At 36.2% G+C, this 72089-nt stretch overlaps 3 protein-coding genes and 2 long non-coding RNA genes across 5 annotated transcripts; 3 read left to right on the top strand and 2 right to left on the bottom strand.

Moving 5' to 3' along the window:
* The first annotated feature begins 4412 nt into the window (after positions 1-4412).
* On the top strand, positions 4413-5801 carry LOC111811521 (WD repeat-containing protein RUP2). Its single transcript, XM_023698412.2, has one exon. It carries the CDS (start codon positions 4638-4640, stop codon positions 5709-5711), a length of 1074 nt encoding a protein of 357 aa, XP_023554180.2. The 5' UTR covers positions 4413-4637; the 3' UTR covers positions 5712-5801.
* A 25614-nt stretch (positions 5802-31415) lies between these two features.
* LOC111811538 (uncharacterized) lies at positions 31416-31811 on the top strand. The gene is made up of 2 exons (XR_002817558.2): positions 31416-31459; positions 31558-31811. It is a non-coding gene; the product is annotated as an uncharacterized LOC111811538 (long non-coding RNA).
* Positions 31812-43470: 11659 nt separating this feature from the next.
* On the top strand, positions 43471-43925 carry LOC147789246 (uncharacterized). The gene is made up of 2 exons (XR_015412016.1): positions 43471-43555; positions 43672-43925. It is a non-coding gene; the product is annotated as an uncharacterized LOC147789246 (long non-coding RNA).
* A 4284-nt stretch (positions 43926-48209) lies between these two features.
* LOC111811531 (remorin) lies at positions 48210-50547 on the bottom strand. The gene is made up of 5 exons (XM_023698422.2): positions 50272-50547; positions 49472-49522; positions 49304-49391; positions 49001-49082; positions 48210-48584 (listed from the first exon to the last, which is right to left on the bottom strand). Exons 1-5 carry the CDS (start codon positions 50447-50449, stop codon positions 48384-48386), a joined length of 600 nt encoding a protein of 199 aa, XP_023554190.2. The 5' UTR covers positions 50450-50547; the 3' UTR covers positions 48210-48383.
* Positions 50548-69259: 18712 nt separating this feature from the next.
* Positions 69260-71347, bottom strand: ACYB-2 (Cytochrome b561/ferric reductase transmembrane protein family). Its single transcript, XM_023698419.2, has 4 exons — positions 71084-71347; positions 70119-70167; positions 69825-70024; positions 69260-69740 (listed from the first exon to the last, which is right to left on the bottom strand). Exons 1-4 carry the CDS (start codon positions 71225-71227, stop codon positions 69435-69437), a joined length of 699 nt encoding a protein of 232 aa, XP_023554187.2. The 5' UTR covers positions 71228-71347; the 3' UTR covers positions 69260-69434.
* Positions 71348-72089: the final 742 nt, after the last annotated feature.

Here is a 72089-nt window from a genome sequence, read left to right as displayed (position 1 = left end):
CAGCCTAAGGAGCTCCTAGAGTATGCTCGCCCGACAAGGAAAGTGGCCTAGCAGTGTGCAAACTGACTGGTGAGTTCATACTCGCACGTATGGGCTGTGTGCAAGTTACCCGTCATCTCATTTGCATGTGTTTGCTGCATAGCCTTGATAGGAGGTCGCTTATTGAGTATTCAATACTCAAGTCTCGTGCTACTACATTTTCAGATAAAGGCAAGGCACCCATGTGAGACTGATGGAAGCATCGCAAATCCCGTGACCCCATTTTTCCATCGGGTCGCTACTATGAAGAACCTTTATGGCCCATTTGGTTGGAGGGGAATGAGGATGGCATGGGCTTGGATTTTCCAAGCCCATGTTTGTTTGAGGGTTTTAAAATGATAGCATGGGAAAATATGTTTGGGAGGCATCATAAATGGGTTTCATCATTTCCCCCTTAAATGGTCATGGGCGGTCTTTTCTCCCCCAATTCTAATTGAAATATAATAGGGTTAGGCTTACATGGGTGACTTCAAATAATTTTTTTTTATTAAAAAAACTCAAATATTATTGTCAAAATTATAGGTTTAGGTTTAGCTCGAGATAGACTTATTTAGTAGCTAAAATTACCATAACTCGTCTACCGGGTTAGATGATTAATTGTATTAGAATTTAGAAAAAAGATGTGATTAAAATTAAATTTACACCTAATTTAGAGATCAACGAAATTTATATTTTTCAAAAATTAAAATGGGGAACTTGAACTAAGCTTCCCAAACCCGAGGAACAAAATTAAAACTTTTAAACTCGTAAAAAGAAATTAAAAATAAATTGTTTCAATAATGATAATAATAAATTAAAGTCAAATCAATTGAAAGAAAGGGAGACTTTCGTATATATTCAAATTTGGAAACTTTCTTTAAAATATATTATTTAAGAAAATAATTACATTTGCTTATAACTAATTAAACCCTTTAAAAAAAGATTTTAACATTTTTTTTTTTTTTTTTTTTTTAATCAAACTTAAAAAAAAAAGACAACTCGACCCAACTTGAAAATAGAGTGTTGGATTGAATTGAGTTGTGAACTGGTTGTTCAGGTTATTAACCCAACTAACTCAAACTTTCGAATTGGTTTAAAAAATTTCTCCAAATTCAATCGAATATGTAACGGCCTAAATCCACACCCAGTAGATATTGTTTTCTTTGCACTTTTCCTTCCAAGTTTTTCCTCAACATGAGAGATTTTTACATTCTTATAAAGAATGTTTCGTTCTCCTCCCGAACCGATTTGGACGGAGAAGTGTGGGAGGCAAGGAGGTCTAAAGGTGTGTGGCACTAGGAAAAAGGGAAGAAAAAAATGGAGGCTTAGTTTAAGCCACGTAAACCCATGGGCCTCAACTGGCAACAGCCACAACATTTATTTAAATATAAAATCAATCAATAATTCCCAAAATAACCCACTACCACTTCTTCCCTTTCCATTAAAATGAGGCGCAAAACCCACCAACGCGCCTTTCCCCTAACTAACATTTATTGTACGAATATATATGAATGTACTTTTTTATTTATCCATATTTATCCATTTCTCCCCCAATTTACAATTTTTTTTTCTTTATTCATTTTTTAAAATTTAGGTGACTGTTATATATAGATATATATATATATATCTTCGAGATTATTTCATTTTAATTTTATAATATGATTTGAGTGTCGCTTTAATTTTAGTACGATCAGTTAAATTTCCCCTATCATTTCTAAATATGGTATTTTAGCAAACTAATATCTAAATGAAAACTACTACAAAACAAATATTAATATGATAATAATACCGACGCTAACAAAGTTTAAGCCGATCATAAATATCAAATAGAAATTAAGGTTAAAAGCTCGGGATATTAAATATACTATTCGAAGGGATAAGAAAAATCATGTGAATTTATATTTATATATATATATATATATAAAACATAAGGTCACATGTGGGATTTTGGTTTTAGTGTGTCGCTTCATCAACTACCGTTGTTGGAAAATGTGATGTTTTTCCAAGGAAAAGCTAGAGATTCGGTGGATCTGATTGGATGATGGGAAGTAGCTGTTGGGTTACTACAATTATTTTATATTTTTATAACACTAAAATGTATCATAATTAATTAATTAATTAATATTAACGGGTGGGTTCCATTTTCACTTGTTGTTAAGACCTATTTTACGGCTATTGAGGTTAGTTTACTTTCTTGTTGGAGAGAAAAACAAAACAATTTTATAAGAGTATGGAAAACCATTCATAGCAAACACGTTTTAAAGACCTTAAAAAAAAGCTTGAAAGAAAAAAACCTAGTGAGAACAGTATATGCTAGTGGTGGACTTGGACTTTTAAATTCAATTTTTCAAATGCTTTGAACGTGGTCGATGAAAGTAAACTTGTTAGGGTTGAACTTAGGTGATGGTCAATTATCGAGAGTGTAAGAACATTGTATTAAGCTTATTAAAAATATGAAGATCCCACATCGGTTGGGGAGGAGAACGAAACATCTTTATAAGGGTGTGGAGACCTTACACGAATAGACGCGTTTTAAAAATCTTAAGGAAAAGCTTAAAGAGGACAATATCTGCTAGTGGTAGACGTGAGCCTAACCACTAGGAGTCAAGTGGGACAAAGTGTTTGATTCAAATTAATTATACATGTTAATGAACCAAATGATTAAACATTAAGTTATGGAAGTTTTTATTTTCACATTTTTATTTTTAACTTGATGTAAATAATAAAAGAAAATAAAATGAAAAAATATTAAAAAAAACTAAATTTATAATTATTAAATATTTTGTAAAATAAAAAATGGACGAAATGTGGCATTATACGGCTGGGCCACGTGACTAGACCGTATTATTTTATATTTTTTTCATCATAAATTTATGTCTAATTTAAATTATTATTATTATTTTTTTAAAGCAAAGTTTCAACCACATTTTCGAATTATTGGCATTATTATCCTCCACTAAATAATGATATGAAGTATTTATTAATTTGACATAATAAAACTTTAGACAACTTGATTAATAAAAAGTAACGTCTGCAACTAACATTTTTTAACCGTAAATGCTGATTTTATTTTATTTATTTATAAATCTTGTTAATTTTAATCAATATTCAATTTCTTTAATCCTACATATTCCACGTACCATTGTCCAATTTCCACGTCATTATTTAGCAAAAAAAAAAAAAAAAAAAGATTGTACACATAAAATAACATTTAAAAAATAAAAAATAAAAATTGTAATTTAACAATATTTTCAATTAAAGTACATTGTATTAAATTTTCACCAAAGTAGCTTTATTCAAAGTTTTTTCCCCTTCATCCCATTAACTTTTTTCCCTAGTAGGGTATTAATTTCTTTTTCATTTATCACATAATATCAATTTTTTATTATACCAAAAATATATCACCCAATCAATTAAAAAAAAAAAATGTTTCATAGCAGTCATATCAATTTTAGTAAGCTATTCTGTAATTTCTCGAATTTTTTTTTTTTTTTTATGCATTGTCATTTCAAGTGTTGCTCCCATCCGACTTCTTATATTTGGATATGGATCCAATCATAAATATTCCTTTTCATGTGGTCTTTGAACTGCTGCTCAATCAATCAATTACGAAATATCATTAACTCTATGTGTATTATCAATATCTCTACGTGTGATTTCTTGAGACATAAACTCCTCCCACTTTTTTTTTTTAGAGAAGGGGTAATGAATAGATATCTTCCTTTGTTATAAGAATTTCTCAAAACGATCAATATGTAGAATCAGAACAAGTGATTGCTGAGATTCGTGCGGAAACATACACTCTTAATTTAAAAGAGAGGGTTCGAAAACATATTTATTCGGACTCAGAGGAAGAAATGCATTGGAGTACTGATATGTACCATAGACATGAAAGAGGAGAAATAAATATGGAAATGCTGATAGTTTCCATCAAAATGAAAAATTATTGGATTAGAAACAAAAAAAATATAAGGTTTATTTGTTTTTACGTAAGCACGTAACTCAACGAGAAATTAACCGAAAAATCTTTATTAAATAATGAATGGAGAATCAAACCATTAAATTTTTATATTGTATTGGTTTATGTGGTTAAAAGTCATTTACTCAAATTTTTATTTTTAATAAAAATAAAATGTTGGTTAGAAACCATATATTTATTTATTCTCAAATTTTAATTAAGATTTGTAACTTTTGAAAAAATTAGGTAAAAATTATTTTAAAGAACGGGTGAATATTAAATAATAAAAAAATTATAAATTTAAATAAAAATTGTTGAGGATTTATAAATTTGTAGTTTATAAATGGATATAAAATTGAGAAGATATTGGTGGATGGTGGATATTGAAAATGTGTCAGATTTTGATTCCTTGAATGAGCAAAAACAGTTAAAAACATAGTCGTGACAGTAGAGAATAAATAAAAGTAGCGGTGCAATTGAAGCCAAAAGAAATGAAAGATGACGACGCCATTTATCCACATCACTAATTCTTCAAATTAAATTAGATTGAAAAAAAAGAGGTGGTTTAATGGCGGCCGTAGATTTCTTCCACTTCCCAAACCCCCAAAATCCCCTCCCAATTTCCTTTTCCTTTTCCTTTTCCTTTCTCCACACCTTATGAATGGGAAATGAATCCCCGCCGCTCCGTCGCGAATGGACCTTCTCCCTCGCCTCCGTCGTCTCCTCCTCCTCCCTCATTGGCCCCGTTTCCGACACTCTCGGCGTCGTCGAATTCGACCCTTCTGATTCCCTCATCGCCACTGCCGGAATCGCTAGAAAAATCCGTGGCTACTCTCTTTCTAATCTCTTGCCCAATGACGGTACTGTTGCTATGTTGGACCATACTCGTGCTTCTGAATTTTGTATCTGTACTCCGGCCAAGCTCAGTAGTCTCCGGTGGAAGCCTGGTGCCGGCGGACGGATCTTGGCCTCCGGTGACTATGATGGGGTTGTCATGGAGTATGATCTCGAAAAGAAAGTCCCGGTTTTTGAACGGGATGAACACGGCGGACGGCGCGTGTGGAGTTTGGATTACTCTACGGTGGAACCAATGGTGGGCGCGTCGGGGTCGGATGATGGTACGGTGCAAGTATGGGACACGCGCTGTGACGGTGTGGATTGTGTGGCCGTGGTGCAGCCGAGTATGCTACGGAGTCCGGTTTGTTGCGTGGAGTTTAATCCCTACGGCGGCGCGTTGGTGGTAGTCGGCTGTGCAGACAGGAAAGCGTATGGGTACGACCGGCGGAAAATGACGGAGGCGGTTATGGTGTTTGAGGGGCACGCGAAAACGGTGACGTATGTGAAGTTCGTGGACGGGGGGACCATAGTGTCTGCGAGTACGGATGGGAGTTTGAAGATGTGGAAGGCGGAGGAGGAGGGGGGAGATGGGGGTGGAGGTGCACGTGTGGTGCGCACGTACGAGGGGCACGTGAATGGGAGGAGCTTCGTCGGGTTATCGGTGTGGAGGAATGGGGGTTTAATCGGGTGCGGGTCGGAGGATAAGAGGGTGTTTGTGTATGATAAGAGGTGGGGGGAGGCGGTGTGGGTGGAGGAGTTTGATCGGGTCGGGTCGGGTTATGGGTTGGTGAGTAGTGTGTGTTGGAGGCAAGTGGGGGAGGATGAATGTACGTTGGCGGCTGGCGGGTCGGACGGTGTTTTGAAAGTTTTTGTGGGAGAGAAGACGAGGTCGTTTTGATTCATTATATCTCACACATTCAAATCTAACCCCACCACACATTACTTACCACTGGTTAGGATTTTTTTTTTTTTTTTTTTTTTTTTTTTTTTTTTATTAGAATAATATTTGGGTGACAATTGATTCATATTTTTTATACAATAAAACTATGTCTTCTGTCTTCTTGCTTTTGAACGATTCATTTATTCATATGATTCCCTTCCATAATTATTTAATTATTTTTATTTCTAATGTTAGCATGAAACCTAACCTATGGACTATTGTAAAATTAAGAGAATTGTACTTGAGATTGATGTCACGAGTTTATATAGGTTGACTTTAATACAAAAGACAAAATCGACTTTTATTAGACAAATTGGTGACACTAGTCTAAGCTAATTAAGTGGTCTTACTATCGGCATGATTATATTTGATGTTGACATGTGCTCCTTGATTCTACACGTGCCATATATATTGATGTGTGAATAGTTTATGAATCGATATGAATATGATATGATATCTATGATATGTGAATTGTATGATAATACTTAGATATGTCCAATAATATGTTTGAGATAGGATACGATTATTTTACCCAAAGTTCAAAATACAGGATTAGGACATAAAAATAACCACTAAAAGACTATAGGATAGAACATAGCCTCATATAAACTACCATAGTTGAGTACCCTTGAGAAAGCTATAGCATTCTTCTCCTCGATCAGCGCCTCATGAATGTTTTAGAATCAGGTACTCTGGTGTGTACTCGACCACAGTCATGTAATAAGTAAAATCAACCTTGATAGATGTCCTCTTAGTAGAAAAAGGTTCAAATTATTAAAATAAATATTATATAAAAAACATACATCCCTTATAAAATATCTATTTAATAACTCAAAATATTTGTTGAACTTGTAGTGGCTAGAAGCAATAGAAACGCATACGGACTGCATGCTTATTGCTTCTAGCAAACTATATTCATCACGTGAAACATATCGGTAACTTTTGATTCAAATTTCCTATATTAGAAAGATTTTATGGGTAAGTCAGCCAACAATTAAACTCGAACAAGAGAATGAGTGTTTACCGTACCATTAGATCGATTTCATATTGAAGTTGATTGAGGTGTATATTCCCTTAATCATTGCATGGTTGAAGACATGTTCAACTTGGCTGGTTAAATTTGGATTAATTTTACAACAATAAGGGAGAAGTTGTTCAACGATCAACTATGCAACTTTGATTTTATTGAGTCATTTGATGGTTGCAATGGCAGAGTGAATTCAACCAATATTTATACAAAAACAAAAATTATTAAACCAATGAATAAAAAATCATTTAGTTAACCTACTAAACACTAAATAGACATACTTCCCTCTTAACCCAAGTAAGAAAACTAGAACTAGAACAAGAACAAAAACGGGAATTAAAACTAAAGCTAGAACTGAACTCCAAAACTTATGTTACCAATAGCGATACGACCGAGAGAGGGGAGGAGGGAACAAGGAAGTAAGTCCCACAACAAAAACGAAAAATAGATTGAGGGAAAGATTCTAACTAGTATTATAAGAAAGTCGGAGACAAATTCATGATTTACTAAAAAAGATTCTAACTAGTTATAAGATTAGTATATACTAACCTTTGAGTTAAGTCTAATATTGAAATTCGTCTAGAGCGTGATAAATCTGGATCGCTCTCATTCTCTTATTCTTACTTTTTTTACTTAACTCTTAAAATTTTTTCTTATTTCTTTTCTAGAAATAACTTCACTTTATTTTTGGGTGTCAAAACAAGTTAAGAGATAGAGAATCTATTCTCTTAAAAAAAAAAGATCTTGGACATTGTGTAATGCTTACTCTAAAAGTATTTGTTTATACCATACTAATAGTATTTTGTTTGTTTAGTTTCATTTTCAGATTCTTATCAAATGGTTGGAAACTCAAGAATAAAAAGATAAAGCCATTTTTTTTCGAATGAATATATAATATTTAAGATAGCAAAGGGTTTTAAGGATGTTTTTTTTTTCTTATTTAAAATATTAATTCTAGTGGGACACAGAGCATGCCTATTTATATATATTCGGTAGATATTTAGTAAAGATTATATATATAATATATATATATATATAGCCCATTACGCAGTGATTACAATAGGTATTTTTCTTCATTCTCTGTATTCTCTCATCGTGTACATACTTGAAGTCATCAATACAACCTTTAGCCAATAATTCTCCTTGAATTTTCTCTCTCTTGTTCTTTGTGTTTATCTTGTGCGTTATTGAGCGGTCCTAACAACTCGTATTAGAGCTAGGCGAAATTCACCACAATCTTTGAAGATGGAAAGTTAAAAAATAATTCACCACAATCTGTGAAGATGGAAAGTTCAAAAATCAACTCGTATTAGAGCTCGGCGAAATTCACCACAATTTGTGAAGATGGAAAGTTCAAAAATTAAAATTGAAAAGTTTGATGGGTCTGATTTTAGTTTCTAGAAGATGTAGATTGAAGATTGTTTGTACCTTTAAGATCTTCATGAATTCCTGTTGGGAACGAAGCCGGATACCATGACCACGGAGCAGTGAAAGCTCAAGGATCGTCAGACCTTAGGGTTGATCTGATTGATGTTGTCCAAAAATGTGACGTTCAACATCATCAAGGAGAAAACAATGTCAGATCTGTTAAAGGCGTTGTCAAATATGTACGAGAAACTGTCGGCTATGAACAAGGTGTATTTGATGCGAAGACTGTTCAATCTACAAATGTCTGAAGATGGATCTGTTGCTGATCATATAAACGAATACAATATGATTACAAGTCAACTGAGTTCGGCGGAAATTAATTTTGAAGATGAAATTAAGGCATTGATTTGATGTCATCTTTACTCGAGTAGTGAGATATTGTTGTTGCCACAATCAGCAGTACATGAGGATCTGATAAACTGAAGTTCAATGAAATTTGAGATGTATTTCTTAGCAAAAGTATTCACAAACGGGAAATCGAAGATTCATCAGGCAATGTTGATCGAAGGGCCAAAACAATGGGCAATCAAAATCAAGGAACCGAGGAAAATCTCCAAAACAAACCAAACGTAAAATGTTGGAGTTGTGGAGAAAAATGTCACTCTCGAATAAATTATACAATATAAAAAAGAAAGCAGAATCACAAATTAGTGGATGACGATTATTCTATACATTCAGCCGAAAACATTGGGGATGCTCTAATCCTCAGCGTAGACAGTTCGATTGAATCTTAGATTTTGGATTTGGGTGCATCGTTTTATTCGTCTCTAAATAAAGAGTTTTTTCAGAATTTCAGGTCTAGAAATTTCGAGAAGGCGTATCTTGCTGACAACAAAGCTTTGGAGATTAAAGGGAAAGGGGATGTTTGCATAAAATCTCCGGCAGGAAATCAGTGGACATTAAAGGATGTCATACATTTCTAGTCTCAAGAAGAACCTGATCTCTATTGGTCAGTTGGATAGCAAAAGTTATGCAACAGAGTTTGTAAAGGGTTCGTGGAAGATTGTGAAGGGTGCTATGGTGGTGACAACAAAGCTTTGGAGATTAAAGGGAAAGGGGATGTTTGCATAAAATCTCCGGCAGGAAATCAGTGGACATTAAAGGATGTCATACATTTATAGTCTCAAGAAGAACCTGATCTCTATTGGTCAGTTGGATAGCAAAAGTTATGCAACAGAGTTTGTAAAGGGTTCGTGGAAGATTGTGAAGGGTGCTATGGTGGTGACAACAAAGCTTTGGAGATTAAAGGGAAAGGGGATGTTTGCATAAAATCTCCGGCAGGAAATCAGTGGACATTAAAGGATGTCATACATTTATAGTCTCAAGAAGAACCTGATCTCTATTGGTCAGTTGGATAGCAAAAGTTATGCAACAGAGTTTGGGAAGGGTTCGTGGAAGATTGTGAAGGGTGCTATGGTGGTAGCATGTGGCACAAAATCTGGATCTTTATACACTATTGGAGAGTATATGAATATAGCTACTGTTGTTGAGAGTGCTCCAAATCAAGTATATGGCACAAATTCGAAGAACTTATGAGTGTGCGCTTTGTAATCTTTTTCAAGACTTGGACATGTGAGCGTTAAAAGGAATGAAGATGCAAGTTTTGAAAGGTCTGACATAAACGGGTGAATAGGATTTTAACCCTATAAATATTTAAGAGTGATTAATTTTTCTAATTATAAAATTTTTGGAAGTAGGTAAAATATTATATTTAATACATTTAAATAGTTCAAGAAATAACTATAAATAATTATGAAAAATATAGAACATACAATAAATCATAATAACAATTACAAAATTAAATAGGAAAGAGTTTGAAAATGTTATTACAAAATTAAATAGGAAAGAGTTTGAAAATATAACACCCGGTTCTACAGAAATTCAACCTACTATTTAATTTATTTAACTTTCAAAGAGTTCCAACATGAGAGGAGAGAGTAGAGAGTGCACCAGATTCTTATTCTTATTATTTTTTGTGCAGGCTCATGTTTTATACATGATTCTCTTTTTGCCATTGAATCCGCTTACAAGGAGAACCGATTAATCTTAATCCCTTTCAACCTTACTGAGATTTTCACTATGACTTCTTTACTCTAGTGGCAACTTGAAAATGGTGTTTAAATATGCTCTTGGGAGGACAATATTTAGAGTAAAAAAAATTCAATCCTTACTAATTAATTTTAATCCCTTTCAACCCATACTAGACTTACTGATTAATCTTCTCGTCATCCTCGTCATCTGGCTTGATCCAAACTCTCCTTGGCCGCATCGTCCAAGAAAAAGAGGCATGTAACTCATGCAGTAGACACGAAGGTTGAAGGACATTGAGTTGCAGGTTCTCATCAATGCTTTGGAAGGGAAAAGGGAAATATTGAAAGAGATGGAAAAAGATCACATAGATCAAATCATTGTTTTATCACTCAATAAATAGTTACATAATTCCCATATTTATAGGCTTATACACTAACTAGAATAGTAAATTAGGTAAATCCTACACAACTGTATAAAAATTCAAATCTACTAACAACTTGGTCAAATTTTTGAATAGTTTGAATCATATATCAACATTCCCCTTGATTCAAGGTTGCAGATGTCAATGGTCTGAAGTAGTAGAACTTTTCTTTTGACAATGCCTTAGTAAGTATGTTTGTTTTAACCTATATAAATGTCTTTCTCAGCTTGTGTATCTTTGTTTCTTGGTCTTTCTTTATGAATCTCTGTGGGTGTGTTACATAGACCTCTTCTGGTAAATCTTCAACAAACTGATAAACAAATCTCCACTATGGACTGCATCTCCCATGTAAATCTCCATAAAACTTTTCGTTTGGTAAGTCAACCATATCCTGTGTTCTATTTTTCTCAATGGACTACATCTCTTCTACCATGACTTTCTTTTGCTCTTCTTTTTCAGTTCTTCTTCATAACTCATAGGGTCTGAAACAGTAAGAGCAAATTGACATGATGTATATATGTAAGCTAAACATTTATACTTCCTTGGAGGTGTCTCATCTGAAAATTCTTCAAGAGAAGAGTTGCATTTATACTTCCTTGGAGGTGTCTCATCTGAAAATTCTTCAAGAGAAGAGTTGCGGTTTAGTGATGCTGAAGATAATGAATTTGAAAAATTTTGTGTTGTAGTGGAGGCCTTCCTTGGAGGTGTCTCATCTGAAAATTCTTCAAGAGAAGAGTTGCGGTTTAGTGATGCTGAAGATGATGAATTTGAAAAATTTTGTGTTGCAGTGGAGGCACAAGGAGATGCATTGGAGTTGACCTTTGTCTCTTTATCGGGAGAAACTTCAACTGTAATCTCTTGCTCCTCCTATTCTTTACTCCAATCTCAACTCACATTTTCATCAAATATTACATCCCTCCTAACTGAAATCTTTTCACTAAGGGGTTGTATAATTTATATGCCTTTGATTAAGTACAATAGTCAATGAAGATGCATTTTTCAAAATTTTCATCAAACTTTTAGCGAATTTTAGGATGTTTCAAAGCATAAGAAACACAGCCAAAGACTCGTAAATGATTAACAGAAGCCTTCCATGTCATGCTCTGCTTCATAAGGAGTTTGATTCATAACAGCCTTTGTTGGTGAGAGATTTAATAGATAGACTGATGTTGCTATAGCTTCTGCCCAAAATTGGTTTGGAAGTCTCCTTGCTTGTAACATACTTCTTGTCATCTCCACAGTAGTTTGATTTAAGTCTCCTTGCTTGTAACATCTTGCCATCTCCACAATAGTTTGATTTTTTCGTTCAACGATTCCATTTTGTTTTGGACTGTAAGGAACTGTTAACTCCCCTTGGATGCCATTTTCTTCACAAAACATATTGAACTCCTTAGATATGAACTCACCACCTCTATCCGTGCGAAGAATTTTAATGTGGCAGCCACTTTGGTTCTCCACCATAGCTTTAAAACTTTGAAACTTCTGAAAAGTTTCCGACTTATGTTGTAGGAAGTAAACCTAGCTCATGCGACTACCGTCATCAGTAATTAGTAAAAAGTATATACTCCCACCCAAGGACTTAATTTGCATTGGCCCACATAAATCAACATGAATTAGTTCTAGACAATGTGAAACTCTTTTAGCTTTTCCAACAGGAGAGGACTTCCTAGTTTGCTTGTAAAAAATGCATCCTTCACATAAACTAATTGAATTAATTCTAGGTAATCTGAAATCCATACCTTTATCCATGAGTATTTTCAGGCCCTTTCTAGTTTGCTTGTCATAAATGCATTATTCACATAAACTAATTGAATTAATTCTAGGTAATCTGAAATCCATACCTTTATCCATGAGTATTTTCAGGTCCTTCATATGAAGATGCCCATATCTAAGATGTCATAATGTCGAGTCATCTTTTGTGCTAGCAACAAGAGCAAAATCCTCCATGTTAGACACATCTAGTGGAAACATCTTATTTGAAGTCATTGGAATTTGAACTTTATGGTCTAATTTCTTATTTGTAATGACACTGTTGTCATCAAATAGAATGGAATGTCCTTTGGTCACCAATTGTCCAACACTCAATAAATTGTACCCTAAATCAGGTACAAATTGAACATTATCTAATAGTTTTATCTTACCATGACTGGTTTCAACTTTCACTGTGCCTTCTCCCTCGACTTGCATCTCTTTTGTATTTCCAAGTTACACTTTAATTCTTTGCATCTCATCAAGCTCTTGGAATAAAGATTTGGTGCCTGTCATAAGGTTCGAGCTTCCGCTATCAACAAACCATAAGTCACATCATTTATTGATCTTTATACCAACAATCAGCTTTTATGTGCCCATACCTTCTGCAATGATAACATTGTATGACATTCCTTATGTTACTCTGCTCATTGAATTGTCTTTGTCCATCATTTCTCCATCTACCCCTATTACCACAACCACCATAGAAGCTGCGAAATCCTCTTCCATAACTTCTACTTGCTAAACGAATATTTTCTCTTTCGTTGCCTTCGTTGTTGGCTGTCTCCTTCACTTGTAGTGTCTTTTTTTTCATCCCTTTATGATGATCTATTGATTCTTGACTCATGAGCTTAAAGCGAGCCCATCAGTTCATCAACGGAGAGTATTGATCGATCCTTAGCTTTTTCTATGTCAGCCATCACATGATCAAACTTTGGAGTTAAGCTTTTTAACACCTTTGCAACAATTGTTTCATCTGAAATTTTCTCTCCATAGGTACGCATCTAACTAACTATTACCATTGCTCTCGACAAAAAGTCAGCAATTGATTCACCATTCGTCCTAAGAAGAGTTTCAAAATCACGTCTTAGAGATTGCAATTTCATTGTTATGACCTTTGAATCTTCTTGAAACTCCTTCTGCAGAATTGACCATGCTTACTTTGATGTGATTGCTGGTGTAATTCGTGAAAAGATAGTGTCATGAATTGCTTGCTGAATAATGAATAGAGCCTTGACATCATTTTTCTTGGTTTCTCCTAATCTATTCTTTTCTTCTATTGTGGGTTCTAATACATCAACAAACTCATGCTCCACCAAGTCCCATAGCTCTTGCGATCTGAGCAAAGTCTTCATCTTGATGCTCCACCACTCATATTTCTTAAAATTGGTAACAGCGGTGCAGAGGAAGAAAAACCAACTACTACCATTTTCGTTTTGTGAAGAAAAAATAATCACTTCTCCTGTCAACAAGAACTTGGCTCTGATACCCAAACTCTCTTTTGCCGTATCGTCCTAGCAAAAGAGGCATGTAGCTCATGCAGTAGAGACATAGGTTGAAAGGTTGAAAGGTTGAAGAAGAGGTTTGCAACTTATGCAGCAATGACTTCTGTATAAGAAACAACATGCATCTCATGCAGCATATGCGTAGGTAGAAGAGTATGTCTGCAGCAATAAATACGTAAGGATTACGTAGAAGAAAAAGCATGAAGTAGCAAAGACATTGATTGGTTTCCTCATACAACACTCACTTATTTCTTGAATAATACTGGGATCAATTTAATTTTTTAAACGCACCAAATATAAATTTTTTTTATATTCTTAATTTAGCCTATCGGACCATATTGATTTTCTACTGATCCAATTTTGTGTATATATCAAAGCTTCCACTGTTTTAAGTGTCAAAGAACTCCTAAAAGATTCAAGAATCCTCCCACTAGTACTAAATGCTGATTCAAAAGATACAATCAACACTGGAACGGCCAAAACTCTATATTTAAACTCATTTGCTTTCCACTATGCCAAAACATCAAAATTATCATCAAGTTATTCACTAGGGTCAGATAAATATCGATCTATATCATTCTTTAACTCTTGTGAATTTTTCTCTTCTCTTCTTCGTTTGTATCTTGATAATATTAATATTGAACCATCAAATTCACTTCATCAATTGTGTCCATCTCCATACTCATGGACTTAGAAGTGAGTCTTGATTCAGATTGATGATGATCTTGAGCATTATCATAAAACTTGTAGTAATCATACACACGAATTAAATAATTCTTTATACCATCCACATCACTTTAGCCTTAACATCTTTATAAATATTCGAAAAGAAAAATTATATGTAATCCAATTTGTAACAAGGATCGAGAACCACTGGTATGAATATCAACTTATTAATTCTTTCCACTAAGCTCCAATATTTGTCATACTTAACTTTCATATTTGTACCCCACTGAATTAAAAGATCTTGAATGCCCCAAAGTTCATGAAAATAAGAATTAGAAGTCACGTATAAAGAACCACTTATCTTCATAGTGACATCATAGAAAACCTTCAAAAACTTTATAAACACTGCAACGTTTTTCCAATCATCAACGGTTGGTGTCCCTATTCTTTTGTTTCCATGATCCCCTCCTTGAAGTAATCAACATAATCTAATTCTTTTTCCTCTAATACTTTGAAAGTTTTTTCAAATTTCAAAACATGATCAAGCATCAAATAAGTGGAATTCCATCGAGTCGCCACATCCAAACAAACAAGTGCTTTACATTTAATTTTTTCTTGTTCAACACGATCTTTAAATTTTGTCAATCTCTTAGAGGATGATCTAACATACCTCACGACATTTCGAACACTAGAAATGGAGTCATGCATTTTTTTAAACTCTTCATTCACAATCAAGTTAATTATGTGAGCACAACACGTCATGTGTAATATTTTTCCATGTAAGACAAGTGAATTCCAACTTCTAAGCCTTCTCATAATATATGAAATAGTTGTATTATTGGAACTTGCATTATCAAGTGTGACAAAGAAAACCTTATCGATTCTCCATTCCAATAAACAACTCTCAATAATCTTGCCAATAGTCTCTCCCTTGTGGTTAGCAACTTGATAAAAGTTAAGAATTCTTTTATACAAATTCCATTCTGAATCAGTAAAATGTGCAGTGATTACCATGTAATTAATGTTTTGCAACGAAGTCCATGTGTCGGTGGTAAGACAAACCCTTTTGGAATGCCTGACTAAAAAATCTTTCAACTTCTTTTTTTTTTTCTTCTAGATAGGGCTGAAATATATCTTCTAGCAATGGTTACTCTTGACGGAGGGTCAAACTTAGGACATGCAATACTACAAAAACAATTTGAAACCCTCAATTTCTACAAATTTAAATGACAACTCATCCATAATTATCGTCTTAGCACATGCTGCTCTACATCTTGTTTGACTAAATAATGAAGTAACAATATTACTACCACCATTTCCATCTATTGAAGGCTGAAAACTTAGAGTGGTTTGTCCTTTTGTCCTCCACCTTATATCCGTACTTTCTACACTAATTTTTCAAGTGCTTCCATAACGTGCTAGTTCCACAAGAATTAGTATCACAAGCATACTCCTTGGAACAATAGTTGGACTTGCACCTCTTATTATTGTTCGCTAATCTTGTAAAATGATCTCACACGATTGATTTACTAGGTTTCTTCTTTTAAATTCAGATTGTGCAGCCAATGGTGGCTTCGATACATTATAATTACTAAAGCTACTTGCACATCCAGTTGCACTATTGTTTTCCATCTATAAAGAATAAAATAGAACTATTATGATTCAAACATTCAACCCAATATGAACAATTACCATAGGATGCATTAAAGTTAAAATAGACCATCAGTCTTTGAAAAGGGATATAACAAAAAGAGAAAAAACTTACCCATTGTGGCGTTCGAGGAGACTAAAGAGAGAAAGACGACATGCAAGAGAGAAACAAGACAAAGAACGCGAGAGGATGTTATTGAGATTAAATTTCTTGTGAGAGACTAAGTGTCGAGAGAAATTTGTATTTTAGCGGAAAGTTTGTATTTTGGACGTGAGGCTAAGAGAGAAAATCTGAAAGAGATAAAAATGCAGTGAGGCTGTGAGAGAGAAAGACAAAAGTTTGTATTTTAACTTAGGCGGAGACAGAAGAAGCATAGAGAGGTTGTGGAAGAGAAGACAAAAAGTTTGTATTTTGACTTGGGCTGAGACGGAAGAAGCAGAGAGGAAAGAGTGAAACGCATAGAGCAGAGAGTGGCAAATAGGGAGAGATCGACAGTGGAGAGAAATGTTGGGCTGACTCAGAAATGGGGCTTTTTGTCACATTTAAGTAATTGAAGTTGGGAGAAATTTGTTATTTTAAATTTGTTTCCACCATTAAGTAATTATTGGGCTTTCTGAAGATGTAATCTTTGACGAAAATTTGACGAAAATCAGATTTGGTTGGACATGAGAAGAAAAGATCACTGTGAATCAGCAGATTCTTGTAGATCTTGAAGGAGAACAAGCTTCCGCCCCTATTCAGCCTCACTATGAGCCTGGAGAGAGATCATCACAATTTCAACAAGAAGAACTAGTAGAAGAAGATCACGATCATAATCAAAGAAATCTAAAAATAAGAAAGAGAGAAAATTGGATGTCATTCGTTCCGCTATAAATAGTTATTATCTGTTCTTCTACCGTGAGAGGGGCAAAGCCATGAGACCTTGTTTACGAGGGGGAGGAGTTCGTTCAAGATGACGAATCGGAAAGCATGTAATAGCTCATCCCAAAAAATGTCAGGCTTGGACTTTGTAACGGGTGTTCAGAGACAAGACAATACCAATGGGTTATTGGGCTTTGACTTTGGGCCCTTGGGCTTCAATTTCTTTTTTTTTTTTCAATATTTTTGGGTTGAGTCGGGTTGACCCAATCATTTTCTTTTGAAATCCGAACCCAACTTAAATCAAATCGGGTTCAAAAAAATGTACTCAACCCAATCCAACCCAACCCTTATATTTCGAGTTGGATTCTCGAGTTTCTCAGTTAGGTGTACACCACTAATATAGGTAGAAAAGGAGGTATGTTGCTCATACAACAACAGAGACGTAGGTAGAAGAAAATGTCTGCAACTTATGCAGCAGCTGTGTATGTAGAAGAAACGGCTTGCTGCTCATGCAGGAGAGGCGTAGGTAGAAGAGTGTTCTCTCCTAGCCTTTCTCAATCATTTTCATGCACATGTGAGAGTAAAAACTTCTCATTTGCCTATGTTAAAGATTACGTATTTAGATTGCTGTATTTGATTAAATCTACTGATGGTTAGGAGTCAATTTGTTTTTTATTTGATTTACTCTTGATTTGATTAGATTTTGTTTTGATTTGTTTACTAGTTTGTTACCAGATTTTCTGATTTCTAGGTAGATTTTCTAGATATCTCTTTCTATTCTCTGTGTATATGTAGAGCATTCTTGCTCTTCAAAATTCAATCTTCTCATCAATCATTCAATAACTCACTCTTTCACTAACAATTGGTATCAGAGCTATCTTCTTAAGGGATCTGTGAGATCAATATGGGAGGAGAATCCAGTTTTTCCGCTGTTGCACCACCAGTTTTCGATGGAGACAATTATCAAATGTGGGCAGTTCGTATGGAGACTTATTTGGAGGCTTTGGATCTTTGGGAAGCAATAGAAGAGGATTACGAGGTCCCTCCGCTTCGAGCAAATCCTACTGTAGCACAAATCAAAGAACAGAAGGAAAAGAAGACAAGGAAATCAAAGGCAAAAGCTTGCCTATTTGCCGCTGTATCTCAAATGATCTTCATGCGAATAATGTCCCTCAAAACAGCAAAGGAAATCTGGGATTATCTCAAGGTCGAATATGAAGGAGATGAGAGGATTCGTGGAATGAAAGCCCTAAATTTGATTAGGGATTTCGAGTTGCAGAAGATGAAGGAGTCTGAATCGGTGAAAGAGTACTCTGACAGACTTCTCAACATCGCCAACAAGGTGAGATTGCTGGTTCTGTATTAAATGATTCCAGGATCGTTGAAAAGCTGCTAGTCACTGTTCCAGAGAAGTTTGAAGCCACCATTACTACTCTGGAGAACACCAAAGACTTGTCAAAGATTTCTCTTACAGAGCTCTTGAATGCTTTACAAGCACAAGAGCAAAGGAGGTCTATGAGGCAAGAAGGGGTGATTGAAGGTGGCTTACGTGTTAAGCATCAAGATAGCAGCAGGTATAAAAACAACAAAAACAACAAAAATTTCAAAAATCAATTGACGTATGGAGATTCATCTGCCAATTATCAAAAGACAAAAGGAGGTTTCAAAAAATCCTATCCACCTTGCCGCCATTGTGAGAAGAAAGGTCATCCACCATACAAGTGCGGGAGAAGACCTGACGCCTTCTGCTCCAAATGCAATCAACTTGGACATGAAGCTGTGATCTGCAAAGCCAAAGATCAGGTGAAAGAAGTAGATGCACAGGTAGTTGATCAAGAAGAGGAAGAAGAAGATCAATTGTTTGTGGCCACTTGTTTCTCAGGCAAAGAATCAAGCGAGAGCTGGTTGATTGACAGTGGGTGCACAAATCATATGACATATGACAAGGAGTTTTTTAAGAAATTAAGAGACACTGAAGTCAAGAGAGTGAGGATTGGCAACGGTGAACACTTGGAAGTCAAAGGAAAAGGCACAGTAGCTATAACAGGTTATGGAGGTACACAATTTATTCCAGTTGTTTTATTTGTACCTAAAATTGATCAAAATCTCTTAAGTGTTGGTCAGTTACTTGATAAAGGCTATAAAGTGTTGTTTGAGAATAAGCAGTGTTTGATCAAAGATGCTAGTGGCAAAGACTTGTTCAATATCAAAATGGAAGGAAAAAGCTTTGCTCTAAATTCGACTGCCTTTATATCGAGAGTTAGTACCATTGAGATTTGGCACAAAAGACTTAGACACTTTCATCATCAAGGTTTGCTTCAGATGCAATCAAAGAAACTAGTAGAAGAACTCACTAACACTGATGAGGACATGCCTCCTTGCCGTACTTGTATTTTTGGGAAGCAACATAGGCAACCCTTTCCTAAACAGGCATGGAGAGCCTCGAAAAAACTGCAGCTGGTTCATACTGATCTTTGTGGTCCTCAGCGAACACCATCATTAAATGGTAATCTTTATTACATTGCTTTTATTAATGATCTAACAAGAATGTGTTGGATATTCTTGTTGAAGCAAAAGTCAGAAGTTGCGGGTGTATTTTGGAAATTCAAAGCCAAAGTTAAGAATGAAAGTGCATGCTTAATTTAGACTATAAGATCAGATAATGGCAAGGAGTACACTTCAGAAACTTTTAACAGGTTTTGTGAAGAGGTTGGAATTGAACATCAATTGACAACACCATACACTCCTCAACAGAATGGTGTCAGGAGGAATAGATTCATAATGGAGATGACGAGATGCATGCTTCATGAGAAGGATCTTCCAAAACGTTTTTGGGGAGAAGCAGCAAACACTGCTGTGTACTTGCAAAATCGAATTTCAACAAAAGCTGTGAAGGACCTGACACCATTTGAAGCTTGGTATGGTTACAAACCTTCTTTAAAGTTCCTTAAGTATTTGGGTGTCTTTGCTTCACTTATATTCCACAGGTCAAGCGTGATAAGCTTGACAAAAAGGCAGAAGCTGGCATATTTATTGGGTATAGCACTATATCCATAGCTTATAGAGTTTTTCAACCGCACACTAGTATGGTTATTATGAGCCGAGATGTTCATTTTGCTGAAAATGAGCAATGGAATTGGGAAGAACTGACAAAGGTGAATCAGATTTCTAATACACCAAACAATTTAACCTTTGGTAGCATGTTAGAAGAATCTGAAGATGAACGACAAGAAGAGTCTGAAGATGAACAACAAGATGATTTGGTTGATGATGCACCTGTGAGAGGTACAAGGTTACTGTCTGATATTTATCAAAGGTGTAATGTAGCTATTTGTGAGCCTGCAAGGTCCCATGATGCAAAAAACAGCCAACATTGGATGGCTGCAATGCAGGAGGAGCTTTCGATGATCGAGAAAAACAAAACATGAAAGTTGGTTGATCGATCTCTAAACAGAAAGATAATTGGAGTAAGATGTGTATTCAGAACAAAGCTAAATCCTGATGGTTCAGTTAACAAATACAAAGCAAGACTTGTTGTGAAGGGATATGCACAAGTTTTTGGAGTTGACTATTCAGAAACATTTGCACCTGTTGCCAGGCTTGATACAGTAAGATTGTTGCTTGCTCTTGCTGCTCAAAAGAGTTGGAAAGTATTCCAGTTAGATGTTAAATCTGCATTCTTAAATAGATTCTTGCAAGAAGAAATTTTTGTCGAGCAACCTGAAGGTTTTGTGAGCAGAGGCAATGAAGATAAAGTCTACTTGCTGAGAAGGGCTTTATACGGTCTTAAACAGGCTCCGCGAGCATGGTACAGTAAAATTGATGATCATTTGGTTGGTCTTGGCTTTCAGAAAAGTCAATCTGAACTCACACTGTATGTCAAGCATGAAGGTACAAATACTTTAGTCATTTCTCTTTATGTAGATGACTTATTAATTACAGGAAGCAATCCTAAGCAAATTAACAAGTTCAAACTGGAAATGAAAAAAATCTTCGAAATGACAGACCTTGGTCTGATGTCATATTTCCTTGGCATTGAGATCAAGCAAACCCGAGATGAAGTGTTCATTTGTCAAAAAAAAAGTATGCAAAGGAGATACTAAAACAATTTCAGATGGAGGATTGCAAAGCAATGAGTACTCTTATGAATCAAAAGGAGAAGCTGGTCAAAGATGATGGTTCTACCAAAGTTATTGAAGCTGAGTTCCGGAGCTTGGTAGGGTGCCTGATGTACTTAACAACAACCAGACCTTATATCGTAATGCTGTAAGTATTCTCTCCAGATTTATGCATTGTCCCAATGAGACTCACATGAAAGCTGCAAAGAGAGTTATCAGATACATCAAGGGGACTTGGAATTATGGAGTGAAGTTCTTAAAGCACAAGGAAATGAAGCTAATTGGTTTCTCTGACAGTGATTGGGGTGGCTGAATCGATGACATGAAGAGTACATCTGGTTACTGTTTTTGCCTCGGATCAGGCATGTTCTCTTGGTGCTCAAGAAAGCAAGAAACTGTAGCTCAATCCACTGCTGAGGCAGAATTGGTAGCTGCAACAGCCGCAGTAAATCAAGCTCTCTGGTTAAGGAAAATTCTCGTGGATCTAAACTTGGAGCAAAAACACAGCAATGAGATACTAGTTGATAACCAAGCTGCTATTGCAATCTCCAATAATCCAGTTTTTCATGGAAAGACTAAGCATTTCAACATCAAGTTATTCTTTGTTCGAGAAGTTCAAAAGAGTGGTGATGTGACTCTTTGCTATTGCAAATCTGAAGATCAAATTGCAGATGTCCTTACCAAACCTCTGCCACTTAGCAAGTTTGAAGATTTCAGAAAAAAGCTTGGAGTTTGCAGCATCTAAACCAGGAGGAGTGTTAAAGATTACGTGTTTAGATTGCTGTATTTGATTAAATCTTCTGATGGTTAGGAGTCGATTTGTTTTTTAATTGATTTACTCTTGATTTGTTTACTGGTTTGTTACCAGATTTTCTGATTTCTTGGTAGATTTTCTAGATATCTCTTTCTATTCTCTGTGTATATATAGAGCATTCTTGCTCTTCAAAATTCAATCTTCTCATCAATCATTCAATAACTCACTCTTTCACTAACGGCCTATATAAGATCATCATTTATTCCACATTTTTAATCTTATTGTTCAAGAAAATGGCAGCGACTATGATACTTCAGTGTTTACTCCGTTCAACAAGTTCAGCAACTTGCATCCGAGTTCCAAATTCTTAGCCCTCACATCAAATCGACTCAAAGTCTGTCTAACGATTGCATGATAAATAACTTTAAATTGTTTGTGTACTCTACTCCCTTGTATTGAAAGGTACGCAGTAGTTATTGTACTACTCTTTGGTTTTTCAAAAACTTCATTGTTATATATGTGGTTTTGAGTTAACAAGTGGAAGATTTGGTTTGATAATAATGGTTCCCAACGCTATAGATCACAACTTAAAACTATAGTTCATATAATAGAAATACCAAATTGTCTAACACAAATACAAGAATTTAAGCAACAAAAATAGTAAAAAAAAGGTGGATTTAGTCTGCTTGAAGACTTTTTCTTCGAAAATAATAATAATTTGAGGAAAATAAAAAAAATAGTACATTTAGAAGAAAAAACATTAGGCATGCTTGCAGACGTTTTTTCCGAAAATGATTATTATTTGACGAAAATGAAAAAGATAGTTTACTAAGAACAAAAGACATTAGGTCTACTTGTAGACTTACTCTCCGAAAATTATTATTATTCGACAAAAATGAAAAAAATAGTATAGTGAAATTGATTATTATTTGACGAAAATGAAAAGATAGTATATCGAAGAGAAAAGACATTAGTTCTGCTGGTAGACTTCCTCTCCGAAAATGATTATTATTCGAGGAAAATGAAAAAAATAGTATAGTGAAATTGATTATTATTTGACGAAAATGAAAAGATAGTATATCGAAGAGAAAAGACATTAGTTCTGCTGGTAGACTTCCTCTCCGAAAATGATTATTATTCGAGGAAAATGAAAAAAATAGTATAGTGAAATTGATTATTATTTGACGAAAATGAAAAGATAGTATATCGAAAAGAAAAGACATTAGTTCTGCTTGCAAACTTTTATCCGAAAATGAGAAAATAGTATATTGTGATAAAATTGATAATTTATAGACAATTTTGATCCTTTGTAGTTTTAAAGTCTTTTAGAAATGCTTGGACAATGACACATCACAATAACAAAAACTTGATTAAATAGTAGATTTAAAACAATTAATCTATGATACCAATTATTCCTCGTCAACACAATGTTTAAAAATTGTGTAACATTCTTAACCAGCTTTAATCTAAGATTTATATCTTAATACTCTTTCGTTTCTCATTTGATTTAGAGTATATTTATTTTATTATCTGTATTTAATTATTTTATATTTTCCTCATTTGTACTAGCTTGTATCCTATTCAAAAGATATCAATATCAATGATAATACACACCTTCCCAATTCTATTTTCTATCTCATTCTTAACAATTTTGATTTAAGTAGGTGCGCCACTGAAAGTGGTGGCGAGGCTAGAGCAGGCCTACGCAGTGGCGACCGGAAGTATAGGGCGGCGGGAGGTGGGGATGATCCAGCGTTGGACCAGTTCATGGAAGCTTATTGGGAGATGCTGACCAAATACGAACAAGAGTTGAGCAAGCCTTTGAAGGAAGCAATGCTTTTCTTCTCAAGAATTGAGTCTCACCTCAAAACCCCAACAGTTTCTTCCAACTGTCACTCTCTTTCTTGCTATCATTAATCTAAATATGTCATATTTATAATATTATATTTTATGTTTTATTGTCCTTTGGCTATTTTCTATTAGATTATTATGATTTTAGCTGAGTTTATAGCTAGTGGTTTTGTTGGACAAGTTCATGGCAGAGGGCAGCTATGAAGAGAAGAACTTGAGGAGGAAATGTCGAGATATTGTTGAGGATTATTGGGATTGAGTCCCACATTGGTTAATTTGGTGGAAGATCATGAGTTTATAAGTGAGGAATACTATCTCCATTGGTATGAGGCTTTTTGGAAGGCCAATACCATTGTGGAAAGTCGCAATCCCTAACATGGTATCAAAGCCATGCCCTAAACTTAGCCATGTCGATAGAATCATCAAATATAATATCGAACAAAGAACTGTGAGCCTCGAAGGTGTAGTCAAAAGTGACTAAAGTGTCGGACAATCTTTGTTCGAGGGTTCCAGGGGAAGGAGTCGAGCCTCGATTAAGGGAGGAGGCCTATAGTTATGGCCATTTTTAGTCTTAGAAAAGAAAAAGAATTAAGAGTTAAAGTTTTAGAAGAGTTATCTAAACGAGTTAGTTTCAGAGCGAGCGTCCATTTTCTACAAGTCGGTATCATAGCGAATTTATTTCTACCGAACAAGCCATTCAGATTGTGGTTGATGATGTGAAATCTGGTGCCCACCTTAGGTGGCCCACAAGAAGATTGTGGCCATTGAATTTGCAAGCATTGGTGATTTTTCTGGTGTCTGTGGAAACTATGAACATGGCAAATGCAACTCAGCGTCTGAGACAGAAACTCGTCGAACAGGTAAAAGGAACTAATACTAATACCATACCCATTTACAAATACACATAAAATTTCAAACCCTTTTCAAATGGGTTTTTGTTTCTTGTTCTTGTAATATTGTTTGGGCAAAGATAGCATTGGTGTTGTTTATGCTTTTATGAACGAGACAAGCCAGAAGGAACTTCTTTGGCAGGTTCTATTTCATTGTAGATGGTATAAGTCTTGTAAGTATGCTCACGTGGGAAGGTTTTTCTTTTGAAGCTTTTATGCCATGTACTATTTCATTTTGACTCTTCCAAGTGATAATTTTATTTAAAATTTTAAACGCATCATCACCTATTTTAGTTGAGGTAGGTAGACAAGAGCTTGGAGAAATGTATTGTGCCATATTATTTGTCAAAGTAAGAATCTTGCTTATTGATGTAACCTATAACCTGTAAGTATGAGTGCACTATCTCTCATTGAAGTGTTGTAGTGAGTTTTTGATAACCTTTAACGACATAATCAGATGTGTCTAGGGTTTCTTAAAGGCTCGATGAGCCAAGCCAAGCATGTATTGTAGGTGAAGGCTTGCTTTGTTTGTGTGTGAATAAAACTACAAGACCTTTGATTTTCTCCCTGCATGGGCATGGTAGGATCCAAGCTTTTCAAGTGATTTGAGTTATCTTTTTACTTTGGGTTGGAAATGACAATGGCTAGTTACATACTTATGAGTTCTCTAATCCCATGTTTAATGATTTGGAAGTTCTACCTCTACTCGAGAATACTTCACAAGCATGGCATTACATTCGTGTGTGAAACTGGAGTTCTACTCTTTGTAATCAAGATAACCTAAACAAGAGTTGGTTCTTACTGACGCCCATCTGGACTTTCTCCATCCAGACGGCGAAGGCATGGCCATAGCTTGGCCTATTTTTTCTTGTTCTTCTCGAGCCTGAGGTTTACTGGACTACCTTGAAAGTTCCACATCCTCCACCTAGTGAGCATGCATGCCCTGACCAAAGGAGAGGTTAGAACACGGTTTTATGGTCCTGATAGCCACGTGCTGCTTTTGGACTTGTTCCTCTCCACCAAGGTCCAAAGCAATTTGTTATCTATTAGGTGATCCATCAATAGGAATATCCACCTCATATCTCATTTGTGGCATAAAGCGCACATCATGCTTTCGGAAGTCCATAACTGACACTTAGCTCGTGAAGACTCCAACCAAACTTGAAGCCATGACCTCCATAGCTTCACTCTCAATGTTGGTGGATCTTATTTTTCGACTTCCAACTAAACCAAATTCACTTGTGAAAATAGATTGCTTGAGGGGTGCTTAATTCCTACCGCAACCACCCTTGCTTGTAAGAACAATATTGTTTGGGTCTACTATGTAGTTTGCTCCAAGGCATACTCTATATTGTCTAGGCCTATTACGTGCTCTCCATGGAGACATGCTTGACCTCTAGAATTATGGTCACAGGAGGCTGGGTCCTTGGTAATTCACCTCGTACTAGGCTTTAGAAAGTCTCATGTACATCTTTGGACATCTCGCGCTCTGCGGCATCACCTCTTTGTCTTCCTAAGGCTAGTAACCTATAACATGACCTCTCTCGGCCTCCTCACAATAACTCGAATATAGCATCAACGTATAGAGTGAACATTCATTATTTATCGCCCTAAGGCATAATTATAGCTACCACGTAGCCGAAGACAAACATCAAGTTCACATGCCTTACATCATATCAAAACCTACTAAAAAGGGTTAGACTGCATGCCTGGTCGCGATGAGGCATGTCGTCAAGCTGAGTCACAGAGGTGTACGACTCTCTATCCTAGAAAAAAGTCTACAAAATCTAAAACCTGACTGCTCTGATACCAATCTGTCATGACTCGATTTTCAAGGCTTCGAAAATCGAATTGAGACTAAAAAAAACAAATAAATAAAAGCGAAAACAAATAAAATTAAAAAGAAGATAAAATGGAAGATTGAAATCCGATAAAATTTAAAGCAAGAAAAAGGAGTTAGCGACACCAAAATTAAATACAAAATTAAAGTCAAATATTACAAACGGAAAATAAAATTATGAAAGAAAATACAAAAGACTCCAAATGTGAAAACAGATTGACGATTCGGAACATCACCTCTCTGTGACATTGTAGTTTTCGAACACCTCCCCACCTCAACTGATACCTAAAAAAAAAAAAAAAAAGGGAAAACAAGGTGAGTATAAAAATATACTCAGTAAGCTCTAGATCGCATCCAAGTCTTAGGAGAGAACCACCAACTATGCTCTAGATCCTAGAGTCTCAGAACTCTTAGTACACAACTCGGGGTAGAAGGACTTAACCTTTGAAGCGGCATTCGATGTTTGAGGACCGCATGGTCAACGTCCTTCCATAGGACGGACTCATCATGCAGGCACCCTCATAAATACATGTACCCCTCATACAACCCAGCTGGAATTAGTCACCGCATGGTCAACATCCTTCCATAGGACGGACTCATCATGCAGGCGACCTTGACCCACCCCACGTGATCAACATCTTACCTTAAGACGGATCCCTATGCAGAGTAGTCGATCTACCACTGAGTAACACCTCCCTAACTGGCGTCTCACCTAGCTCAACAGCCGAAGTAGGAAGGGAAGAGTAACACCTCCATAACTAGCGTCTCGCCTAGCTCAACAGTACCACAGTGGAGTAGGAAGGGAAGTAGAGTATATTCGAACGATTTACCAGCTATTGTCGGCTAAGAGGTCATCTCTCTACACCTCGGGGTCCTAACGTGGTTCTCTATGCCTCAAGGGTAGTTAAGACTATTGAGTTAGGGGTCTGGCTTCAAATTTCACTCATTCAAGATTTCTAAGTCTATAACAGTTTAGGGTTAAAGGGTCCCTCCCTTTATGCGTCCCTTACAACACCACTGACCATAACATCAAGAGGGTCCCCTATCTAAACCCTTCTCAATCCCTGCAAGAGTACAACCGAGGCATAACATAACACTACAGCTTATCATTCATATCATATGTTCACACAATCATTCAATAGGAGTTTATGTATGATTAACAATGCATACAGTCATACAAGCTCAATGGAGCGATAACATCCATCAACACCCGGAGCACAGATACACAGATTCCCCCGTCTGCCAACATAGTATGAACAAATAAAAGCAGTAGTAAGATAGTCCAACAAGCATACAAACATCGAGTATGAAATCTCACTAAAGCAGTAAGTCCATCAGATATATATATTTAATTTCATATCTACAGAAGATCATTAGATCTAGCCACCTAAGGATAATTTGCTCTAGCATGCATGCAAAACCAAATGTATTCTACAAGTATTACTTCCTAATTCTGTGTGGTTACTTAGTAAAGAATAAATGAGTCTTACCGTATATTAGGACCAAATTAAGCATGAAAATGGATCTAAGCCTATAAATTGGAATATTTATATGATTTAGCTCAACGACATGTTTTAGGGCTTTCCGTCATTAGAATTTGATTTTGAATGATCTGTTGACAATATTGGGACTCTCGCATGATATTTATGACTTCTTTATCATGATTATTCATGATGATGATTTATTGCCTCCAAGTGCTCCTAGAAACATGCTAGGAGATTGGAAAACTTGATTATACCCTAATATATGATTGGAATCATGTGATGTGTCTCCAAGTATATGCATGATGAATTAGTGAGCTTTAGCTTTTTTATGTGTCCTCAAGTATTGCATGATGAATTAGTGGGCCTTAGCTTTTCTATGAGTCATCGAGTATTGCATGACGAATTAGTGAGCCTTAGCTTTTCTTTTACATTTTATTGATCGTAGAGCCATGATTAGGGTATGTTATGATTCTATGGATTGCCTACTATTACGTAGAGATGATTAGGGTGCAACTTCTAATCATAAACTTGTCTCATTGGTAAGGGTAAACCTAGTATACGGACTACAACGTCACTGTCACAACCCAGTTTTCTAGGTTTTGATTCTAGGTTTTGAATCTCATACTAAAATGAAAAGTCAAAAGCCATTAAAATAAAAACAATAAAATATAAAATATGATAAAATTTTGCGCAATTTAAAATTAAACAACACCACTTGAAATCAGTACAAGTCGATGTTGTTCGAGTTACAAATGGATAATGAGTTCGAGATACAATTTCAAATAAAAAATAAAATGCCCTAATACATAGACTAAATTGATGCCCTAAGACGACCAATTTTGTGACTATGCAGCTCCCCAATGCTATCCCACCTTAATCGATAGTCAGCAAACACCTAAAAAAAGAGATGTAGAATGGGGCGAAAATAAAAATACTTAGTAAGCAACCTACTTGTTGGCTCTCATCACAAGGTCTTAACATCATTTGTGGAAGGTTAACTAGTAAACGCTGGCATAGAGATACAGTCACTCTGAGTATGGGGGTATGGCTTTGTGTGTTTGCCAGCTACTAGGTTACTAGCATGGTCCCACACCCACTCTCAGGACGGGTTTACCTTACAAAGGCCATGTTCAAGAGATCCTTAGCCATTTCCACAAGATAAAGGCATCTAATCACAACAACACGCTACACTTTCCACCCTAGGTCTAGCTCTACGATATTGCTCCTGTACTCCTACCACTTCACAGATCACTACTAGCCAAAGGGTGTACCGGAGGAGATGAGAGGCGGAGCCTTCGGTGACACTGTTCACACTACTACTAGGCCTTTTAAGCTTTCTCTGTTGTCTTTGTCATAGAAGTTTACTAGATTCTTAGGGGAGTCAAGACGGTTTAATTCTCATCTCACATTTTCAAGACACTCGATTCTCACATTTTCAAGACACTCGAAACTAACTCATTAGGGATAATCTAATTTCGGGAAGCATTAAGGTTTAGACCTCTAATCCTCACTCATGATCTTATGGTGCTCAATCTATTGGAAATATATAGGCCTAGGTCAACATGAATCTGCTCTAGCTCTGGTGCCTCAATCTTAACTTAGTTCACTCACGCATGGATTGTTAGGAAGATAAAACTATCAATCAACTAAAACACATAATTCATATTCTAATCATTTGTACAAGTTCAACGGAAAAGATAACATCTATCAATCATCCAAACCACAGATCACAATACTCATCCTCATTTGTGGAAAGCATTTTAGGAAAGCATTATAACTAAAATGCATTTTGAATTCTCATTCTAGGGGCATTTTTATAATTTTTCATAACATACTTTGTACACTTGATGGTTATAATGGATGGTGACCAACGTGTGCCGGTCACGTGTGAGTGCACACACACTTCAAGAGAATAAGTTGTGCTCTTGGCGCGATACGTGGGGCTTTCGATTGGCACATTCAACCCCGATATCTCACATTTTACCCTTGACTGCATATGAATTTCCCTTCGATTTTTCATACATTGACGAGTATCCCCATTAGGCACGATGCATTCCACGCTCCTTGCTAAACATGTGTCCTAGTCGTTGCCTGATGCGTTCGCCCCTGTCCTACTTGATGCATGTCGCCTGCGTAATGAAGTTCATGCGTTACTTTTTTCAAAAGTTATTTTTATCCTATTTTCTTCTCATTTTTATATCTTGTTATTATGTAACTTGACTCAATTAAGTTCATCATTAAAGTAGAATAGTTTTGTACCAACATTCCAACAAATTTATTTTCATCATATTTCATTAACTATACAGATAAATAAATGCGTCTAAATTTGACTAAAAATGCGTCTAAATTTGGCTATACTCTCGGGTTGACTTTGACTTTTGACTATCTTTTCTATTTTCCCACTATTTTCTTTTAAAATATCTACTGTTGGCCTGTTTTATAACTAATAAAATTGTATAGCACCTTTTTACCCTAGAGTTTACCTAGCTCTGGTAATTTGAAGCCTTGAAAAGTGATTTTATAGATCTATGAGGTTGTGCCTTACATGAATATGTTATTTAAGGAGTCTCATGAATTTGATTAGTTATGAATCTGTTCAGAATTATTGGGAGTGAGTCTAATAATAATAATCATGGGTTTATAAATAAGGAATAGATTTCTATTGGTATAACTTCTTTTGTGGAAGTCCAAAGTAGAGTCATGAGAGCTTATGCTCAAAGTGGACAATATCATACCATTGTGTAGAGTTCTGATTAGAGCTTATTTTCAAAATGGACAATAGCATACGATTGTGGAGAGTTTTGATGCCTCTTGTGTTCCGTTTTGGGGGCAATAACTAAGAAAGGCTACTTTTACCAAAAGGATAGTAAGGCATATATATGGAATTATATGACTTCCACAAAATATTATAAAAATAATTCTCCATTTATCTTTATTACACCAAAAGAGAAAAATTAAAATTAAAGTCATTAACTTAAAATATTCTCTTCGTAGCTTTCTCTAATACAATTTTTTTTACGATAGAAACTAAATTAATACAACGCTCAAACTATAGAAAATATTTATATTGTTATGTTTTAAAGTTTATGTACTAAATTCTTACCATACGGATTAAATGGTAACAAATTAAAGTTTAAAAACTTCACCCACAAGTATAATAATTTAGTTATTATAAAGGTAAATTTGTAACCATTTACTTAGAGGTTTTAAATTTACATGTTGTTCGATGCCAAAAGTAAGAACTAAGATAATATAAACAAATATTATATTCTATTTTATTTGTTACAACTTTTTACCTTTTTAATAGAAGAATATATACCCGAGATGTTCAATTTCATGATTATCTAATAACCTAAGTAGTTATAAATAGAGCTACACAACCAACAACGAAGTAAACATACAGATATCAACTTTAAAATGGCGTATGTACGTAAGTATATCTTTTGGTAATATTTTCTTATGTTCTTCCTTTGGTAATATACTTTTAGTCTTTACCTAATGCATTCTTTTTTTTTTTGTATGATTCAGTAAAATCATGGCCAGAACTAAATTTCATGCAAGCTAGCACTGTAGAAAATATTATAAAGAGGCAACATCCTGAGTTTCAGATAGTGATATTGTTAGCAGGAAGTCCAGTGACCAAAGATCTTAAACATGGACGAGTTCGACTGTTTATAAATATAGCCGGTTTTGTGGTTCAAATTCCTCACGAGGGCTAAAATGTCTTAAATATATATGTTTGAGATAATGCATAAATAAAGAATAATATTTCTGCTACTAAACATATTTGTAGCTTGAGCACGGGATGGTTTATTTAGTTTCTAAATTAATATTGATTTTGAGACAATAAAATATACGAACATAAATTAATAATATATTCTATTTATAATAATTGTATCAATTCACTCTCACCTTATGATTTGTTGGGAGACTATGTAAAGACTCGTCGTTGGTTTAAAAATAAACATTACCATAAATTTCAATGAATTAATATAATTTGTTTCAATTTAATAAATTGAAGGATTTGTAATATTCAGATTTTTCTATAAAAAAAGAACAAAAATATATTTATGTGTTCGCGTTTCTCCATATTTCGTTAGTTACGTGATTAGACCACATACGAGAAAAAGGAAAAGAGAAAATAATGTCGAGCTAAAAACCATGTTTAATGGCAAACCAGAATCGCATGTATTAAGTTACAATATAGAGTCTATTAAAGAGTTATCAATTTATCTTTAATAGTGAATTATCTAGATAGACAAGATTTGAATTATCTTTAATATGGTATGTCGTTCTATTAGGTTATTATGTGTGGGTTCTCGTAGACTCTACAACGATCTTTTGATAATAGAAAGAAATAGGGTCTACATCATAACCTACGTGGTCCCACACCACCTCCTAGGTTGAGTTTAGGTCATAGTGACCTTGTTCATAGTGACCTTGTTTCATGAGGCCCTTGGCCATTTCCCCGAAGGTTGGGAAAATAGTTGCATTGACGCGCTGTCCTATTACTTCTAAAATCTTCTGCTTGACAATTGTGTACTACCGAGGTACAGAAGGGATAGGGTGGTAGAGACCCTATCGACACCATCATACTGCTAACAGCCTGGTTAGCTACCTTAGTCACTCTTGAATGCCATGGAGGCCTACTAGGTTTTTAAGTGTCATTGGCGATTATTATCTTCTTTAGGTTTTCCCTTTTAGGCTCTCTCAAGGTTTTAAAACGCAACCTACCCTATTGGGGGCCCAGCGCCCTTTTCTGGCACACGACCTCCAGTCCACCCTAGCAATTATTGTCTTTTTTTAGTTTTCTCTGTTGGGCTTACTCTCAAGGTTTTAAAACGCATCCACTAGGGGGAGATTTCTACACCCTTAAAAGAAATGTTTCGTTCTCTTTTGCAATCGATGTGGGATCTCACAACCCACCCCCTTGGGGTGCCAGCGCTCTCGTTGGCACACCACCTAGTGTCTGTCTCTGATACTATTTGTAATAGCTCAAGCCTATTGTTAGCAGATATTCTCCTCTTTGAGATTTCCCTTCCGGGTTTCCCCCTCAAGGTTTTAAAATGCGTTCACTAGGGATATGTTTCCATACCCTTGTAAGGAATGTTTCGTTCTCCTCTCTAACCGATGTCGGATCTCACACTTCCTTGCACAGTGGATGCAGACTTTGGTTGAACCACTTAAAGTTGCTTCAGTCTTCTTCTTTCCTTCTTCCTTTCATCCTTGCACAGTGGATGCAGACTTGCATTGGAGTCGGTCTTTGTAAACAAATTTCTCTTCTCACTTGATTGTGGCTTGCTTCTTCATTGAATGGGATTTCATTAACAATGACCTTACTCTTATCGTTGGGTTTTTACTCTTCTTATTGCACATGAACCCAAACTCACATGAATTGGAATTTTTAAAGAGCTAACAAAAAAGATGAAATTTGAAAAAGATGTGCTTAATTTATTGACCCATTCTACACGACTTGCTAAGTCTCAACTAGCAATCAGGGTCGAGGATGAGTTCTCAACTAGCATTAAGTATTCGACAACTCGACAACTAGCACATTTCATTGATGAGATGAAATTTGGTCTCATATGGAGGAAATGTATAAGGAAATCAAGCTTGATTGAATACTTAATGACATCATGTACTACCTACTATTATGCATGTTCTAGTTATAATCTGTGAGATTATGTTCAAGCATTGTGATTTAGTGGGGTTTGATGGATTTATTTAGTCCATGTTGCCTTTATGTCCATGTTTAAGACGAGGTATTTGGACTCTCCCTCTCTCGAGATCGCTCAAGCCCTAAACCAAAGGATTCCATGCTTATGAATGAATCAATTCAGTATTTTTGTAATCCATTAAGTGTATTGAGAATGTGAGTGCCACCCAAAGTTGGGGAGAAAAAAACAAAATAAAAGTTGTCTCACATCGGATATGTTTCACATCGGATATAGTTAGGCTCCACTATAAAAGGGAGGTTCCTTACTTCCTTTTATCCCACTTGAGTGGTTCAAAACAATCAGAGAATACACTTTCTGACGACTCCAGGCCGACATTTCGGTTGCTCTGGCTTGAGTTTGTTATGCTTGGACCCTTTTTCACTAGATTCAACTCTTAGAAACATTTAAGGTTAGTGCCTACCTTTTAGTTAGTTTAAATTATTTGGAGTCTAGTTTAAGTTTAACCCACTTAAATTATTTGGTTTGGGGGAGGAAAAGAGGTAATTTAGTTTTGAAGCTACCATGGCAGTAATACTAATCAAGTAATGAGTCTTGTGTTTCTTTTCATTCCATTGTTGGACGTTGTTAGTTCTTATTAGCCTATAGCGTTGCACGTGAGATTCAAATCGAAACCCTAATTTGGATCTTTGGTTGGGCTGTTTGAAAAAAATTGAGTAGCAGTCGATAATTTTTTGACAATTTTGTAAAGAACATTGAAACTCGACGATTTCGACTCTTATAATTGGCAGCCAGCACCAAAAAATAGTTTCGCTCCCAGCTAGTTTTCGTACGACCGACGTCGGGGTGCCATCGACGACTATTTGCTCGCGTTCTAGGGAAGTTCTGAAAAGCTCCCTTCTCTTTCTGATATCCTAATATTCTCCTGGGAAGTACTGGCACATGAATGTCGAAGAATGAGAGCCTATAGTACTGCATGTACGGATTAAAATTGAAACCCTAATTTGGAAACCCTGGTTGGGCCGTTTGTAAAAAACTAAGTTGGAGTGGATAATTTTTCGACAATTTTGTAAGGAATGTTGAAACTCGACAATTTCGACACTTAAGATTGGCAGCCATCACCCAAAAATGGTTTCGCTCCCGCCAATGTTGGGGTGTCATCGGTAGCTATTTACTCGCGTTCTATAGCAGTTCCAAAAAGCTCCCTTCTCTTTCCAATGTCCTAATATGCCTCTTGGAACCCGTGCTCAAACATGAATGTCGAAGAAAGAGAGTCTATAGCACTGTATGTATGAGATTAAAACCGAAACCCTAATTTAGAAACCCTGGCTGGGCCGTTTGAAAAGAACTAAATCGCAGTCGATAATTTTTCGACAATTTCAACGCTTATAATCTGAAGCCAGCACCCAAAAATGGTTTCTCTCTCGGCCGTTTTTTGTTCGACGTCGGGGTGCCATTGGCGATTATTTGCTCGCGTTCTAGGACAATTCCAAAAATTTGCTCGCATTCTAGGCTAGTTCTGAAAAGCTGCCTTCTCTTCCCGTGCTTGGACTTGAATGTCCGAGAAAGAGAGCCTATAGTACTGCACGTATTGAATTTAAAACGAAACCCTAATTTGGAAACTTGGTTGGGCAATTTGAAAAAATTGAGTTGCAGTCAATAATTTTTTGACAATTTTTGTGAAGAACATTGAAAATCGAAGATTTCGACTCTTACGATTGGCAGCTAGCACCCAAAAATTGTTTCGCTCCCGACTATTTTTCTTTCGACCGATGTCGGGGTGCCATCGACAACTATTTGCTTGTGTTATAGGGCAATTTCGAAAATTTGCATTCTTGTTTCATTGTCCTATATTCCCCTAGGAACCGGTGCTCGAATATGAATGTCGAAGAAAAGAGCTTATAGCACTACACGTACGTGATTAAAATGGAAACCCTAATTTGAAAATCTTGGCTGGGCCGTTTGAAAAAAACTTAGTCGCCGTTGATAATTTTTCGACAATTTTGTGAGGAACGTTGAAACTTAATGATTTCGACGCTTACGATGGCAACCAGTACCCAAAAATAGTTTTGCTCCCATCCATTTTTCGTTCGACCGATGTTGGGGTGCCATTGGCAGTTATTTGCTCGCGTTCTAGGGCAGTTCAAAAAAATTGCTTTATCTTTTTGATGTCATAATATTCCCCTGGTAAGTAGTACTCAGACTTGAATGTCGAAGATTTTGACGCTTACAATTGGTAGCCAACACCCAAAATTTGTTTCCCTCCCGGCTCGTTTTCGTTCGACCGACGTTGGGGTGCCATCGGTGTCTATTTGATCGCATTCTAGGACAGTTTCGATGTCCTTATATTTTCTTGGGAAGCAGTGCTCGGACTTGAATGTTGAAGAATGGGAGCATATAGCACTGCACGTATGGGATTAAAATTGAAACCCTAATTTGGAAACCCCAACTAGGCCGTTTGAAAAAAAAACTTAGTTGCAGTAGATAATTTTTCAATAATTTTATGAGGAACGTTGAAACTCGACAACTTAGACGCTTACGATCGACCGCCAACAGCCAAAAATAGTTTTTCTTCCAACTAGTTTTCATTCGACCAACGTGAGGGTGCCATTGACGGCTATTTGCTCACGTTTTAGGACAATTTTGAAAAACTGCCTTCTCTTTCCAATATCCTAATATTTCCCTCGGAAGAAGTGCCTAGACTTGAATGTCGAAGAAAGAGCCTGTAACACTGCACATACAGGATTAAAACCGAAACCCTAATTTAGAAACTCTGACTGGGCCGTTTGATAAAAACTGAATTGTAGTAGATAATTTTTCGAAAATTTTGTGAGGAAGATGGAAACTCTACGATTTCGGCGCTTACGATCGGTAGCCAGCACCCAAAACTTGTTTCATTTTTGGCCAGTTTTGTTTGACAAACATCGGCGTGACAACGACGACTATTTGCTAGTGTTTTAGGGCAGTTCCGAAAAGCTTCCTTTACTTTCCGATATCCTAATAATCCCCTAGGAAGTAGTTCTCGTTCTTGAATGTCAAAGAAAGATAGCCTATAGCACTGCATGTACGAGAGTAGCCATTGATAACTTTTCGACAATTTTGTGAGCAATGTTGAAATTTGACGATTTCAATGATTACGATCGGAAGCCAACACCCAAAACTGGTTTCGCGCTCGGCCAATTTTTGTTCGACCGATGCCGGGGTGCCATTGGCGATTATTTGCTTGCTTTTTAGGGCAGTTTCAAAAGTTTGCTCGCATTCTATGGCAGTTCCGAAAAGTTGCCTCTCTTTTCATTGTCCAAATAATTCCATGAGAAGTAATGCTTCGACCTGAATGTCGAAGAAAGAGAGCATATAACACTGCATATACGGGATTATAATCGAAACCCTAATTTAGAAATCTTGGCTGGGCCGTTTGAAAAAAACTGAGTTGTAGTCTATAACTTTTCGAAAATTTTGTGAGGAACATTGAAACTAGACGATTTCCATGCTTACAATCGGTAGCCAACACCCAAAAATTCGTCTTTGAAAAAAGAGAGCATATAGAATCTTGAGTCCTTTCATCTCGCTGGTATCTCGCTCTAAGGAGAAAAGTTTGTTCGTCGTCCGTCTTGCTCTCTGTATTTCACGCTCTCAGATGATAAAGATTGCTCGACTTAGCAAAAATAGGAGTGTTTAAAAAGGGAGCGACGCGGTCTGATTTATGTATGGAGATTATATTTTTAAATTAAGCTACAAATTAAGATTTGAATTAAGTTAAAACTATAATATTTATTAAGTCTTTAAATTATATTTTTTTAAATGCTAAATTATATAGCAATTAGCTTATCTTTTTTTATGATACAAGGATTCATTAACAAAAAATAATTGGACAAACAAAAGTTAATTTTGATTTAATCCTTTAAATTTTGATTATTAAACAAACTGCTGCAACTTCTAACCAGTAATCAACTGTTTATTGATTCATTTCACTAAAAAAAATCGTTGTTTTCATTCGATTGATCGCTAGGGTTTTGGTTTTATCCGCTTTGATCTTGTTCGTGACAATTTTCAACGGATTAGATAAGGATCCAAAGCTGAAATTATTGTTATCGAGCATGAAATTGTTGTTATCTCGAGGAAATTATAATTTATGTTTATTAGCAAAATTGAGTGTTGTCTGAAAGCCCTTTATGAAGACGAATTGAAGTATGGCAGTCCCTGATGCTATGAATAAATTTTCATAAGATATGTTTGTGGTCATAAAGGTTACAAGTTGTATGATATGCAACCTCACAAATTCTTTATTAGTCGTGATGTTAAATTTTGTGAACATTATTTTCTTTTTCCATCATTTTACAAACTTTGACATTAGCTCCTTTGACTCCCATTTTACCACTTCATGATTCATCCTACTCAAACATCTATTCTAGTCCTATCCCACCATCTATTCCTTCACCGCTTCATCATCTCCTCCACCTTCTATTCCTTCTCCAAATTCATCTACTAATTCTAATCTTATCACACCTGATACATCAGTTCCAGTCTGACGTTCTACTCGTACCAAACAGCCTCCAGCTTGGCATAATGATTATGAGATGTCTTCTGCAGCTAATCATTTAACCTTTATCTCAAGTCCCAACACTAGCGTCAAGTATCCCCTTCATCATTACCTTTCATTCTCTCGTATTTATCCTACTCAACGTGCTTTTCAAGCTCTTATTACAGCTCAGACAAAACCTAAAACCTATGATGAGGCAGCAGGCTATAAATGATGAAATTGCAGCTTTGGAATGTAATCATACGTGGTCTCTCGTTCCTCTACCACTTGGCCATAAAGCTATTGGTTGTTGTTGGGTGTACAAGATTAAATACAACTCTGATAGTTCTGTTGAACGTTATAGAGCTCGACTGGTAGCAAAGGGATACACTTAGGTTGAAGGTATTGATTACAAATAGACATTTGCTCCTACAGCAAAACTTACTACACTTCATTATTTACTCACTATTGCTGTTGCTCGAAAATAGTTCAGTCATCAGTTGGATGTTCAAAATTCCTTTCTCCATGGTAATCTAGATAAGGAAGTCTATATGTCTTTACCACCAGGTCTTCGCCGATAGGGGGAGAATACAGTATGTCGGCTCCATAAATCTCTATATGGGTTAAAACAGGCTTCTCGCAATTGGTTTTCTATATTCTCTACCACTATACAAATGCAGGCTACACTCAGTCCAATGTAGATTACTCTTTATTTACTAAGTAAAGGTATTACTTTCATTGCAGTTCTTATCTATGTTGATGATATTCTGTTGACAGGCAATGATCTTAAAGAAATTCAACATCTCAAGACTAGCTTACTCGAGAAATTCCTTATCAAATATTTAGATAATTTGAAATATTTCCTAGACATTGAATTTTCTTGATCTAGAAAAGAAATTTTTATGTCTCAAAAGAAGTATGCTCTAGACATTCTGTAAGACACAGAAGCACGTCTATAAAAATTTCCTATGGAGCAAAATGTAATAGCCCAAAAATAAATAAAGAAATAAAAAAAAATTATAAAGAAAAAAATAGTTAAAATAATAATAATAATAATAATAATTAATTAATTAATTAAAATTAAAAAAAAAAAAAAAAAATCTTTTCCCACCTCCCTCCACTGACCTTTCATCCCTTCCTACAATTATCTCGCCTCTCAACTGCAACAAGAAAAAGAAAGAAACAGAAAAACTGCAAAAAAAAAAAAAAAAAAAAAAAAAAAAAAAAAAAAAGTCAGATTTGAGAAGAAGTAAAATGGCTTTCAACAGATTGCAGATTTAGAGTTTGTAAGTTATTACGGTAAAATCCTATCTCAGATTTCCTTTTCCTTTATAGTTATAGTTATAAGAAATTAATTTAGGATCAAATCTTCTTTCCTATCTTAAGGAGATCCCATATACAATTATTAGATTTTTGTTAGCATTTTAGTTATACGAAATAAGGATACAAGGTTAGATTCAATAAAATTTTAGGTGGCAGATCTATAAACTAAAAGATAGTAGTGGCCAGTAATATCTGTTTACACAATTGAAAAACTTATTTACAGAATGAAAAAAAAAAATGAGAGAGAGAGGGAGAGGATTGAGGAAAGATTTGTTAAACAGTATTTAACAATAAAAGAAAATATCATAGGGCAGTGAGCTCCTTTAGCTCCTTTCAATTTTGTCTAAAAGAAAAGATCACAATCAGAGGGCAGTTGAGCTTGCCCATGTAAATTAGAGTAATAATTTTATAGAGTTAAAACTTGAAACTGACTCGGATTTCAAAGGACGGAATCGAACTTTCATTAAAGATATATTTGTGACAACGACATAAGCTATCCAGGTAAGTGACCTTACTATCGGCATGGTTATATTTGATGTTGACACGTGCCCTGTGGTTATGCACGTATCATATATATTGATATGTGTGAATTGTCTGTGAATCTATATGCTTCCTATATGTTATGTTATGTTATAATATGTGGTTTGTATGATAATAATTATGGTATGATGTGCTCAATGATATGTTTGAGATAGGATTCGAGAAGGATGCACAAAACGAAATGTAACGATAGGAGTAAGATACGTTCATGAAACGTTAGAGTTAGGTTACATACCGGAGTGCTATGGATAGGAGAGATTGATGAAAGAATACGGTTAGGTTATGGGTAGAAAGGGATAGGTTTGTGATAGATTGATAGAACAATAGCGTTAGGCTACGTTCTTGTGACGATATGACTAAGGTACGTCACGTAATGATATGTCTGTGATAGGTATAAGAACGTTAAGGCTATGGTAAGTTAGAGAACGATATGACTATGAAGTGTTTACGTTATGACTTGGTTATGATATGATACATTGTATGCTAGATTATTGTGCTTAAGTACGAAATCATGTGAATGTGAATGTATGTTATTTATGCTGCTTAGTTGATGTGATATGAATGCATGTGACGATGTGTGGCCCTTGTACGATTATGGCTTGTTGTATGAGTATTGGAATGTAACTGAATGAATTGTATGACATGAAATACGGTAAATTGCATGATACATAACCCCGCTAGGAATATGTATGATATGTAATGAAATGAGAATGAGAATGAGATGTAAGCATGAAAACGTGACACGGGGTTATGTTCATTAAATGATGACTGTAGGACTAGTGGGACCTCATGCATATTGTGTGATCATGCATTTGGGGGAATACCCCTATCCCATCACGAGGGTACGAACGCATACATTCAAATGGCAGGACAACGATCGTTATGCCCTGCATAGCGCTGCCGTGACGGTTTTAGTTTTAATGGGTCCCAGTGGGCCCCCAGAGCATGCCAACCGGCTAGGGACAGTGGCCCAGTGGTGTGCGAACTAGCTGGTGAGCCCATATTCGCACGTATGGGCTGCGTGTAGAGTATATGATACACGTCCACGATTACCTGTTAGGATTACACCGTAGGGAAAACGAAACGAAAGATAGGTCCCATCATTTCATTCCATGTGAATGTTGCATTTAACCCCAATAGTGGGGTCACTTACTGAGTATTTCTTTAAATACTAAGTCATGTGCTACTACATTTTTCAGGTTAAGGCAAGGCATTCCTGTACGGCTGACGACGACATCGCAACTCGAGATCATGGCACTTGCATAGGACAGTGGTATTTATTTTCTTAGACTTCGGATAGAATAGAATGTTTTAAACTTAAACGCTTATTTATTTTATTTCGGGTCTTTTGTTGTGTCGTTTTAAAGATGTTTTCGAAACACGTAAGTCCATGGCTGTGTTTTAAGATAAAGGTTATGTTTTATGAAATTTAAATAAAGTCTTCCGCATTCAATGTTTATGGTATGTATACAGTAGCGACCTTAAATTAAGTAGAAAATTTCGGATCGTTACACAAAATCTGAAACTTTCTTTAACAGAGGGAGAGAAGTTGAATGATCCAAGTAAATACAAACGGTTGATAGGGAGATTAATATATTTAACTATTACTAGGCTTGACGTAGTGTATTCAGTTCGTATGTTTAGTCAATTTATGCAGGAACGTAGAAAACCACATTGGGAGGCAGCTCTTCGAGTACTGAGATACATCAAAGGTAACTCCTAGTCAAGGACTTCTACTACCATCTGAAAACCACTTAAGATTACAAACATATTGCGATTCTGACTAGGGTGGTTGTCGAACTTTTAGACGGTCTATTTCTGAGTTCTGCATTTTCCTCGAAAATTCAATTATTTCTTGAAAGTCTAAAAAGAAAATCAATGTGTCCAGATCATCAGCAGAAACCGAGTATCGAGCTATGACAAATACTTGTTTTGAGTGAACTTGGTTAAGATACTTTCTTCAAAACTTGTAAGTTTCGTTGTCCGAACCAACATTATTGTATTGTGATAATCAAGCAACATTACATATAGTAATCAATCAAGTTTTTCACGAATGTACGAATCACATTGAAATAGATTGTCATATAATTCGAGAAAAGTTAGAAGCTGGAATCATCCAACCATGTTATGTTTCTACTAAAATGCAATTGATAGATGTTTTTCACTAAAGGTTTGGAAAGACATCAATTTGAGTTGTTTTCAAAGACAAGTTGGGTGTGATTGACCTACACTCTTCAAATTCAGGGAGTATTAAGATATAATATTTGGAGAATATATTTTGTGGTATAATAATTAGCTCAGGAATATATCTTCTGTTAATATTTTTTTTTCTTATTTTCAAAATTTAGTTAGTAGTATATTTAGTATATTTTTCCTTGTTTTTTTTTTTTTTTTTTTAATTAATTGGTAGCTTGTATCCTATTTAAACCGTTAACATTAACGAAGATTGCATTTCAATCCCATCTGTTTCTGATTCTTAACCTAGAATATGTTATTTAAAGAGTCATTGGACTCACGTTTTAAGTTAGGAACTCACACAATAGTAAATATAGTAATTAGAACATTTAGTCTAACCAAGCCAAGAGTATGACATTTATATTTACGAGAAACTCAAATGAATAGAGAGTTTTGCCACGATCGGGAAATAACTAACGATAAGAAAAGAAGTAGATACCAGTCACAATTTCGGGTCAATGACAAGTTTAAAATTAAAATAGAAAAACCGAAAAATTTACATACCTGCTAAGCTCGAATGTTACATTAATATTATCTAAAAAAGTTTAAATGAAAAAAAAAATAGAGGGCAAGGATGGAAATCATACATTAGCATATACTCCATTATTTAATATTTAATATGTGAATAAAATATACTAAAATTAAAATAAAATAAAAATGAAAACTTTAACTGGATAGTAAGGCATATATATGGAATTATATGACTTCCACAAAATATTTTAAAAATAATTCTCTATTTATCATCTTTATTACACTGAAAAATAAAAAAAGAGAAAAAGTAAAATTAAAGATTTCGATAAAAGTCATTAACTTAAAATATTCTTTAAAGTATAGAAAATATATCGTTACGTATTAAAATTTATGAACTAAATTCTTACCGAACTAAAATTATACGGATTTAAAATTTTAAAACTAAACTATATTTTAGTTATTATAAATGTAAATTTGTTTGGAAATAATTAATTGAAGAGAAATTTGAATATAGAAATATTAAAATGAATAGAACTTAATTGTCGAGATAAGATTAGATTAAATTTACTGTTGTTCGATGCCAAAAGTAATAACTAAGATAATATAAACAAATATATATTCTCTAAGATTAAAAAAAAAAAAGAATATATATGAAAAATGTTCCATTTGATGATTATCTAATAACAAAATTAGTTATAAATAGAGCTACTCAACCAACAACGAAGTAAATATATCGATATCAAGTTTAAAATGGCGCACGTACGTAAGTATATCTTTTGGTCATATATTTTCTTATGTTCTTTCCTTCTTTTTAATATACTTAATTACTTTTAGTCTTTACTTAACGTTTTTTTTTTTTTTTTTTTTTGAATGTTTTAGTAAAATCATGGCCAGAACTGAATTTCATGGAGGCTAGGGTCGTAGAAAATATTATAAAGAAGCAGCATCCTGAATTTCAGATAGTGATATTGTTAGCAGGAAGTCCAGTAACCAGAGATCTTAGACCGGGACGAGTTCGACTGTTTATTAATATGGTCGGTATAGTGGTTGAAATTCCTCGTGAGGGCTAAAATGTCTTAAATATATATGTTTGAGATAATGCATAAATAAAGAATAATATTTCTACTACTAAACTTATTCTCTTTATAGTAATTATGTCAATTTGGTTGGGAGACTATATTAAGGCTTGTCGTTGGTTTTACTTTAATTAAATGAATTTTATTTTTCCATATTAGGTTAGTTTGGATGAGAAAACGAAAAAGAGAAAACACCAAAAACCACGAGTTGTCTGTGGGATTAGCATGACTTATAACTTAATGATTAAGATATCATCAGTGAAGAATTCAAGATTATCGAGCGAAAAACCATGCGTAGTGTTGCTAACAAAGCTATATCATTTGTTATTGTATACATGAATGAAATGTGACTAAATTAATGAACATTTACTTAGTAAAGCAGGTCAGATGCATAATAGCATGGATAGTGTCCGATATCAATTCATTAGCGAATACCTATGTGTTTATAAAATTGATAGTGTGTTATGATGCTTAGTTATAGAAATTATAGTATTCGTAAATAAGTTATATGTGGGATCTATTAGAGATTAGCGAATAAATTTCTAACAGTAAACTTAGCTCGAGGGCCAAAGGACCACAATAATATCTTGTAATTGAAAGAGGCATGGAGGTCATTCCGTTTAGGATTGAATTATTAAGTTACGATATGAAGTCTATTAAAGAGTTATCAGTATATATTATCTTCTCTCGTTTATCTCATGATTATGACCAAATTCCTTTAAATTGCTTCGTGATTTGTATGGAATACCTTCCTCGACCTTTTTTAAGAAGAAAATTTTTCCTGAGAATGTCTCGAGATTGAGGCTGCTTACTTTGGAAACATTCCTATTTTCTAACTTGATTTTCAAATTCCATCTTCCTCGGTTTATAAAGAGGTAAATTAGAAATATATTATCGCTTAATTCTCAAATTTCACACCCTTATAAGAAATGTTTCGTTCTCCTTCCCAACCGATGTGGGATCTCACAATTCACCCCCCTTCCGGGTCCAGCGTCCTTGTTGACACTCGTTCCCTTCTCCAATTGATGTGGGACTCCCCAATCCACCCCCCCCCCCCGCTCGGAGCTCAACCTCCTCGTTGGCACATCGTCCGATGACTCTGATACCATTTGTACAGGCTAAAGCCTACCGCTAGCAGATATTGTTCTCTAATAGGGGGTTGCCCACTCCCTCGTCTTCCTCTTCGGCATCCTCAGAGTGGCATTGTTCTAGAAACTAACATAATGTTTATTAAGTCTATAGAACATCATATTGTACACTATTATAATCATATAGCATAGCAAGCATGCTAACATGATATTAGATCAATCATCATGCTACAATCAACAATATACTCAAGATCCATCAATTTTGATGCTACATTACATTTAATACTAAGAAGAAATTATAATAAATGTCATTTAAAACATTTCTTTTTCTTATATTATGCATGACGTACTTGGCAGTGACGGGACATCTACGGTAGGACCATGGAACATGTCAAAGCTACCTCGTAGGCTAGTCTACCAAATTTGTAACCTAAAGCTCTAATACCAACTGTAACGACCCTAAATTTCTACTTAACCTAAGGTCGCTACTGTATACATATCATAGTCATTTTATGCGGTAATAATTCATTCAAAAATTTTATTATAAGTAATGGATTTACATGTTTACTAAAAGGTTTTTAAAATATTTAACGAAAATTGAAATAAAATAAACTAAAATGTCCTATACTAACCCATACACTAAGAATTTAAAGGCATGCTAACCTATACTATCTTATAGTTTATGAAATTAAAATGCAAACTATCCTATGTATGTTGCAATGCCACCGAGGGTCATACAGGGGAGCATTGTGTTTATCGGGAAAAATAAGAGTAGCATATGGCTTGAGTATTTTAAGAAATAATCAGTAATTGACCCTGCTATTGGGGTTAGATACAAGCACATACAATCATGAGTGAGACCTATCACATCACCCTATATTCCCTTACTCGATTATCCTAAGCGGGTAATTGGATGTGTATTTTTTGTTCTATTCACAGTCCATATGTGCGAGCCCCTTTCTTGGTCGAACTAGTTTTCTTTGGAGCTATTGTCGAACACTCATTAGGAATAGTGATCGTCGCAGCATTATAATAAATATAATGATCGTTTGCCTGCCTCGTAGCATACACGTCTGTACCATTATAAAAATGGGGTATTCCCCAATACATAACACACAATGGTGCATGAGGTCCCAACATTTTTCATTCATTATTGTGTATAACAACCTGTTCCGCTTTTCTTTATATCATATCATTTTATCATAACATTCCATGCATATATTGGGGTTGTGCATTATGCCGAAACATCATATTTCATGTCAATCATAACATACATTTCATCATGTCAAACATATGCCATCTCATACACATATCATGTTTTCCAATGTATCATATCATATTATGCATATATCATATCATTTACATATTATATCACGAACATGTTGTCAGGCATGTCATATCATAACATATATTATATCATTCACATATCATATCGTAAACATATCATTTCATAATCTTTCACATATAACAAGCACATGACACGTGCAAAGACACGGGGCACATGGCATCTATAGCATACAAGTTCTAACTGAACCGATAGTATAGTCACTTACTTGGTTGGCCTTAATCGGTGTTTTCCCTAAATTCTAGTACGTTTAAATTCTGCCCCTTGAAGTTGCTCCAAGTATGACATGCGTGCAGGTCGTTCGGGTTGAGGCACTGACTTCGGGTCAACTACACGGGCACACGAGTTTGCGTGATGGATCGATGGCTAAAGTTGTTGCAGGTGGGCTAAGGGATACTAGATTGGATTTGGGGCGCTGCAAGTATCAGGGTCGAAGGTTGCGTTCACCTAGCAAGCCGCTCGTGAATTTTTAGAAAATGTTTGGATTTTCTAGAATAAAATATTCAAAATTGAAATTACAAAAAGGTCCTTGAAGTTTCACTTGCTTATAAAAATGCCCCTACCATTAACATTAAAATCTGCATCTCATTCATTTCAGAATTGGCCAGCTTCAAAAAATTCTTTCAAATTTTTGCATACTCAAGAAAATTCGAGGTTTATTTGATCCAATGAATTATTGAAATTCAGTACAAGAGTTTAAGTCTATAAATTACCTTATTCTTAATTTCTTAACTCAAACCATAGTTGCTAGGTTCGCAACATCTTCCAATACAACTTAGAGTATATAGTTCTCATTCTCGAGACATTTTAGTCTTTTGACACTAAACCCTCTAACATTCAAATCAATATATTGGTTTAAATGTTCTAATTATGCATGCTCTAGCTATATAAGGTATTTATGTTGCACGAACGAAAATTGATGTATGTGGAACTCTAAGCTATTTCTACATGCACGATAGAAATTCAAGGAAACTCGTGTGAAAAATCAGTTTAAAAAAAACGAAATAATGTCTATTGGGATTCGAAACTGAGATGAAATGCAAGCGAGAAAATGGAACAAACAATAAATGAACTTATGTTCAATCGGGATTGAACTTGCACCCTTGAGACAACTACCCAAGGGAAGAGCACATGGAAGTGAACTTGAAGAACCTAGAAATAGGAGAATTATAGGTTTAAATCCGATTGAAAGCATGTTTATGAGATTTATGACAATAATAGGGCACCCGAGCATGAACAGTTTCATGATTGTTATGTCATGTTATTTTCAATGAACCAAACACTCATGAATTATGAGATATAGTTATAGAACTTTAACTTTAGTGCTCCGAGACTATGATTAGCCCTAGGATCTAGTCAAGATAGTCTTGGAAATAAGAAGTCAAGTTTTAAATCGTTAAGGTGTTCTTAGGAGCTTTGTTTACCATCACAACACCTAGGGAAAACTAAGATTAGCTTACTATGTCTACTTGTTTTAAATGCTAAGATGTCCTCTAGTAAGTTTTAGAAGTATAGGGACATCGATTTGGTCATAGTAGGCCAATAATAGATATCACGTGTGAAAATGGTCAGTGGTGTTACAAAACTCTTGAGATTTGATCTCATAATCTTGTTGAAGAACAAAACCTTTAAATCTAAATTATTTAAGAACTCAAAAACGATAAGGAAACAACCTAAGGGAAAGTTTTGGAATAGATTACGTTAATGATCAAGACTAAGAACAAAGAAAACTCGTTTCTAAACTCAAGTGATTTCAATCCCTCCACAAGATAACTAGATCAAAACTATTTCAAATTTTTCTTATTAATTTGAAAATGGTTTTTTTTTTTAAATAAAAAAATAAAAAAATAAGAAAATAAAATATCAACAAATTAATTTCAGATCTGATTGAGTTGCAATAAATTAGAATGACTATAACAATATTGATTTACATTCAAACAAATGTTCCTCCAAATATCATATTCACAAGCACTTTTCAAATCTTCACTAATCACACCAACAAATCAAACCATAAACAACAACACATCTAAAGTAACACCCAAATGACATGAACACGAACACGAACATGAACTGACGAGTTGCTCAGCTCGAGAAGCAGCTGAGAAGCTTCTTCGGGGCAGTACCAGTAGCACGGTGCTTTGCAGCCGTCTCCTCTGCCTTGAGAAGCTCTTCTCCGCGCTTGGCTTCGATCATCGCCCTCTTCTCCTCTGCTTCTTTGTGAAGCAGAGCAATTTTGTTCTTCATTTTCTCTATGTACTCTGCCTTCTTCTTCTCCAAATTTTCCTGCTCAAAATTTTGTTTAATTACTCTTCTAACATAAAACCACTCCAAAAAAAAAAAAAAAATTATCTTATCTTCCAGATTTGGTTAATATGTTTGGTATATTTTCTCGGTGTTTAGGAGTTAGCTGGTAGCTTCTATTCTGTTTAAAGGTGAAGATTGGAATTAGTGGATAACTTGTATCCTATGTAAATATTGTGAACATAGATAAAGGTGAGACTCTCCGTCCCACTTCTCTTTCTCATTTTTAATATATATATATATATATATATATTCTTACTAAGCTTTAAGAGATGAAGTGTCCCACTTCTCTTTCTCATTTTTAATATATATATATATATTCCTACTGAACTTTACGAGATGAAGTCGTAAGCAAAACGAACTAACATTTAGTTCGTGTAAATAGAATGTTTTGATACCTCAATCTTCTTCAACTCAGCCTCTACAGAAGCCTTTCTGCTATTCTCCCAAGCCACAACCGAAGAAAGCTTTTTGTGAGCTCTGCAAAACCAGGTGAGGAAATTGAGAATATTTGCTAAAATCACCACATTTAATGAGGTAAAAGTTCTCCATTTATAACCATTTAGAGAATCAAATAAATAGTTATAAGATATTTGCCCGTAATAAAAAGATAGATATGATACATTTTGTAAGTTCGGTAAAAGATATTTGCCTCTAATAAATGATCAAATATTATATAAAAGGTCGGGAATGAATGTTACTTATTCTCAGCCTTTGACTTTTCACTTTCTTCCCAAGCTTTTATGAGCGACACCCTCTTCTCTGTTGCAACTTTGGCTAGCACAGCATCTGAACAAAAATCATATACAAACTCACTCTTTTAAGGAACCAAAATAGTCATTCAAAACAGGGTTTTATGTAATGAATACCTCTGTTTACAGACCCCTCGCTGCTTTTTGCCTCACCCGCTTCTGGAACCTCTGCAATAACAACAACATATCATTAATTCTTTTTCATATTGTTGGGAGGGAAGCCCAAATCAAACCCCCGAGAGCTTATATTTAATGAGACAATATCATACTGTTGTACAGATTCGTGATTCCTAATAGGGTTTCAGGGTCATGTTCTTAACTTAGTCATGTTAATAAAATCCTCAAATATCGAACAGAGAAGTTGTGAGTCTCGAAAATATAGTTAAAAATACAAAAATGTGTAAATACAAAAATGTGTACTTTGTTCAAAGACTCCTAAAAAGGAGTCGAGCCTCGATTAAAAAGAGGCTATTCGAAGGCTCCATAAACCTCAAGTGAGTCTCTATAGTATAATTTGTTTGAAGGGAGGATTGTTGGAAGAGAATGATCATGGGTCAAACAATATTATATCATTGTAGAGAGTCGTGATTCCTAAGATCACTAGTATCTTCTAGTCACCCATAGAAACAAAAAGAAAAAAAAAAAAGAAAAAAAAAGAAAATTCCACTTTCCCAATCGAGGGCACACATAGAATAAAAATTGAATCGAATCCCCAAACAAGAGAATCAGAATCAAAGATGTATATATATATATATATATATATATATATATATATATATATATATATATATATAATTTCCCCACCAAACAGAGCATAAACAAAAGTAAACTCTGAGCTGAAAATAATAATAATAATAATAGAATTAAAAAGAAAAAAAACAGAGAGGAAAAAAGGGGTTTGAGGTATAATTATTTACTTTCAACAAGAACAAGAGCTTTGGAGTCATCGGTTTTGTGTTCAGCAGGTGTGGGGGCAGGTGCCGGTGCCGATGGGGGCGGTGGTGGAATTACAGTTTTCTCTTCAGCGACGTCTTTGGGGAGCTCCTGCGGCGGTGGCGGCGGAGGATCGGAGGGCGGGGTTGATTGGTCAGCCATGGGGGATTGGAGAGTGGGAATCTGAGAGATATGAGGATGAGTTTCCAAATATAAGGAGACAAGAGAGAGAGAGAGATGAGGGGAGGGTTGTTAGATTTAGAAGAATGATATGATATGGAAAATACAAAATAAAAAATAAAAATATGTTGCCTTGAAAATTGAGCTGGATGATGGTTACATATGACTTAATGTGAGTTGGCATGATATGTCAACACTCCACACATCTCAAACACCATATCAAACTTTATTGCTTTTTTATGTTTTTTTTTTTTTTTTTTTTTATTATTATTATTATTATTTTTTAATTTGAGACAATAGAGGAAATTAATGATTGAATGTATGGTTTATGGTCAATTAAGTTTGAGAAGAGCTGACATCTTGGAATCAAAACATATAACTCACGACTTGATTATGTCCTAGGAAGAAGAAAATTGGGCCAAAGGTCCTTGACTAGGGAGAGTGAGTCCTAGGTGAGCTATTTGTCTCCTCCCTTGCCCTCACCCTCACCCTCATTTAGCATGGTTCCATCTATTTTCGCATTATCCAAGATGGAAATGGAAGGAACGTGTACCTGTTATGTCATGGTTGTATATTTTCGATTGTGCAACATCGTGATCTTGACATGCTTAAGATAAGATTTAAGGGAAATCGAAACACAACTTGTGTGGAATCCAAGCTTGTTTGGCCACACATGCTGTCATGCGTACATATTTAATCATCTGCAACTCTATTCGACTTGCCTCTACACTAGACCAAGTCATTCGACTTGAGGCCATAGTCTTTCATGTGCAACATCACATCTCAATTCTTCATCTAAGTTCTCAATTAATATGGTCGCATGTCTTGATGTCATCCCAAGTTCTAAGAAGGTGTACCTGACAGTGACAGGACGTTGGGACCATGAAACGTGTCAAGCCTACATCGTAGGCTAGTCTATAGAATCTAAAACCTATAACTCTAATGCCAACTGTAACGAACCTAAATTTTTACTTAGAGACGTTATTAACGTCTTGTGCTCTTCTAAAATACGGAATATAACTCTTAAAAGAATACCTCCTCTCTGTTATAAATGCAAAAATATTTAAAACATCTTCTATATCTTGAAAACACAACCATGACCTATTTAAATATGAAATACGAAATATTGCAATTTAGAGAAAATAAAAGAAAATAAATACAAAATAATTTAAATAGATGAAATGCAAAACAACATATACTGACCTAAGACAAGAAATTTAAATGAGTTTACCCTATGCACATGTCATAGTCTATGCTCATGATGTTTCCATCATCCGTATATGTGCGCCTTGCCTTTACCTGAAAAATGATGTGACACATAGCCTGAGTATTTCGAAGAATACTTAGTAAGGGACCCCACTATAGGGGCCATGCTAATGCAAACACCTGCAATCATGCTCTAGGGACCTATCTCTGTCTCATCTCATACTAGGGGTATTTTTCAGTCCGGACTACTATAGATGTGTAGTACTTCCCTGCCCACGATGGATCCCCAGGTGGCTCGCACACCTCCTGGACCCTCTCTAGTCAAGCTAGTTGTCTGTAACGACGTCCGGAGGTTAGTGGAACCCCTGGTGTCATGCTCCCCATGATCACCCTCATCATCATACTGTGTGCATCCACACTTATCATCTCTAAAGGAAGTATCCCTATGCTTATGTACACACAACATGCATGAGGTCCCTCTACTTCTCATCTTAGCATCACGTCTTACACAACCCTAGTCTCATCTCTTTGTTACATTAAGTAACACATGCTCGTTAGATATTTATATTAATATCATTTTCATGCTCTTAGGGTTGTGTCCTCAGCCGATCTATCGACATGATGCAATATGGCACTCAAGATCATATAACATGCTTAATATAGAAAAACATTAATATATTAAGATAAACGTCATGCACTCATCATACTTATCATAACGCCAATACTTGCATCAAGTGTGTCAAGTACGTCATACATCGTAATATAACTCATGTATATCATCATGCATCATAGCTCATACATCATAATTCATATATCATCATAGCTCATACATCATCATGGCTCATACATGTCATTTAACTAGTGTACGACATCATATGATACAACTCATATATCATCATAGCTCATACATCATAAATTGTAGCTCATACAATTTCTAGTCTATCCTATAGTAAGGCCACTTACCTGGTTGCCCTTAGCCGAAATACTCCCTAATTAATTAACGTAAGATTCCGTACCTTGAGAGTTGCTCCAAAGGTTATCGGAGTTCGCTTTCTATCGCACCGTTCGTTACCTTTCGTTAGTATTTCATATTTTAATTAATAATCCAACTAATAATGTGAAATATGGCTCTAAAACGGTCTCAATTACCTTAATCAAGGTCGAAAACAGGTTTGAGAAGGCTAGAACGGTGGAAATCGGGCTAAAATTAGAAATCTAAGTCAAATACCTCGAAGAAGCCACCGGAAGCCGTCACCGCGCCATCCAAGACGCTCAAGCCAAAGGGATGCTTGCACCACAACTTGACAAGTGGTAGCACCAGAGCGGGCCACGACAGCGCAAGCATCTCGGGTCGAGGTGCAAGTCTAGGTTCGGGACGTGGGTTAGCTCGCTGGTCACATTTGCTGACTGGCTTACTGGGTTTCCATTTGAGGGCTAGGCTGCGGTGCGTTTTGGGTTCGAACCGGATCCGACGGATCTTTCATCCTTACTTGACTCCTATGCGATTTTTCGGCGAACTTTCTCTCTCCTTCCCATGACGTTTTCCAACATTCTCCTTCGTCATTCTTCTCCTTAATCGCTTTGTTAGATCTTCTACTCCTCTTCCACGAAGTTTCGTGGTTGATGGACTTAGGGGAGGTGAATCTCGTTTTCTCAAAATCCGTGTTCCAGATTCCTTTCTCCTACGGTGTTGATGATGACAACACGACATAAAACATGTCCTACAGGGTCGACAGTCTCTTTCACAAAGTGCTTCGAGCATTTTGACGTTAGATCTGGCGGTTTAAGGCTGTGGGTTTCGTTTTTGGATCTCGCTCGAGTTTTGGATATTTTTCTCTCGGTCTCTCTTCTGTTTCCTTATTACAGGTACTTTGGGCGTTGGTTGGAGGATTGCTGAAGGTGGGAGGGAAGTTGGTGAGGATTTGGGCGCGTTGTGGGAGTCGAAGACCGTGATTCCACATGGATCGCGGAATTTTTGGTGGTCGCCAAAAAACTCACGAGTTTTCTAGTCACTAAGTTTTTTTTTTTTTCAGATCGTTACATATGATGTCATCCCCTCTAACTTTTTCTTATTTGATTTTGAAATTATTATAGTAATTATTCTAAGTTGTTCCTAAATATTTACTGTTTTGAATAGAATTAATTTTTCATATTTTGTTGTTGTATTAATTATCATTTTTAATTATTTGTAAAAAGTTTAAGAATTAGGTAAATTTAGCCTACAAGTTTTTTTTTTCCTATGCTAAGTAAAACCTTATTCACCCTCCTCTAGAGTTGTTACACGGATATGACATCCAGTTAAAGATAGAAGTTGTGAGATCCCACATCGGATGGAGAGAGAGGAATGAATCATTCTTTATAAGGGTGCGGAAACCTTTCCGTAACAAATGCGTTTTAAAATTATGAGATTAACGACAATACGTAGCAGGCTAAAGCGGACAAATATGCTAAGAGCTCCATCCTCTCATTCATGTCTTTGAATTAACGAATGAGTCTTTTAACCATCAGAGTCTAGTATCATGATCTTCAAAGTCGCTTTCACAAGATCTACATCGAAGTTAGTTGAACCACAATGCACTTGCATTGCTATAATTATTATATATTTATCTTTGTCGCCCGGACATCAAAACATAAGGCCAGGATTCCGCCACCAACAACAAAAGATATTAGAATTAGGTGTTTGAAGCCGAAAAACAAATTTGTAGGATAAACATGTGATACCTTGTCAATGGTCGTAGCCAAAAACTTTAATATAATCCATTAATGTCAATTTGAAAGTAGGCTAATTTAAGGCCACAAATTAATTGATGATATTATCTCCACAAAAATTACCCATCATACCAACCAATAATCACTTCATTGAATGTCACCATTCTTGTCCATTCAATTTCAAGGCATTAAGTTATTCAAATGCTCTTTTTTTATATAAATTTTTTTAACATATTTACTACAAATTTGACTTTGTTTTGGTTAAATTCAAGGTCAAATTTGAAGCTGGTTACTGATTTTGATCGAGTATATTTGAAAATATTGTTTTTTTTTTTTTTGGTTAGTCTTTTTAATTCTCATTAAAAAGAAAGGCCCCCAAATTATATCCAAATTGAAAAATTTTGATCTCGAATTTATATTTACTTAATTGTTTATCATTTTGGTGACTAGAAAGAACCATCAATCCTCATTCACCTAAGACTTGGCTCGACTTGTAAACAAATAACTCCAAAAGGTCAAATTTTCATTTGTTATGTACGTTATTTATGTAAATGCGGTACTAGATTATGATAGAACGATGCAGTTTTGCTCTATAAACTTTTGTAGATGTTATTGTTTTGTGTTTAACTTGTAATGATTTTACGTAATAATTTAGTTCACATTTGTTTTTGTTTTTGATGAATTTTCAGAATTTTAGACAAACACCACCACAATTAAAAATAAATCAAAATTTAATATAAGTCGATAGTTATTCAAAGTTTTTACAAATGGGAATAGGGTTCGGGATACAAAATTCAAACAAAACAATAAATCCAAAATACAAAAATAGGACGAACGTCCGAGAACGACCCTCTCTATGAGCAGCAGCTCTCAAATGCTCCCCACCTCGACTGAGAGTCAACAAACACCTGAAAAAGAAATGTAGAATTGAGTGAGTATAAAAATACCCCGTAAGCAGTCTACTTATAGGTCTCATCGCATCAAATCCGTAGTAAGTTACCATAGGCTTTTCTCTAAGCTCTATAATGTTCGAGTTTAACTCTACAACTATCTGAGCATCTGGAAAGGTCTTAAAGATTGAGTGGTTCCTCTTACTTGTCACAAACCCAATCGAAGTATGGAAGTTTTTCATTAGGTTGTAGCGTCGCAAATCTAATGGGCAACATATCTTATTTCTAGGGTAAATTAACTTTTATGTTCTCGTCCATAGTACACTTGCATTGCCACAATAGTGAATGATCAATATCTTGGATTGAAGTGCTACCTTGTAAAAGCTAATAGAATAGTATGACATATACGGTTCTAAACATCATCTATGAAAGGTTAACTGTCATACCCTTCCACAAGGCCATAAATGACTCTGAGTTTGGGGAGCTACCCGGTATGCTTTCCATCTACCAAGTTTAGTTGTTTGGTTTCTCATCCCGGATTTTTAGTGTGACCTTGTTCAATAAGCCCAGGGTCTTTTCCACATATGCAAAGGGCATTCACTCTAAGCTAGCTACCCATGTAATCCTTGGTCTCCTTTCAAGACTAGTTTATAGATCCGCAACTTTGACATTAGACATATTTCTACACACTAATAGCTCAATAACTTTTCCACACTATCCTATCATTATTGATATGGGTCAAGCTTGATGGTACTCGGTTTCTAAATTCTTGTCATCTGATACGAGCATGACTAGTTTCAATTTGGATCACTAATAGCACTTATCGTGTACGGGAAAAAAATAGAAAGAGATCTTGAATTTGAGGATACAGTTTACACTAATTATAAGAATGGTATGCTTTCTTAGTCATCCATAAATTTAGTGGAGGTTTACTAGGTTGGTAGGACGTCTGGCAATTTAAAATCTCAATCTCACATTTTCAGGACACTGGAGACTAGCTAATCGGGACTAATCTAATTTCTAGGAGCATTATGGTCTCGTTCACTAATCGCCCATGATCCTAGGGTGCTTGACCTAGGTCAACGTGAAACTATCCTAGCTATAGCGTCTAAATCTTAACTTGATATACTCAAGCATGATTTTTAAAGTAAAAAATACCTAATCTAAAAATACATCCATTAGTCAAGAGCACAAATCATAGGATCCCTTCCTCTTTTATAGCACATTTGAAAGCATAAAAAATAACATGCACCTTAAATTCTTATTATAGGAGCATTTTGGTAATTCTCATCCAAAAAATTCCTTCCAAAGTTCTAATCATACTTGTACTAACCACTACCAATGCTAGCACGTTCAAGCAATCTCTACAATTATTACTTGAAAAATTTTAAATGGCTACTTATTTGAGTGATGCCTGCCTTTTTGAGCTCATTTTTTCTGCTTGCTAGGAGCTCTGAATTTTCTGAAATCTCTCTGATAGGTCATAATTTGAGTCAATATCGAAATTAGGAGGAAAAATAGTCGAATGGTAAAAAACATTACCTGTCATGTGCCTCGATGTCCAACTTCACGCGTAAGAATTAATGAACTCCATGTATGAATTAATTATCTACTTACCATATATAGCAATTAATTATCATTGAAGAGAATTAGTCATCTACTTACCTTATCTACTTACCTATATAGGAATCAACTAACTCCATCTTCTAACATTACATTCCCATCTCACTATTTGGTAGTCTAAAAAATTGTAAAAAAAAAAATCTTAATCATGTAAATCAAATAATAAAGCATTGCAAACAAGAGTTCATAACCATTCGAGATTAAAATCGAGTTGCATATAATCATCTTTTGAAATATTACTCTTCTTAATTAACAAGTTTATAGGAAGAGATTAAATATTTCATGACCCAATCTTATACCAACTTATTTTATAGGATACACTCACATATTTATGAAGACCTAAAGGTTTAGCTATTTCTAATTTTTAAGGTCTTCTTACAAACGCTTTAAACTTTAGCTATATTCGATTAAATTTGTTTGATAAACTATCATTGGCATGCATGTAGTAACCTGAATTAGGGTTATTACCATCTTCGTTTATATGTTAAATGTATCATATGAAACGAAAAAAAAAAAAAAAAAAAAAACAAAAAACAAAAAAAAAAAGTCAGAGAGGTCCGTGGTCGTTGGTGAAACCCGAAAACTCTGGAAAACGCCGGAGTTTTCGTTCGCACACGACCCACGACCCCCGCCCAACTTTTGGATCACCACAACACCAAACCCCAAGCTTCAGCCACCTCAGAACCACATGCAAGAAAAGAAAACGTTAAAAAAACAAGAGAGGCAGTGAAACCAACGACGATCCGGTGAAGTGAGTCTATACGAAACCGAAATCAAAACCTCTAATTTACGCTACAAAAATCATCCTAGAGACTTGTACACACTCCAGGAAAATATTTTGACGCTTCATACATGTCATACATCGTCGAAGGAGGAAGATAGAACCTTGGGTTTTTGGGTCTCCTCAGATTTAGAAGGTTTCGGCATATACGAGCCAAACAAACGCTATAAACAGGAAGAGGAGGAAAAGGAGACTCGAAAACGAAAGAAAAAGGAGAAAAACATACGTAAAAAATGATGTTACCGAAGAGAGAGAAAAGTTGCTAGAACTTTTTCTGGTAATCGGGTGAAGAAGACAAGTCCCAACCTAAGATCCAAACCCGCAACTCGAACCGAGATCCCAACCCATCTGCAGCATAGTCAGTGCCTCGGCCCAGCAAAAGAAATCGTGGCCCAAAGACATCCGCTCCTCAGCCCAACCCCATCAGTCGCGACCCGAGATAGTAAACCCATAGCCTCGAACCCGACTCCAACCTGTCTGCAACCTAGTCCATCTTCATGTAGGTTAGTGTAGGTTAAATTACATTTACATGTAGGTTAGTGTAGGTTAAATTGCATTTGCATTACTAGTATAGATTAGTACAAGTTGAATTGTAGCTCCATTAATAAACTTGAGATTAATGTAGGATATTTAATTCAACATTGTATGCCTTTTTAATTCCCTTGTATTCATTTATTCACGAGGTAATAAACTAGGAATGAATTAATATTGCATTTATAATAAGAGCTCTGTTGGATGATGGAAGTCCCACATCGACTAATTTAGGGAATGATCATGGGTTTATAAGTGAGGAATGCTAACTCCATTGGTATGAGGCCTTTTGGGGAAGCCCAAAGCAAAGCCATGAGAGCTTATGCTCAAAGTGGACAATATCATACCATTGTGGAGAGTCGTGTTCGTCTAACAAGCTCATTTAAAATTAAACGGTTAGAAGCATAGTAATAGTCTTAGATTAAATAGAAAATTTTTTATTCCATTAGAAAAATGAGATAAAAAGAAAATTAACAGTACTCGGCTTCAAATTATTTATTTATTTATTATAGATAGATACAAAAGATCGAAAAACAAAGAAAATTATGAATAAATAACCTTCCTATTTCAAAATAAAAGACAAAATAAAAAAGTTATCATACCCATCTATTAAGTGTAGTAAATTTGTAAGTCATTTCAGAATTTCCCTCCGACCTTAGCAATCCTTGAGATTTCTCTGCAAAACACTCTCAATCAGTCCCTCCAATATTATGCAAATTCAATTTCTACAAGAAGAGTCATTGCTCGGAGAGACCCTCACGTAAAGTTCTTCTAATTTCTCCCATCTTCACTGAATCAGAATAGAGTTACTCGAGTTTCAACGACAATTAATTTTTCGATTTTTCCTTCTAAGTTCAAACTTTGGAAATTTTATTGAGAATCTTATAAACTAAATTTCAAGATGGTGTAGAAAAAAAAATGTTTTGAAAAATTTCATAAACATAAAGAAAATAGTGAAAATTTTCAAAAAATGATCAAAATCAATGAAGGAGAGGTATTTTGTATTTTGTACGGATGTGTACACCATGATACGATCACATACACCATGATATGATACAATACGTGTATACCATCTCGTAGTCAAGCCTAGAGGGTATGCAAACCCGCCTAGTGGATTCATGTTCTCATGCATGAATCATGCATAGAGAAGTACTACACGTACAACCCTATTTGAAAAAGAAAATAGAGCTCAAGGAACATTCGCGTAAAGATAGATAGGTCCTACGATGAACTATGATTGTGTGTGATTGCATTTTCCGTCCTTAAACAATGGAGTTACTTGTTAAGTGTTTTTAAATACTCAAGTCACATCAATATACAGATGATCATGCTTGTTGGGGGAGGCAATGCAAATAAAGTTAGGGCAGTTGAATTATGGTAGCCCTTACATTAGATAGAGCATTTGCATATTATTCTACTTTTTTTTTTCAAGCCTTCTACATATTTAGATCTCTCTTCGTTTTTATTTTTTAATTTTATGTTCAATAATGTTATAAACTTGAGGAAACACGACTGTCCTTAGAGACCCACAAAACCAATGTATTGACATGTCTTGCTCTGTCTTGTTCTAAGCCATTGGCCATCTGTTCTGTCCTTTTCCTACTTTCTTTTTGGGTTTTATTTTGGCAATTTTGTGGCTTCACGCAATATTTTAATTTGAGAAATTAAAGGGTTTAAAGGGCTTCGTGACCAGCAAAGAGTTGGACCCAAAACCATCGACCCAACACAAATAAATGGATCGAGCCTAAAAATAAATGAATCGACCCAACACAAATAAACGATCATTATGCTGTGATGGTCACTATTCCTACTAGGTGTATGACAATAGCTTCAGAGAATGTTAGCCCGACCTGAAAAGGGACTCATTAGACGTATGAACCGACTGGTGGGTCTATACTCACACGTGTGGACCGTGTGTAGAATAGTGAATACACATCCAATTACCTATTTAGGATAGTCGCCTAATGGAATACAAATGGAAAAGATAGATAGATCTCATTCATGATTTTATGTGTTTACATCTAACTCTAATAGTGGGGTCACTTACGGAATATTTTTTAAAATGCTCAAGCAATGTGATACTTCTATTTCAACTCAAAGCAACGCACCCCTATATACAGTGGACGATGACATCGTAAGTCGAGACTATGACACATGCATATAATAGTTGTATTTATTTCCCTAAACTTGGTTAGAATATAGTGTTTATATTTTTAATATTTATTTATTTTATTTAGTATTTCGTTATATCATTTTAAAGAGGTTTTCAAATAACAATTTAATAACATCGAACTTAAAAGTCTATTTACGAGAGTTATATCACTTATTTACCCCAAAATGACCTTTAACCGTCTTAATTAGGAGAAAAACACTTTGTACAAATAAAAAATTAGCTATGATCTAACCGTTCGTGGGCTGCTGGAGTTGGTCATCGTTGTGGACCTGGGCTTTGGCCGGTTTGTGGGTCGAATGGATGGGTTCGAGTTGACCCGACCCGACTCCGGTGACCCATGGATTCTTTCTTCTCTATCCAGTTCAGTAACTTGTTACTTTTATCTTCCATTTTGGGTTGAGCTGGTTGCAGCTCTTAATTTACTGGGTTCATCAAACCATTTCTAAGCTAATTAATTAAAACATTTACTTCAATTTCTCATGAACAGTCAAACACATTATCAAGTCTACTAAACATAAAAACAAGCATATGAATGAAAAAAGAACACACTAGACACCAATCAAAGAAGCAAATGAAGGGAGAAACGTGAGATTTTATACAGCAGAATAGTGTATATATATATATAAAAGTATATATATGTACATGGAGGTTGATTGGTTTCCGTTTAATTAGGTACATGATTTTGGTTTATACATGGATCAATTAGGTGCATAGTTTTTGAATCATGAATAGTATTCGGGAATGTCCAAAATTACCTATATATATTTATGTTTGGCATTGGTGGAAAATGTAGAAAATCAATTTAGAATTTGGTAGAACGAAAATGAAAAAATAGAAAGAGTAAAAATAACCGTGAGAGAACTTGGATTTTACTTGCTTAAAAAAAAAAAAAAGAGGTGATAAAAAAAAAAAAGAGGTGATGTTGTTTCTTGTCCGATTCACCTAGTGGTCAGCTAAAGATATGCCACTTCCCTCCCAATAGCCACCTAAAAAATTGGTAATCCATTCCCTTTGTCAAATGGACATCAAATTCACCTATTTAAATAATTATCTTATCTTAAAAATGGCCGAGAGTGGCCAACTAAATCTGGGCCACTCCCCTTCAAATGGCCACCTAAAAAATTGGTAATCCATTCGATCTATTTGTCAAATGGTCAAACGAAAAGATTCGATTAACGGAGTAAAGCGTGTAAAAGCTAAATAAGGAAACCTCAAGCTTTTATCTAACAATCTTCTCCTAAATCCTGTGGTATATCTACTCTATTATTTGAACTCCGATTTTTGAACGAAGTTCCTCAAATTTTACCCGCGCCAGAGACTTGGCGAAGATGTCTTCAAGCTGTTCCTCTCTTCGGATGAAGTCAATCTTGATAAGCCCTCGATCTGCACACTCTCGAATGTAATGGAACCTGATCTCTATGTGCTTGCTCCAGTTGTGCAAAATCAGATTTTTGATCAGGGAGATCATAGCCTTGTTGTCCACGTAAAGTATTGGTGGATCGCCTTCTTTTCCGATGAGTTCTTCCATCAATCGCACAAGCCAGACCCCCTGTGTTGCTGCCGTCGAAGCGGCAATGTGCTCTGCTTCGCAAGAAGATAAAGCAACTATCTTTTGCTTAATTAATTGCCAGCAGATCGCGCCGCCTGAGAGGAAGTAAATTATCCCGCTGGTGCTCTTACGATCATCAACGTCACCGGCCATGTCACTATCACTATAGCCGACCAGCTCAAGCTTCTCCTTTCCTTTCCTGCGCAGTATCTTACACCCCAGCCTCTGGTTCCGGCTACATAGCGTAGGATGCGCTTGATAGCCACTAGATGCTCCTCCCTACGTGCTTCCATAAACCTACTCACGTATCCAACGGAATATGCAAGGTCAGGGCGTGTGTTTACCAGATAGCGTAGACTCCCGACAATGCTGCGGTAATTGGTGGAGTCGACTGTTGTCGTAGTGCTGGCCTTCCTCAGCTGGAGTCAGGCCTCCATTGGCAGCTAGCCCAGTTGTGTCCAGCAGCTTCTTTGCGTACGCACTTTGACAGATGGTGATGCCAGCAGTACTCTGTTGCTCTTCGATGTCGAGGTAGTAGCTGAGCACACCGAGATCGCTCATCTTGAAGTTCATTAACATTTCCCTCTTGAATCTTCCAAGGACTTCCATGTCGTCTCCAGTGATTATGAGGTCGTCGACGTACACTCCCACGACCAGTCGCTGCTCGTCGTGGCCGTGCGTGTACATGCCATGCTTAGAGGCACAGCGCTTTAACTTCAGCGACAGCAGGATACTGTCGAGCTTCGCGTTTCAGGCTCGTGGTGCTTGCTGAAGCCCATAGAGTGTGTTGTGCAGGCGCAATACCTTGTCAGGGTTGTCGTTGTCCAGGAAGCCCAGTGGTTGTCGAACATAAACGATCTCCTTCAGCTCTCTGTTGAGGAACGCGGATTTCACGTCCATGTGGCGGACCTCCCAGGAATGATGTACCGCGATTGCCAGTAATAGGTGGACAAATTTCAACCTTGCCACCGGCGTGAATACCTCCTCGAAGTCCACTCCTTGCTTCCGGACGTAGCCCTTCGCCACTAGACAGGCTTTGTGTTTCACAACTTCTCCCTCTTCGTTACGCTTCAGTTTGAAGACCCATTTGAGCCCTATGGCTCGGTGTCCGGCGGCATCTCCTCCAGACTCCACATCTTGTTCTCAGTGATGGACGCCATCTCCTCCTGCATTGCCTTCAGCTAGCACAGGTTCCTTTCTGCTTCGGCGAAGGTGTTCGATTCATCTACGTTGATGGCATGCAGTTCGGTCACCTCTTGTTCGAGTTCGCACGTCGCCAGTTCAAGTGGTTCACCACCTCCCACTAGGTCTTCAATCCTCCGATACCTGGCCACCAGATCATCATCGTGATCAGCATCCAGCGTCAAATCCATAGTCCGTGGTGTTGCAAACTCCACTGGTTCAGGGGGTGCAACTGTTGGCAGCGGTGACGATTCCCGATGCTGCACACCTCCTTCTCCCGGCTTGGTGACGAGCTACTTCACCATGAATTGATTTAGATTTTGGTCTGCCTTGATCATGTCGTACCACTGCCAGAAGGTGCTTTCGTCGAAGATAACGTCGCGAAACACGTGAGCTCACCCCCCCGCATAGAGTCTGTAAGCCTTGCTCCCTGGGATCGAGCTTGGCGAGGTGTGGACGCGCTACCTTCATGTATACGACGCAACCGAACACTCAGATATGATGTACCGTTGGCTTTTTGTTGTACCAGGCCTCATGTGGCGTCTTCCCGTCGAGGCTTCGCGTTGCAAACGATTGAGGAGATAGACTGCCGTCATTACCGCCTCTCCTCAGAACCTCCCAAGCATCCCGACCGTCATCAGTAATGACCTTGCTGTCCCGATGATGGTCTAATTTTGGCATTCCACCACCCCGTTCTGCTGGGGGAGTAGGGCGTCGGTAGTTGCCGCTGCATGTCGAGCTCGTCGCAGTACTTACCGAAGCTCGCTGAGGTGAATTCTCTGCCTCGGTCCATGCACAGCATTCGCATCTTCTTCTCGCATTCGGTCTCCGCTCACGCTTGAACACGCTTAATTGTCTCTGTCGTCTGGGGTCGCTGGCTTGATGGGCCCGCAAATATTGCCATGCACAAGCTCCAACGGCTCACGGGCGCAGTAGGATGTCTGAGATGGAAAGGGGGTGCGCCTCTGTTTGCCGATGAGGCACCCGTCGCATAGCTTGTTCACACCTTTGATTGCTGGAAAATCGTGTACCATCTCCTCCTTGTGTAGCTTTTCTAGAGTAGGAAAGTTCAACTGCCCATACCTTGTGTGCCACCTCCAAGATACTTCTTCGGTCCTAACCAAGAGGCTGACCGGTTGCTCTATCTCCAACTCCAGGATGTAAAAGATGGTTTGTCTAGCACCGAACTTGCATGAGCAGCCGTCGTCGATCATCACATATTTTGAGTAGCCCGCGCTCGATGGATATGAAGCAGCCGGCCTCATCGAGTTGACCCAGGCTCACAAGGTTAGACTTGAGCCTCGGGATGAAGTAGACGTCGGTCAACTTGCGATGCTGCCTCCCTTGCCGCCGAACAAGATGGTGTCGCGCCCTTCGATCTCGACGACGAAGCTGTCGCCGAATCTCACCGTCCCGTGAATCCCCGAGTCGAGATCGAAGAATGCGGATTAGCCCTGGTCATATGGTTTGTTGCCCCTGTGTCGAGGACCCATCGCCAGTGCACATGCTGCTCACCCCTCTTGCCGATCTAAGCGAACACTCGCTCCTCCTTCAGTTGAATTGGCTCCCTAGCTGGTGCCTTTGTTACGCCCAGCTAGAGCTCTTCCTCGGGTTTGACGCCGTTGTCGATTATCTCCACCTCCATGAATTTGGAATCGAAATTGGGAACGTCGGATAAGACTGATGCACTCACCATGAAAAGAGCTGACTCTTCCTCCTCAGATCGAGCCACATGGGCCTTATCTTTGTTCCTAAGCTTGCTCGAGCAATTCTTGCTTAGGTGGCCCTTCTTCATGCAGTTCAAGCACTGGATTGGCCCGCCATCGGTCAACTCCTTCTTTTGATCCCCCTCTTTCCCGCTCTGACGCCTGTGAGATTTCCTACTTCCCACAGTTCGAGCAATAGATTGGCCCGTCATCGGTCGAGTTCTTCTTTTGATCCCCCTCTTTCCCGCGCGTGGCGCCCGCGAGATTTCCATGGCTTCTTACCGCCTTTGCGGCTGGAGGACCCGTTGCTCTTGCCGGTGTTGTCGCGGAGCTTTAGGCATGCAAGTCATTCCCTCCTCAGTGAGGAGAGTTCACGACCCTCCTTATCGACAGTCGAAGCGGCATCATTCTTCCACTGCTCGACATTACGTAGTCTTCCCGGTCACCTCTTCCACCGTTAGGTCGTTCACGTCAAGTAATGTCTCGATTGAAATCGTGACTTGCTCGAGGTGATCGGGGATTTTGTCTTGCTGATGCTCCCACTGAGAGTGGTGCTGCTGTTGGCGAGCGAATTCGCCGTTCGTAAAGCGGATCTATGTGTTGTTAGGTCGACGCTCTAACCACTTGAGCTATTCAACTTGGCTTTTGATAAAGTCGGCTCCTCTACAATGATATACTACTGGGGGATTAAACTAGGCTCTGATACCACTTGTTGTCTTTTGACAATTGGTGAGAGGAAATCGTTGACGGAAAAAGAGAAGAAATTTGTTGGAAGAAAATGAAAAAAATATTAAGTGTAAAAATAACAGAGAGAGAACTTGGGATTTCACTTTGCTCAAAAGAGCAGTGTTCTTATTTTCTCATGAGATTCACCTATTTAAATAATTATCTTATCTTAAGAATGGCCTAGAGTGGCCAACTAAATCTGTGCACCTTCCTCCAAATAGCCACCTAAAAAATTGGTAATCCATTCGACGTGTTTGTCAAATGGTCAAACGAAAATATTCGATTAACTGAGTAAAACGTGTAAAAGCTAAATAAGGAACGAAAATATTAGATTAACTGATTAAAACGTGTAAAAGCTAAATAAGGAAATCTCAGACTTTGGCTTTTATCTTACATTTAGCATTTTTTAGTAATACAAAGTTCTCTTCTCTCAAAAGTTCTACCAAATTTCTCTGTTGTCACCAACAACGGGTATGAGAGCGATCTTGCAGCAGCAAAAATGGTGACAAAAAGATAAGTTGATAACTTCGTTCAACCCGTCATCCCGAGATTTGATGGTCACTATGATCATTGGGCGATGTTGATGGAAATTTTTCTCAGAACAAAGGAGTTCTTTGATATAGTGGAGACGGGTTATGAAGAGCCAACTGAAGGCAAGGCACTCTCAGATGTTCAACAACATCGATTGGCAGCATCAAATTTGAAGGACCCGAAGGTCAAGAACTACTTATTTCAGTCCATTGATTGGACTATCTTGGAAACTATGCTTGAGAAAAAGACGTCCAAGGAGATTTAGGATTCAATGAAGAGAAAGTATCAAGGTTCAACGAGAGTAGAGCATGCTCAACTTCAAGCAATTAGAAGAGACTTTGAAATTCTCCAAATGCAAAAGGAAGAAACAGTGAATGATTATATTAGCAAGGTTAGGAGTCTTGCAAATAAAATGAGAATGCATGGTGATTCAACCATGGATGTTGTAGTTGTAGAAAAGATTTAGCGATCTCTAACTTCAAAGTTTAATTATATTGTATGTTCTATTGAAGAAACAAACAATGTCGAGGAAATGCAAATTGATGAACTCTAAAAGCTCCATGCTAGTACATGAGCAGAAGCTTAATCGTACAAGTGCAATAGAGGAGATGACAACCTTAAAGATATCTACACCAGGTGAAGCTTCAAGCTCCAAAGGTAGAGGGCAAGGAAGAAGCAGAGGTCGTGGAAGAGGCGGTCGAGAAAGAACTAGAGATATTGGCAGGTCATCAGATCTAGTCAAAGGCGATTATGACAACAAAAACAAGGGACATTTTGACAAGTTTAAGGTGGAATGCTACAGATGTGGATGCCTTAGACATTACAAGAACGAATTCTATACCAGGTTGAAGAAGAAGAAAGGAGATCAACCCTACTTTGCGGAGAAAAGAGAAGAAGAAACTTTGTTAATGTCATTCCATGCAATGAAGGTCACAGATCAAGGTGTATGGGTCGTAGACTCTGGATGTGGCAACCATATGACAGATTGTAGGGAATTCTTTTCAACTCTTTATGAAAGTTTTCGTACTGCTGTTCGTCTTGCCAACAATGCAATGGTCCAAGTGATGGAAAAGTAGCAGTAGATATCAAGACTAAAAATGGCTTTGTAGAGTAAATTTCTAATGTGCTTTATATTTATATTCCTGATTTGAAGGCCAATTTGATTAGTTTCGGTCAATGGCAAGAAAAAGGGTATGTAATCACATTCCAAAATAATGAATGTGAGATTTATGACTCCAAAAGAAGACGATTGCTAAGATGAAGATGACTACCAACCGGTTATATCCGTTAACATTAAATATCGTTGCCAGAAGTTTGATGATGAAGAAAGAAGATACCAACTGACTTTGGCATTTTAGGTATGGTCATTTACGCTTTAAAAAGTTGACGTTTTCTTTAAAGAATATGGTGACTGATTTACCAAACATCACTCCTTTCTTAGAAATTTGAGAGAGCTGTGTGGTAGCAAAGCATGAAAGAAATTCTTTTCCATCCAGAAAATCAAGAAGAGTTCAACCAATTTTGGAGTTGGTTCATTAAGATATATGTGATTTGATCTCTCCCACATCAAATGGTAACAAGAAATATTTCATAACCTCATTGATGATTTTAGTGGAAAAATATGGATTTGTTTATTGCACACCAAATTGGAAGCTTTTGATTGTTTCAAGAATTTTTGTGTTATGATGAAGACTGAAATTGGAAGAAGAGTTAAGACTTTAAGAATTGACAGAGGTGGAGAGTTTTGCTCTAACGAGTTTACTAAGTTTTGTGAAGAGAAAGGCATAAGGAGACAGTTGACAGCAGCATATACACCACAACAATATGGTGTGGCTAAAAGGAATAAATAAGACCATTCTTAACATGGTTCGAAGTTTGCTAAATAAAGGAGAAGTTCCAAAGGAATTTTGACCAAAAGTTGTTGTATGGTCAATTCACATTCTCAACCGAAGCCCTACTTTCTCTATTAGAGAAATGACTCCACAAGAAGCATGAGCGGAAGGAAGCCTGCGACAAACCACTTTAAAATCTTTGGATGCATAGCATATGCACACATTCCTGACGAGAGAAGGAAGAAACTTGAAGACAAGAGTTTGAAATATGTGTTTTTTGGAGTAAGTGAGACTTCTAAGGCGTACAAACTCTATGATCCATTGACAAAGAAGGTGGTGATGAGTCGTGATGTGATATTTGAGGAAAAGAAGATATGGAAATGGGAAGAAAAGGTCACTGTGAATCAACATATTCACATGGATCTTGAAGAAGAAGTTGAAACCCTATTCAACCTATGGAGAGAGCTCATCACAAGCTCAACAAGAAAAATCAATAGTAGAAGAAGATCATGATTATAATCAAAGAAATCTAAGAACAAGAAAGAGACCAGCTTGGATGATTGATTATGAGCTGGAGTATGACTCAAGTTCTGATAGTGCTTATTTTGCATTATTTATGGATAATGATTCAATGGTCTATGAAGAAACTATAAAGAAAAAGAAATGGAGAGAAGCAATGGACAGTGAAATCAGATCTATAGAGAAGAATTAGACTTGGGAGCTAATTGATCTCCCTACAGGTGAGAAAAAATTAGAGTAAAATGAGTTTTCAAAACCAAGTTGAATGAACATGCTGAGGTGGACAAGTAGAAGGCACGCCTAGTTGCAAAAGAATACAAGCAGAAGTATGAAGTTGATTATAAGGAGGTATTTGTACCAATAGCACGTCGATACTATAAGGCTCTTATTAATTTCAATTGCAGCACACAAATCATGGCCTATTTATCAAGTTGATGTGAAGTCGGCGTTCCTACATGGAGAGCTTCAAGAAGAGGTATAGGTGGAGCAACGAGATGATTTTGTAAAGAAAGGTAAAGAGAAAAAAGTATATAAGTGAGCGCACATTTGAAACTCCATTAGAACGGTACAAAATAGATGAGCGCACATTTTGGAACTCCATTAAAATCGGGTTTGAAGTTGTACTAGGATATTGAAGGGCTAGAGGTTGATAATAAGTATTTCAAGCAGATTGTGAGAAGTTTGATGTACATGATCTCAACAAAATCAGACATCACATATGTTGTTACCAAAGAATTAAGCACATAGACCTTCGATTCCATTTCTTACGTGATTTGTGTAAAGAATGCACTATCGAACTCAATTCTTACCAAAGTGACGAACAAATCGCATACATATTCACAAACCCCTTCAAACATTAATTAATTAAAACATTTACTTCAATTTCCCATGAACAGTGAAACACATTATGAAGTCTACTAAACATACAAACAAACAAGCATATGAAAGAAAAAAGAACACACTAGACACCAATGAAAGAAGCAAATGAAGAAGAGAGAAACATGAGATTTCATATAGCAGTATAGGCATCAGCGTCGTGTTCTTGAACGGAGTGCTGTGAAGCAACACTCAAAAGCACAGACGCTCCAAATACTATAGTGATAATAGCAGTGAAGTTCACAAGAAACGCCTCACTCCCGTATTTGTCCACCCCCCCGCTCTCCAGAAACGTCAGCTTCTCTAAGAACCCCAGCGCCGAGTTCCCCACAGCCAATATGTACACACTGATACCCACAACCACATGCCATGGAAGTGATGCTCTTCGGAGATCCGCCGACCCGCCAGGGTAGAAGAATGTCACCAGTCCGTACACCCACTGCACATTCCATTGCATTACAAATTAAATTAAATTAAAATAAAATAAAATAGGAAAAGCATATGGTGGCAAACATGTAAATACCTGGACACCATACAGGGCAATTACGCCAATTCCAATCCAGGAATGCAAGCTGTAAAGATTAGGGATCCCGCTTTCATTATGGTTTTTGAATGCTGCCCAGATTCCCACGATGCCCAGTGCCAAAGCGACGCCGTGTAGCACCAAATGGATCACCTTTTTTACTTCTTTTCTCAATGGTAGTGATTTATAACTAATTATTGCTGCAATTTTTTTTTTTTTTTCCCTTTAATTAACCTAGATTTGGAAATAAATATTTGAATTTTCAAATTATAAAATTGAAATTAGTTTCGTTACCTTCTCCTCCTATGATGATCAACCCGAGTAGCATAAGAACCGGATGAATCTATTCATAAAAATAAAATAAAATTATCACATCATTGTTATATTTTTAATCAACTTTAACGAAAATATTATAATTTTCAAAAGAATAAGAATAATTATTTCCCTAAGAGAGAAATCATAAAAAATTGTAGAGGTCAGATATAAGATAGGATAAGAAGACCACGCCTCACAATTTAACAATATATATCTATACTTGGCAGCTTTAAATTATGTATGAAATTAATGTTGGATGAGTAAAATTTAACAATAAATTATCTTATTTTTTCATTTAATTCTAGCCAAATTCTAAAAATAAAAACTATTTTTCTAGTTTTTAAAATGAGAAATAGATAAAAAAAAAAAAAAAAAATAGTATTTACAAACTAATTTTAAAAAATTAAAATTATAGTTATGAAACAAAATCTTAAATTTTAAATCTTTTAATTTCTTCCAAACTCTCTTATTATAGCTATTAAAACATGACGTGGATCCAAGTTTCCACTTACTGAAATACAAATATTTTAATTACAGAACACATGAAATTCATTATAAATTTTTTAAATCACAAAATAAAATCTTTAGTGAATAGAAATGAATTTTAAAAATAATTAAATAGTAAAATAAATGTTTATAATTAATAATGTATTAAAAGAATTAGAAAAGTAAAGGCTTAATTATGAATTAAAAAAAGACTTTGAATAAGTCAAATCACATGAGCCAAATTAAAAATAAAAAATTAGTGAATTAATAATTAGACTATAAAATAAGAATAAACTTACAACCATTCAAAGAAAACATATTATACTTTTCCCACTTCCTTATCCTTGATTTGATAAATTCGAGAAAAAAAACAATAGAAAATAAAATGAAAATAGAGCGAAATTGGAGAAATTCGAAATTATGAAGAAAATAACGAAATATTTGGTTTCGAGGCTTACGTTGAAGATAAGGTTCTTATTGACGGCCTCCCAAGCCAGGCCGCCTCTGAAGTGAACGGCCCAAACCAGGACAAGAATCAGCGCCACGATTGCCAGTACATGACTCACCACAGTGAACGGAAAAGCCTTCACCGGTAGCCCCATGCTTTTCTCTCCGCCGCTCTCTCTCTCTCTCTCTCTCTCTCTCTCCGCCGCTCTGGGACTGGAACCAATTCTCGAAGGCTGTGGGTTTTGTTTTGTTTGATGGGGTGTGGTGTTCGGTTTGGGTTTGACGCCGAAGCCTTGTTTTTAAACCTTTTTGAGAATCGACGTAGATAAGTACGCCACGTGTAGGGTTTGGATTAGTTGGAACTTATTGTCAAGATTGGTCTATATGGAGTTACCGTGTCGTTTTGCTCTCCGTTCATCACAGCTAACACTTGTTCACAACCATTAATTCAAATGCCCAATCCAAGTAGAGCAGCTAAGCAGGCTCTCGATAAGGGCCCATTTAATTTCAAAACATAAATTTTTAAAAAAATCAAATAAACCCATTCAAAAATTAGATCCTAATTTAAATAATTGTTCGTTTCCCGGATTAGGATCACCGTACTCACCCACTCGATTTACTAAGTATAAGATAATATTTTAACCCATAAGTACGTGAGATACCATAACTTAATAATTCTTCCGTTTGGAGACGGATCCCGTCAATTTAAAATTCATTATGAAAAGATTCTTCTCATCGTCAATATCTTCACCACACATGTAGAAACTATATAAATACCAACGTTTTGTTAACATATCAAAATGGTATCGTCTTATAATGTGTTTTGTGTTTGAATGATAAATTTGGTTGTTTGCCAACTATATGACACTTGTTTAGTCTCAGTATTGGTTGGTACTGGTTGGGCACCACTTCTGTGTTGCCACCTTGTGCGTCTGCATGTCGGGGTCACAACCTACTGTTTTCATGGTAGGGTTATGATACTCTCTTCTACTTAAACTAGTTATCGTCCTCAATGGC

The sequence above is a fragment of the Cucurbita pepo genome, chromosome 15 (genome assembly GCF_057944985.1).
Source record: "Cucurbita pepo subsp. pepo isolate OVF chromosome 15, ASM5794498v1, whole genome shotgun sequence".
NCBI lineage: Eukaryota > Viridiplantae > Streptophyta > Magnoliopsida > Cucurbitales > Cucurbitaceae > Cucurbita > Cucurbita pepo.
The sequence above is the reverse complement of the archived record's forward strand: the minus strand, read 5'-3'. Positions and strand labels throughout refer to the sequence as shown.

Bases quoted from the DNA above. Each gene is read 5' to 3' on its own strand.
- LOC111811521 (XM_023698412.2), top strand. From the start codon at position 4,638: ATGGGAAATGAATCCCCGCCGCTCCGTCGCGAATGGACCTTCTCCCTC.
- LOC111811531 (XM_023698422.2), bottom strand. From the start codon at position 50,449: ATGGCTGACCAATCAACCCCGCCCTCCGATCCTCCGCCGCCACCGCCG. The intron at 49,523-50,271 runs GTAAATAATTAT...TTGTTATTGCAG, and splicing joins AGCTCTTGTTCTTGTTGAAA to AGGTTCCAGAAGCGGGTGAG. The intron at 48,585-49,000 runs GTATCAAAACAT...AATTTTGAGCAG, and splicing joins CTGAGTTGAAGAAGATTGAG to GAAAATTTGGAGAAGAAGAA.
- ACYB-2 (XM_023698419.2), bottom strand. From the start codon at position 71,227: ATGGGGCTACCGGTGAAGGCTTTTCCGTTCACTGTGGTGAGTCATGTA. The intron at 70,168-71,083 runs GTAAGCCTCGAA...TTTTATGAATAG, and splicing joins ATAAGAACCTTATCTTCAAC to ATTCATCCGGTTCTTATGCT. The intron at 69,741-69,824 runs GTATTTACATGT...TGGAATGTGCAG, and splicing joins TTGCCCTGTATGGTGTCCAG to TGGGTGTACGGACTGGTGAC.